The sequence below is a fragment of the Bombus vancouverensis genome, unplaced genomic scaffold, assembly GCF_051014615.1.
Source record: "Bombus vancouverensis nearcticus unplaced genomic scaffold, iyBomVanc1_principal scaffold0036, whole genome shotgun sequence".
Taxonomy (NCBI): Eukaryota; Metazoa; Arthropoda; class Insecta; order Hymenoptera; family Apidae; genus Bombus; species Bombus vancouverensis.
In genome coordinates this window covers 627,505-699,290 of record NW_027468927.1, presented here as the reverse complement: position 1 = coordinate 699,290, position 71,786 = coordinate 627,505, and the positions used below count along the sequence as shown (strand labels likewise).

At 38.7% G+C, this 71,786-nt stretch overlaps 4 protein-coding genes and 1 non-coding gene across 8 annotated transcripts; 3 read left to right on the top strand and 2 right to left on the bottom strand.

Annotated features, from left to right (window-relative positions):
* Positions 1 to 11,844: 11,844 nt before the first annotated feature.
* On the top strand, positions 11,845 to 34,278 carry LOC143304466 (uncharacterized). 3 transcript variants are annotated; one of them, XR_013061129.1, is made up of 6 exons: positions 11,845 to 13,061; positions 20,355 to 20,493; positions 20,867 to 20,912; positions 20,988 to 21,076; positions 21,182 to 21,403; positions 21,504 to 34,278. XR_013061129.1 is itself a non-coding variant. In XM_076626957.1 (6 exons), the coding sequence occupies exons 1-5, from the start codon at positions 13,026 to 13,028 to the stop codon at positions 21,352 to 21,354; spliced, it is 351 nt and encodes a 116-aa protein (XP_076483072.1). In that variant the 5' UTR covers positions 11,845 to 13,025; the 3' UTR covers positions 21,355 to 21,403; positions 21,504 to 34,278. The 3 variants fall into 3 exon arrangements, 1 of the variants encoding a protein (XP_076483072.1); XM_076626957.1 differs by having other exon boundaries at positions 21,314 to 21,403; XR_013061130.1 differs by lacking the exons at positions 11,845 to 13,061; positions 21,504 to 34,278 and adding an exon at positions 19,831 to 20,173 and having other exon boundaries at positions 20,355 to 21,076; positions 21,314 to 21,351.
* Positions 15,438 to 20,503, bottom strand: LOC143304457 (uncharacterized). Of its 2 annotated transcripts, none has more exons than XM_076626937.1 (2): positions 20,385 to 20,503; positions 15,438 to 18,892 (listed from the first exon to the last, which is right to left on the bottom strand). In XM_076626937.1, the coding sequence occupies exons 1-2, from the start codon at positions 20,405 to 20,407 to the stop codon at positions 16,969 to 16,971; spliced, it is 1,947 nt and encodes a 648-aa protein (XP_076483052.1). In that variant the 5' UTR covers positions 20,408 to 20,503; the 3' UTR covers positions 15,438 to 16,968. The 2 variants fall into 2 exon arrangements, with proteins under 2 accessions (XP_076483052.1, XP_076483051.1); XM_076626936.1 differs by lacking the exon at positions 20,385 to 20,503 and adding an exon at positions 19,392 to 19,508.
* Positions 34,279 to 37,530: 3,252 nt separating the features above from the next.
* LOC143304476 (5S ribosomal RNA) lies at positions 37,531 to 37,649 on the bottom strand. The gene has a single exon (XR_013061138.1). It is a non-coding gene; the product is annotated as a 5S ribosomal RNA (ribosomal RNA).
* A 3,710-nt stretch (positions 37,650 to 41,359) lies between these two features.
* On the top strand, positions 41,360 to 44,180 carry LOC143304455 (uncharacterized). The gene is made up of 2 exons (XM_076626934.1): positions 41,360 to 43,254; positions 43,348 to 44,180. Exons 1-2 carry the CDS (start codon positions 41,361 to 41,363, stop codon positions 44,178 to 44,180), a joined length of 2,727 nt encoding a protein of 908 aa, XP_076483049.1. The 5' UTR covers position 41,360.
* Positions 44,181 to 68,207: 24,027 nt separating this feature from the next.
* LOC143304459 (uncharacterized) lies at positions 68,208 to 70,840 on the top strand. Its single transcript, XM_076626938.1, has 2 exons — positions 68,208 to 68,324; positions 68,814 to 70,840. Exons 1-2 carry the CDS (start codon positions 68,239 to 68,241, stop codon positions 70,735 to 70,737), a joined length of 2,010 nt encoding a protein of 669 aa, XP_076483053.1. The 5' UTR covers positions 68,208 to 68,238; the 3' UTR covers positions 70,738 to 70,840.
* Positions 70,841 to 71,786: the final 946 nt, after the last annotated feature.

Below are 71,786 nucleotides of genomic sequence, written 5' to 3'. Positions count from 1 at the left end.
TACCGGACTAGAGATTTAGGGCTACATTATAAAAGAAATGAAAAATGCGAAACGATAGATTGTTATGTGGACGCTGATTGGGCAGGAGATCATATAGATAGGAAATCGACTTCTGGGTATGTAATTAGATTGTATGGAAATGTAATTGGATGGAAGTCTAAAAAACAAAGGTGTGTGACAAAAGCCTCGACGTATGCAGAGTATGTAGCTCTATCGGAAGCGGTGAGCGAAGTAATGACTATCAGAGAACTAATGAAAATCTTCGATGTAAATGTAGACGATAACCCTGTAAAAATCTATGAGGATAACTCTGGAGTAATGAGTATAGCAAAATACGGAACTTTTACAAAAAATTCTAAACACATCGAAGTTCATTACCACTACGTTCACGGGTACATAAAGGAAAATAAGATAAACATAATAAAAGTAAGTACAGAAGAAAACACTGCGGATATTTTTACGAAGGCACTGTGTAGAGAGAAATTTGAAAGGTTTAGGTCATGGATGAATGTAAAATAAGAGAAATGTAAAGAAAGCGATAAATGTCAAATATTTTGTTAATTCGACAAGTATGTAAATAAAATTAAGTGTACAGTATAAATGTAAGGAGGCGTGTTAGGGAAGTGATACATTTACACTGTACATGAGAGTGTGTGTGTAAGGGTAGAGGGCGTCAAGGACTCAGTGGAGACAAAAGACTGTTGCCAGATGTTAGAAGAATCCAGGCTAGTCGGTTGGCAACCAGCGTGCGTGCAAGACGTTCTTAGAGAGGAATATAGGTGTATAACTGTTGTATGGGAAATATAGTCAATAATTTGTATTCCCAAATCCTCGAATTTCCTTAACAGAGAGATAACAAAATCCAATTAAACTCAAACAACTGTTTGCACATTGCCTTCATTTTTAAGAAGAAATAATCTTCTAAGGTTAAATTGTTAAATCAGAAAATCCAACAAACGACTTCGGTTAAATATCTTGTACTGCATTTGAATCATAAGTTGGGCTGGAAAACATTAAACACCTAATGGTAATTACAATACTGCCCGAGTAGCCGAGCTAACTGGACGTGCAAAATAGTGCTTCAGAAAAGTGCGGCAAGTGGGGAAGAGAAAGTTAAGAACGGCTACGCCTATAGCCAAATGGTGGAAACCCGTGTCTTCTATTAAGAAGACTAGCAAACCTACCATGAAAAAAATTACACCAATAAAAATTATAAACAAAGAAAATCAGTACTACATATACAAAACAACAGACACATCAAAAACAAGTCAACAAACAAATCAAGGACATGACTGCTCAGCCACAATTGAAGTTGACATGGAAACCAACAAAGAAACAACTCAACAGGACGAAAGATGGAAGGTGGCCAGCTATAACAAAAAAAGAAAAATAACAGGTAATCTAGATACGGAAAAGCAGCGATGGCTGCAAGAATTACCACTAAGAAACTCCTTCAGTTCACTTACGGAAGAAATAGACGACGACCCAGCAACCAAAAACACAACTAAATCAACGAACACTACAAAACCACCACCAATATTTGTCGAGGCCCAGATAATAGACACGCTTATTAATACCAGATCACCAATTTGGATTCAGAAACAAACACTCTACGATAGAGCAAATGCACAGACTTACAAATGAAATAATTCTAGCAGTAGAAAACAAACAATACTGCACAACCTTCTTTATGGACATCGAGAAAGCATTTGACAAAATAAACCACGAAAGTCTACTTCAATCAATCAGAAAACAATTCCCGGAGCAGATATACCATTAATTAAATCTTACTTACGCAGCAGAACCTTCCTAGTTAAAATTAAAGACACATACTCTGAAGTTAAAGACATCATGGCAGGGGTTCCGCAAAGAAGCGTCTTAGGACCAATTCTATACACACTATACACGGCCAACATGCCAACAACTACTAATAGCAAAATACTGACATTTACGGACGACACAGCTGTACTAGTCAGGCACATTAACCCTGCAACAGCAGTCACATTACTACAAGAACATATTACAAACATAGAAAAGTGGCTTCAAGTTAAACAAATTAAAGCAAACCCCGATAAATGCAACCACATTACATTCATACTGCGAAAACAGATACCACCAAACATTACACTGAACGGCACGCACATAATACAAACAAGGCAAGTCAAATACCTAGGACTCCACTTAGATACACGATTCACATGGAAACAGCATATTAAATCTATAATAGACAAAATACAATTACCAAGGAGACAAATGTATTGGTTAACAAGTTGAAAATCCAAACTAAGCATAGAAAACAAACTAAAAATATACAAAACGATCATTAAACCAATTTGGACTACCACTTTGGGGAACAGCAGCAATGAGCCATATAAGCAAAATAGAGACAATCCAAGCTAAAATTCTTAGATCAATTGTAAACGCCCCATGGTACGTTAGAAACGAGGACATACGGAAAGACCTTGGAATACCAACGGTCAAGGAAGAAATTAGCAGATTCGCAAGAAGGTACAGAGAAAGAATAGCAACGCACCTGAATCGGCTGGCAGCGGAAACGTTCAACACAACCATAGAAAGAAGACTAAAAAGGAAACACCCAGCAGATCTCACAAAGGATATATCTTAACAAACACGAAGATGGTACCCCGCTGGGGGTAGCCACCCACATGTTATATTAGCACGCCGCTATAATATTTTACCAAATGTCCTACTGGACAAATTGTGAATGTGAAATTTTAAATAACAAAAAAAAAAAGACTTTTCCAGTTCTATGATAATCGTATTTGCACTAGTCGATGTCTTCTCTATTGCATAACGACACGTGTAATCCAAACGAAGATTCGTTTCACGCCCCTAACCCTAATTCCAATGTAAACCCGACATACATATCTTCGCGGGATAATCCGTGGAAATTTCATTTGAGCCCCGAATATTCGAAATATTTCTTACGATGATGTAGAAATTTTAAACACGTAAACATGAAAAAGGTAATGAAGAATAGGGAGGTTAATTAATTAATTAATTAATTAATTATTATTATTAATTAATTTCTCATATTGTAAGAGCTGTGAAACAGCGTAATAACTCTGTCAGAGGTTTGTTTCCTAAAAGGCTGATGATCGTGACAACGACACGCGACGTAAATAAATTCGCTAGTTCGCATATTTTCGAGTTTTATTGCGTGCAATTAACTCGGCCTCTCGAAAAGTGGGCACGTGAGTTAATTAATCCCTTAACCTACAACGGGATCGGGACAAACGTAAATATTGCGGGCATAGCCCGTAGTATATAATCGGACCAAACGTAAATGTTACAAGCATAGCCCGTAATACGATGATCGAGCCAAATATAATATATAATAGCATGTCTACGTTTTCGGCCCAAAATTCTCGAACGTAAATCATAGGTTAAGAGGTTAAGGGAATCGCGCGAGAGAAGAAGAAGGCGGTGTCGTTAATTAAAAGGATCGCAGATACGTTTTAGTCTTATTACGAATCTGACTGCCTGCCTTAACGGTCAGCAGGAACAATGCAGGAGTAACAAAAGCATGGTCAGCGTTTTCCTCATAAATCGCCTTTTCTAACTCGCTCATACGGAAACGAGAGAATCAGGGATTATTTATTAGGGGTTACTGCAATTATCGTAATGCTTTGTTTCTTTAAATCAATTTCTTCACAAAAAATTTCTTCACAAAAAATTTCTTCACAATTAACTCACTTGGACTTACAAGTAATGTGTGCGTTTCAGAGCCCGACCTTTTGATCGACCGCGCCATACCTCGAGTAAAAATTCATACTGGCTTCGCATCTAGGTGTTCGTTTTCATTCTCGTCTACCCTCTAGCGCCCCCCGCCCGGAGAACGACGCGCATACATGGGCGCTACACGACTTGAAAAAACCCTGCTCTCACCTTGTGGCTCATTGGACAAGTTGAACCTACCCTTTCGGGCGGCAGCTCGCTTAGCCGACGCCACACGATGCATGCATCGCGTCGCGTCGTTACCAGCGGCGGCCACGAGGAGGCGGAGCTGCCAGCATATAGCTCGGTCCCAGCTGGTTGGCTTTCCAGCCGATTATCTCTGCACCGTCTCGACACCTATTTTATGGTCATCGCCTGCACCGACAGTTCCAGGTTTCCTCTTCGGCTCACACGTTTTGTATTTTGCACAATTTATCTTTGACGTTGTATAAATGCGTTAAACAATAATTTCAACTTGTCGTAATTGGTAATTTAATAAATTCGACGAAACGAACGCGGCTCGTTAGTTCCTCGAGCATCGATTGTTTCTTAATATCCACTCAAGGAGAATAGAATTCGAAGATCACAAGGGAACATAACAAGTTCATTTTGTCGCATTTTGGACGTTACTTGACGCGTAAGTTGGAATGTCCCGTGTCGTACGTTTGGTTAGGTGAAGATCAAATTACGTTCTTCTCGTGGTCTTCAAATTCTGCCATTCTGAAATGTGATCTTTGCGCGCTTGGAAATTGGCGTTTAAATAAGTAACTAAGCCGTGTTTCCCTTATCGACATCGATATACTATATCGATCATGTTACGGTTACATGCTGTGGTTCGCCTATACGTTATTTCCAGTCGTCTCGATGTTTCTCGCGTGAAGCGCTTCGTTGAACAAGCTCAAAGTTCGGCTGGCGTTTTGCGGGCCCTGCACAACGCCTCGTAACTCAGCCCGCCTGTATTTTACATTTATTATCAGACTGCAGCTGTTACGTAACGAACGGGTCCGCGAGTTCGAGCTCGCGCTCGTGACGTACGTGCTACGAAATATTGTACGTATAAGCGATACCGATGCACCGCTTGATCCTGTTCTCTATTTTTACGGACTGTTCGTGCTGCTTGTGGTCGTGCTACTTTATAGCCCAGTTCGAACTCTAACTATGAGCTTCGGGTCGAGATGAGAATCTCGTTGTAACCTACAGGTTCGAAAAAGACTGATAGGCTTTGATCTACGTGGTGGTTGGGAATTTTCATTTGTTTCGAGTTCGCTTAGCTGATAAATAGTGAAAGTGCATTTCTTCAAAAATAAAGAAGAAAGCGAAGTAGATGGAAACGTGGGTCAAATTTGAAATCACTTCTCGGTTATGTGGAGGTTGATTAAACGTGTTGGTGTATATAGTGATGAGACAAGTTAATATTTGGTGTAGTCAAATGTATTTAAAACTATCGGTAGTACTCTTTTAACGATCTCCTTCTAACGAGTTTAAATTCGACTTCGGTTGACGGTTGCGCATAGCGGCGATATTGTTTTGTCCGGAGTTTGTTTATTATCAAGTTTCGTACATCGAGACGGTATCAATGCCCCGAGGCAAATCAACAACATGAGTTACTCTCGATTCGCATCGTCCTATGACTCATGTGCCGCTACAATATGCAATGGATAAAGTGATAAATAGCTTGCGGATGTTTACGCGTCTCTGAAAATGTTAAAAGATGTAAGATGTTTAACGCGAAGTATTCGTGATAATATTCGCTGTAATTTGAAATATCTGCGTGCAGTCTCGTAGATTTTGAATAAAGATTTATCTTTTATCGAAAAATACATACATGTTTTGGCCTATATATAGCTTTGTACTCTTGTAAACTAAAAAAGAGGTTGAAAAAAAGTGATGTTGACTCTTGGAGTAAAAAATTCATTTAGAAATGCACCAAGAGAAGGAAGATAAATTATTGATGAAACACAGGTTAGTCATTTCCGATCCAAAAGAAAAATGCAACTAAAATAATATGTAGACAGCAATTAAGGCAACATACAGATACGCAAAATGAAAAATAAATGTAGAAAGATACTGTAGTATCGTAGAAATTAAAGATATAAATTTTTCCCCGATTACTTACAATTTATTAATATTGAATTGAATATACAGGCGTTAATTGGACAGAAAACGATGTTTGTTTAACTGAAATTAAATGCGATACTCGTATCTATCTCAAACAACTTTACAGTTATTTGGTAACTCTCGTCACAACGAATCTAACACACTCTCTCTTTCTCTCTCTCACTAGCAACTCTAACAACTCTACAACACTGACAATTCGATCAATTCTCTCAACTCTACTCCTCGATGTCTCGATCAACTCTGACTCTCGCAACACACTCACTTTTCGACTCGCATACTCTGACCTCTCGGTCTAGCCCCTTGAAACACGAAACCGTCCTTCTGATCTAACGTTGTCTATTGTTTTTCTCATGCCTATGTAAGAACTAGGTGACTTTAGTCACATAGGTGCTCTTAAATGTAAACGAACCATCAATCAATTTTTAAATCAAAGAGATTTAAAAATTATAAAGTTTCCCTGTGTTATGTCTAAAATGGAAATAATAAAGTCATTGAAATGATCCATCATTTCAAATTCATATCGCTTTTCTTTACTTCAGAACTGCTATAAACATTTTAAATATCATTTATGTCTGGATTTCCTTGCGAAGTTCTCGAAGAATTCGTCAAATAATGTCATCAACAATATAAATAATCGTAAAACATCTATATTTGTGTTTAAAAAATATGCAAATAAAGAGAAATAGAATAACCGAGACCGGAGAAAAAGAATCAACTTTTTTAGCAATGGCAAGGCACATCCCGTATCTGATACAAGCGGAAGAGAAATCAATTTCTATCATGTCGCACGGTGAACAAGAACGCAAATACGGAATCCTTTGTACTACTCCAAACTCTGTTGAGTCACAGTAATAATAATAATCGGGTGTTGACTTCTGCTCGTTTTTACTTGAAGCCTGCTCGTTACCTCTGACATTTGGAGGATCGTTTTCTGCCGAAACCCGTTCCATCTGACGTTAAAATCAATAAAAGTAATATTACGATAGAGACTTTTATCTCCATTGTCGTCGACTTCCGTCAAGTCTTCGTTTTCTGCTCGATGGATATAATACGGATTCCCAAAAACTTTCTTCATATGAAATTTTATTAATATACATTTATCAAAGATTACACATTTTAAAATGTCATGGTAAGGTATACTTCGATATTACTTTTACTCTCGATAGACGTCGCCGTCGTTGCTGTTGCCACACACGAGACACAACAAATCACGAAATTGACATATTACCGGTAATCTCCTCGCGTCGCAGTTCGAACATTTCACAAATAAGTTGAAGAATTGAACTTTAGATATAGTGGTAAAATTTATTATATATTTTTTTTAATAACGTTTATTTAAACCAAGATACATTTTAATACATTTGGGTATTCACAATAAACCATGAATTTTGATAAGATGTGTTAGACAGAAGTACCGATACGCGACGATACGACATAGCCATACTATGTTATGTGTCGCCGTTTTACATTTTTTGTGTTTTAATCTATTCGTTGGATTTAAGCCGTTGGGGAGTGGAGCTTTTATGTGATTTTATTTTTGGTTGTTTTTTTCTGTCCTGAAAACTTGGTCGCAAAACAGCACGCTTCGGTAGTCTACTTTTTGGGTGCTGTGTAACTTTGGGGAGGGGCGGGATGAGAAGAGGGAGAGGGAGGGGGAGGGGGATGTTAAATAGGTTTATTTACAAAATTTACAATATTTACAATGTTTGCACCTGTGTTATACGGGGGCAGAATTGAGTTCTGATATGGTATGAGTGCCCCTTTGTTTGCTTTTTCTCCTAGTTGGAATTTTTTGCAGTATTCTCTTTCAATTGGGCCGATTTCACTTGACATGGGTCTAAACAGTATGGTTTCGCATTTGCTTGTATTGATTTTTAGTTTCCATGCGTGGTAGTAAGAGATTTAGTAAGTCACTGTTGTAAATACTGAAAAGTAACGGGGAATTTACTGTACCTTGTTGTAGACCGTTTTTTATGGAGAATTCTTTGCTTGATGTGTGTGAACCTTCGGTCATTACGAATGTTCTGCTTGTAATCATGTTCCAGACTATTTTAATTAGGTATTTAGGAAAGTTTTTCTTGATCAATTTGTATATGAGACCTGGGATCCAGACTGTGTCGAAAGCTTCTTCGAGGTCTATTAAGCAGGCGGCTACTCGTTGCTTTGCGTTTAGAGCCCAGCAGATGTCCGACGTAAGTTTGTTTATTGCGTGAATTGTGGAGTGTTTGTGCCGGAAGCCAAATTGATTTTCTGGGATTATGTCATTTTTTGTGCAGAAGGAGGTTAGGGTGTTGTTTATGATTATTTTAAATACTTTGCTTATGTTGGGGAGGAGACTTATGGGTCGTAGGTTTGCGGGCGATGAGCCATCTTTATCTTTTTTTGTAATAGCTATCAATTTGGCTTTTTTCCATTTTCTGGGGAAATATGTGTTGTTTAGTGCATTGTTGAAGAATACTGTGTAGTACCATCTTATTTTGTTCGGCAGGCGCTTGAGTAAAATGTTTGGGATGCCGTCGAAGCCGGAGGATTTTTTGTTGTTTAGTTTGGAGAAGATTGTGTTTAATTGAATGTAATTTGTGAAGTAGTTTATTTCTGGATCTGGTTGTTTGGGGTTGTCTGCGGTGTTTTCGTTTGAGAATGTGCGGACTGTTTTGTTTAGCGTTTTGACTTGTTCCATTTCATTTTTGAGTTTGTTTGTTTCGGCGATGATAATTCTGTTTAGTTGTTCTCGGCCCATAGGTTCGTTTTGTGTGTATATTTTGGAAAAGTGGGTGCCGATAATGTCTAGCTTTTCTGTTGTTTTAGTTATGATGGAGTTACCCTCGGTGTCTTTGATGGCGTTGTGTATCGCTATACCTGCTTCTTGGATGAGGGAGGCTTTTTCTGGGGGCAATTTGAGAGGTGGGATGGGGTTTTGTCCTTTTGGTCTGAAGATTTGATTTATTTGTGGGAACATTTTTTTTAGATGTTTATGGTGATTTAATTTAATTTGATTTGATTTAATTTGAATTTAATAGGAAGGGAAAATTTAAATGATATGATTGTATTTAAGATATTGATTTAAGATTTCCGGTTAAGTTCTATTTCTAAAGTTTAAAAAATTCTTTTTTATCGAAACATTCGATTTACACGGTAGTTGCTGCCACCAGAAATAGTCTAAGGACTATTTCGATTAGAGAAATTTCTTTAGATGGTTTATTAATGAATTAATTGCTCCCAGCTTCGTGACATCGTCACTTCCAGTGCCTGACCGCACTAAACTCCGTCCCATAGCCGCACCTGGGCTCATATAATTCTACGATCCTCTGGGATCGGGGTACTCACATCGCCATGGTCACTGTTCTCGTCATCACAACAGACATCCAACTCCGCAGGAATGCAACTATCCGGCATTTTCCTTAACCTGTCATGACTGTACTTGTATGACCTTTTCCCATCCAGTGTTTTCAAGGTATATCGGTCTCCTTCCAGGACCTCCGATATCACAAACGGGCCCCTGAATTTTGGATCCAATTTTGTCTGGTTCCTTTCTTCATTTTGGCGTAGTACCAAATCACCGGGATTAAACCTAACTACTTTAGCTTTGGTTTTATCGAATCTCTCTTTGTCATACCTAGCACTAATTTCCATCTCTTTTATTGCCTGTTGTCTTACACTGGAGATATCTATTTCTTTTTCCTCGATGTTATCAGGTAGTAATAAGTCATACGGTCTTGCTGCTCTACCAATCAATAACTCTAAAGGACTCGATTTGGTTACGCGGTTGATGGTGCAATTCAAAGCCAATTGCATCTCCCCGATCGCGTCTTGCCATGAGCGCCCGGTCGTTTCCACCGTTGTGAACATATTTTTTAACGTGCTCATAACACGTTCTACTTGCCCATTGGCCCTACTTGCACCGGTCGCGATCAAATGAACTTTGATTTGTTTGCTTGCACAGAATTCTTGAAATTCCCGGCCCGTGAAACATCTACCCTGATCTGCTATTATCCGACAGGGACTACCGAACAAAAACACGGCGGACTTAAGTGCCTTGATAACGCTAAGCGAATCCAATTTGCGTGTGTGATGTAAGTGCACGAATTTCGTAAAGGCATCGATCAAGACGACGACATACTCTTTCGAGTCATTCTTGCCACTCAGCTTGCCCGTTATGTCCATGTGCACCGTATGCCACGGTATGCCGGTCTTAGGTATAGGATGCAGTTCAGCCTGTATTTTACCTGAACTAGCCTTCGAAACTCTACAAGCATGGCAGTTCTCGACAAATTTGCGAACATACTTCGCCATTCCCTCGAACCAATAATACTCATAGAGCTTCTCGAGCGTTTTATCCCATCCTAAGTGCATAATTGACTGATGCACATGGTTGATGACGGACCATCTAAAACCTCTCGGAACAATGGGTAAGCAAAGGGTTCTGCCCTTTCGTTGTATTTTACGGTAAAGTGTACCGGATCGCAGTTCGTAGGTATTCGCGATATCTTCCGCGAGCTCTTCGTTCTGTAATTTATTAACGATTTCGGAGATTTGCGGATCGCGACGTTGTTCCGCTAATAGCCAATCTTCGGAGATCTCGGCCAGATTAATCTCTTTCTCTGCGACCTTGTCTATCATACGGTGATTCAAGTCTACGGAGTTTCGCGAAAAGAAATCCACGTGGGCCATTCGTTTACCCTCTCGATACATGATGTCAAAATCTAATGTTTGCAAATAAGCCCACCACCTATAAACCCGGTCGTTTAAGTTTACTTTGTTGCTGGAGGCTTTCAAAGAATTACAGTCGGTAACTACTAAGAATTTCCGTCCATGTAAGTAGTGTCGGAAATGCTTGACGGCGCTTACTACTGCTAGTGTCTCCAGTTCGTACGAATGATACCTAGATTCCGCGGGACTGGTCCTTTTACTATAATATTCGATGACTCTGTTTTCCTTTTCGACTCTATGCATTAAAATAGCTCCATACCCCTCCGAACTAGCGTCGGTATGTAGCTCTATGGGATGATTGGGATCAAATATCATTAACACCGGCGCGTCGGTCAGAACGGAAATTATCTGTTGTCTTATCTTTTCGTGCCTGTCCGTCCAAGTTATGTGCTTGTTACTAGAAGTGAGTGCGTACAAGGGTTTCATCACTTGCGAAAATTTAGGAATAAATTTTCGGAAGTAAGAGGCCAAACCTATAAACTGCCTAAGCTGTGTGACGGTCGACGGTGCAGGTAAAGAATTCAAAGCTTGTATTTTTCCCGGGTTTGGACGAACTTCTCCGTTACGAATTACATATCCCAAATAAAGTACCGACGTCTTCAGAAAAGAACATTTAGCGAAATTGAAAGAAAATCCGGCGTTTACGAGAGTGTTTAGTACAGTGTGCAACCTTTCTAGAGCTTGATCTATTGAGTCGGCGATTATTAGAACGTCGTCCAAATAAACAACGACATACGAATAAGCGAGGTCGCCTAAGGCCTTGAAAATGGCTCTCTGGAAAACGGCTGGTGCATTTTTCAACCCAAACGGCATCGTCACGTATTCGTATTGACCGTCGGGGGTAACGAACGCAGTATATTCCGTCGAGTTAGGGTGAATGGGAATCTGGTGAAATCCGCTAGCCATGTCCAGGCTAATGAAGTATCTCGCACTCTGCAATCTCGCGATTTGGTCAGCAATAAGGGGTAAGGGATACCGATCCGCGACCGTATTTTTATTCAGCGCTCGAAAGTCTACACACAATCTGTCTGAGCCGTCCTTCTTCTTCACGAGTATCATAGGGCTCGCGAACGGCGAATTACTAGGTTTTACAATTTGTGCTTTAATTAATTCGTCTATTCTCTCGCGTACTATTCTTCGCTCTTCCTCGCTAAGCCTGTAAGGGCTTCTCTGCACGGTGACGTTGGGATCAATTAGCCGTATTTCCAACTGGCCCGTACTGACGCGAGTACGGGGGAAACCCGTAATGAATGATTCTTTAAATTTTTCGAGAACAGAGATTAATCGATCTTTATAGTTACCGATCGCATCAGTGTCAACCTCGTTAATGTTGACCGCATCTTCCGCGACTTTACCACAAGCGTTAACGACCTTTGTTTTACAAATAACGAGGCTATTTTGCGTGATATTTACGTCGAATCCCTGGCTCAAAATCTCGCGACCAATCATGACGTCGTATTTTAGGTAATCGTCAGCAAGGACATGAAAAACTATCTCCAATGTAAGACCGTTAATACAAACAGTGGACAAAATCTGAAGTGTACTCTTAATACAAGTATTCCCGATCCCCCGCATCACTACCACATCGGTTATTCTTTTACCCGAAAATTTCGAGGCTAGGGACTCTTTGATTAACGAACACTCGGCCCCAGAATCAAAGTAAAATGGATACGACTCACCCAGATGGCTTAATCTACCAGCCGGAGCTTCCACTACACAGGAGTCGATCCGGCGTTCGTCAATGGAATCGTAGTTTCTTTTCCGCGATGATGGGCAATTAGGCGCGATATGTCCCTCCTCGTGGCATTTGAAGCAGGTCACCTTCGACGATGCGGCTGGTCGTTTTTCCTTCGGGTTTCGTATATCCTGCTCCTTCCCCGTTTGTGTTTGCAGGCGACACTCCGTTCTCCTATGTCCGTGAGCACCACAGCGGTAGCACTTAATCCGAGGAACTGATAGCCTGCTTCGTTTAGCTTCAGGTTCCGTTAGTGAATTTCTTGGCGAAAATGTCGGCTGATCGTTGTAAGGGAGAATCCTCATTTCATCATGAAATTCATCCTCAGTCCTGATATTATTCGCGAGCGTTAGTCGCCGAAAGCGTCGATCTTGTGAACTCAGTATATAAAGGGCGAGGGCATTGATCACTTCGGGCATCGTTAGATCTTGCAACTTCATCTGCAGCATGGAGCGGAGGCGACTACCGTACGCTCCCGGGCATTCAGTCTCCGACGGTCGTTCTCTGGATATCCTTATTAACGCCGAAGCGGCTGTCTCTCTGCCACCAAAACGCGAAAGAAATTGTTCCTTAAACGTTGGCCAGGTAAGCTTTCCACCGCGCACCATTTGTGAAAGCCAATGCGCAGCAGAACCCCTTAGGGCGCGATTTAGAGCGGAAAGTAACGCACTATCTTGCATCGGGTGGTCTTTCAAAATCAGATCAGCATGAGAGCACCACGCGGATGGATCGGCGCCCGCGCCTTCGGGGTCAAAACGTGGTAACGTTGCATCCTTAGATTCCGTACTCGGTCTTTGCTCCCCCGGTTTGTGCGCTAGCGTCTGAATTAACTCGCGCATAAGGACCATTTGCTCTTGTAGCACTTTAAACGGTTCTAATCCCACTTCTGATGTCGGATCACGATTCGAATTTTGGGCGCGCGACGACTCTTCATGTGGACTAGCCATCGTTTCACAAAGCCGAGATTTTATTTACACGTATATACAGGTCTATCACTAAGCTTAACAAATAATAGGTACAACTAGTAATAAGTCTAACAAACACTAAGCCTAATGAATAATACGATCTACGAATAATTAAATTAAATAATACTATTAGCAATGTTTGAGTTCAAACGAATCCACGGTCACCGGGATAACTCCTTACTAAGCGAAACTAACTTAGACGCAAATGCGATCGTCGAAAATGCTCGATGTATCACTCCCCAAGGCAATCGCAAGAATGCCAGCCTCGTGGAGATTTTTCTCCCTGTACGATTGCATTTTGTTTTCTATACCCGTTTGGAAGCATGGAGAAGGTTCCAAACGCCGTTGCTAGGCAGTTTCTGCCTGGAGTTTTGATTACTAATACAATGTATGTCCCATTGCCGAGGCAACATCACACGTGGCTAGGCCCGCTCTCGAGGCCGCATGCCGCCACAACCACATTTCTCGGAAAACACATACAACCACTCCAGACCTCCGTTAGATAAAACATCCATCCCGTGACCGTGGCTACGTTCAGCGACCGATTGTCACCTCGAACCCAATCTCGCTTATTACAAATCTTAAGCAATTACAACTATAATAAAATCTTGGCTAAGGTACTAGAGGATGTTCCCAAAATTTCCAAGGAAAGGCTTCGGCTTTCCTTTCATCTCCGACATATATATATATATTTTTTATACATTTGTAGTTGCGCACAAAATTTATTAAAGAAAAGTGTTAACAATGTGTTTTCATGATTTGTTTCTCGCGCCTGACTTCCATTAATCCCTAATATTCCTGTCGCCATGACGCGTATAAATCCAACATGGCTGCTCATAAATGTCATCAGTAAAGTTTTAGTGGCGGGTCTTTAGTTTTGTTTGATATCGAAGTAAATTTTCGTCTGTCGCTCGTTTTTCCTTATTCTACCGCAATCAGAACATTTATTTATTAACATTATTTTAAAGTGACAGTAGTATATCTCGTGTGAATATACGTATATATATATGTTTATGTTGTGTGTTACTTCAGTATAGCTAATGTTTTGTAATTCTTTGATCGCGTTATTTATTGTTTCGAGTAGTTTATTTTATAGAGCATTCGATAATATAAACATATGCACTCACACGTACATATATATATATATGTATATACGTATTTATATGCCTATTTCTCTTGCCCGTATAGTGATCATACGAAATGAAATGTTAATTATTTGTTTTATATTAATTTCTTTTAATAAGATAGAACACGCACACGCACACGTATATATGTATATATTTCTGGCAAAGTGATTTTCATTCAGATTCTTTAGTGATATAGTGTTGTGTATTTGAGGTTATGTGTCAATCATTTGATTTCATATATACATATATATCTTGTATTGTGACAACATAGTATTGAAGGTTTTGTTTCTAGATTATTGTGCGTTTAATGTGTATTTACATAATTGTGTTTGATGATAGAATTTCTGTATGCAATTCCTCGAATCGTTGCGGTGTTAATTATTTTGAGCGTTTGAGCTATCGACAGGTTGTCGCTTAGTCCCAAGTGTTGCGTTGTGTGTTCTATTTCTTTTGTAGATTATTAATAGTAGTTTTAGTTTAGAAAAATAGATTATTTATATGTTTATATAGAGACATGCATGTTTCATAATCAAATTCTTATTTTATAATGTTTTACCGGTATGTAGGCTAGTTTTAAGTATGTATCTTAGATTGTAGAATGCACATAGATTAGTAGTAGTTTAGAAAAATAGATTATTTATATGTTTATATAGAGACATGCATGTTTCATAATCAAATTCTTATTTTATAATGTTTTACCGGCATGTAGGCTAGTTTTAAATATGTATCTTAGATTGTAGAATGCACATAGATTAGTAGTAGTTTAGAATATAGATTTTTATATGTTTGTATAGAGACATGCATGTTTCGTAGCGTAGTTCTTATTTTATAACTCTTTACCGGAACATAGGCTAGTTTTAAGTATGTATCTTAGATTGTTGATTTGAATCAATAATGTAGAAAGAGCATACATTAATATAATTTATATATGTATATATACAGACATGCATGTTTCGTAATGTAGTTCTTATTTTATAATTCTTTACCGGAATGTAGGCTAGTTTCAAGTATGTATCTGTTTAATAGAATGCGCACACATATATATATGTTTCTGACAATGTAACTTTTATTTCTTTAATAATACAATATTGTATGTTTTATGTATTCGTTTGATTATTAAGTCTTAACTTCGTATATACTTATATTTCATAAATTGTGTTACGTCGCGTAACACTCTACCTAGCCGAGGCCACACACCGCGGGCAATGTGGCAACCAGATGTCTTCGGATACTCGCAGCGTATCCTCCATAGTTTCAAGGACCTTCCATAAATCTCATAGATTTCCTAGGAAAGGTCCTTCAAACAAAACAAACATCTGGTTCGGAAGAATTTCCAAAGACTATTGTCTACCACGGCTTAACTAAGGAAAGTTGGTTTTTCGCACGTACGCTGCAACTGTCCTCCCACTAACCACTTTCTCTCGAGGGCGGTTAAGATCCTTCGTTTAACCAATTAGAAACGAAGCCTATTCCCTCACTCTCCTAAATAACATCGGCACCAACAAATCCGATGGTCCCGTGCGCTAGACACACCCATCCTTAGCTTTCCTCCGACACATCATCGTCTCCCAGTACAGTACTGATTTTACATCCTTCGAACGGTCAACATCCTTCCACCGGGTATACACACCCGCAGATCAGTCACTCGCTCATCTCGTACATACGCATCAGCGTAACTGTCTTCGTTATAAGTTGTTGGAATAAACGGTGAAATATAACTTACTACTGTGTCATATTCATTTAACCACCTCTGTTATCTTAATCGAAACAGGGAAACGACTACTTCGCGGCGTCGATTCACCGAATCGTAGCGAGAATTTACGCCTCTCGCTGACGCGTTTTCCTCGCGACCGCGTCTCTCCGCGAACGGTCGTAACAAATTGATAATATTGTATTTGTTGCATAGTATTATAAGCATTAACTCTAGTATTTACTAGTTCATTACATGTCTAGCATATATGTTTATATTTATATGTAACTCTCCAAGTTGATTGATTAAAATATATTTATATATACATGTATATCTGGTGTTTCAATTATTTCCCCTTTTGTAGTTATTCTTATTTCCCGGTTTATTTGTTTGGTTCGTAACTCGTTCAATCCGTTGGCTGGTTTCATTTATTATTTCTTTTTATACTGATTGGATTTATTAGTTGCCCTCGCCTTGTTAATCCTTCCTTTAGTTTCGTAGCGCCGTGTGTTCGTTTGTGCATTCAAATCTTTATTCGCGCGTTTTGCATGGGATAGTTTTCTTGTTCTCGTTACGGCGCGTGCGGAGCGCGGGACGTGACAATATGTACGCGTATATACAAGACTATCACAAAGCTTAACAAATAATTAAGTCTAATGAATAATAAATTTGATGAACAATGAAGTTAATAAATAATAAATTATACGAATAATTAAGTTTAACGGATAATAAGTCTAATGAATAATAAGCTTAACGAATAGTAAGATTAATGAATAATATGATTTACGAATAATGAATTTAATGTACACTATTAACAATGTGTTTGTTGGGTTCAAACGAATCCACGGCCAACGAGATAACTCTTTACTAAGCGTAAAAATAATCTTAGGCGCAAAATACGATTGACGAAAATGCTCGAGGTGTCACTCTCCAAGGCAATCGCACGAATGCCGGCCTCCCTTGAGGTTGTGCTGTTTGATCATCGATATTTCGTTTTCTTTTGAGGTATAGTAGCAGGTGGGTAACTGAGCCGCATATTGCTCCTAATAGGGCGATTCCACATCCGTAAGTTTCACGTAACTGGTATCCATGTATGGCTATATCTATTATCGTCTTGATTAGTTTAAATATTACAAGTATTCCAAATATTGCTGCACTGACGGTTCCAAATTCCATAAAACCAATCCATAAGCTTGGTATGGTATTTTTTGCTATTGTCGTTAATGTGTTTTCGACCATCATTCCCAGAATGTTTACTGTTCCAGGGACGATTGTTTTTCCTGTTGCTCCTCTGGCCAATGTGTTCAAAACTGCAGATTTTTCTGCCGGGAACATGACGTGGTCCCGAAGTGCATCAAGGTCCTTTTGGGTGTATATTCCGCTCGTGGCCAACGACGATGGTGCTGAATATTGCCACGTTTGACGTACATCCGGGCGGAGTTCCTGTGGTGCAATTGTTTCCATGGGTTTTGGTACGAATTTGTGCCAGAGTCCGTCGATATTGTATAGTGTAGGTAATACCGCGCTACATTCTCTGTGGTTTCCGTGTTGCGTTAGAATGTGTGTTTTTGGCGTTAAAAATGCGGTGCGATTCCCTTGCCAAACGGGTAGCTCCGAGTAACATTCTGTTGTATGTCGTACCTTTACTTGTACCGGAATGCATTTGACTATGTGGACTGCTTCTCCTGCGATCAGGGCCATGTGTCCTGGGGTTTTGGTTATGGTATATGCAAATTCATCGGGCAGTAAGATTGCTAAGCTTAAAGCATTCTCTATTAGTTTCTTCTGCGTGGTACATCTTTGTGTCAATATATCATGGTACAATGTTGTCATTTGTCGTTTAATATGTTTCTCTACGTAAATGAATTTTGAGTTGACGTATGCGAATATGTCCAAGTTTTCGACTGCTGTTTTTCTTTTGGAGATGAACGTATTTCCTCTTGTTGTTTCTAACAGGAACAATTTGGGATGTTCGGTGGATAGTAGGGTATATCCACACAGTGACTGTTCTCCGGTTTTAGTCAGTGCAAATGTTACTTCCTGCGTTGTTAGTGCGTAAACTGGTTGTGCTGATTCTCTGTTGGTTTTTATTTCTTGGATCTTTGTAGCAATTCCTTCATATAGCACATCGTACTGATCAAATTTGCATGGTGAGGGTGGTTGTGGTTGCCAATAAGTGTATCCGTCTTCAGCGTCTAGACAGTTTCCTTCGCTAAAGGTACATACCGTTCCTGATTTCAGTAGAATTTTGTTCGCCTCGATCCGTACTGGCACGACTGCTGATTTTAAACTTATCCTCATTGTTGCTTGTACGACGACCTTTTCCCAGCTCCCGTATGGGTCTACATACTGTGTTCCCTGGCAGCTGCTGTCGTCTGTTAGCTTGCCGGCTAGGACAAGCGACCTTGTTTCTGTTGCATTATCCTTTAGGCCAACTATAAGGTTTTGTGGTCCGAGTGAAAACGTGCCGTCTTGGTGCATCCTTGCGCATTGTTGGGCGGTTGTTTCATGGAGGTATTCGGCGAATCCGTTATGCACTGCCGACGTGTGAGAGTGCATGCCACAGTAATATACAATTCGAGTTATTTGCACCTTGCATTGCCTTACGTTGGTAAATTCAAATTCTGAGAGTTGAAGTAATTGTATATAAATATCTTGGGTTTCAGTCAATGTAGGCTGTATGCTGCAGTCCCCGATGGAGTTTAGAGAGATAGTGGTAACATTGAGGTGGTTGCCATTGCAGTCATATCCTACCAGGCCGTGTGTTATTTTGATGAGGGTGAGTACGATGACTAGGCAGTTCATCTTCCTATCAACAATTTATTAAATCGTTTCTTACTCTCGGGTTTATTAGAAATAAGAATAACTTTTTATTATTATTATTAATATATAAAAAAAAAGTTTATATGTTTTTTTTGTGTTGTTTTTTTTTTTTATTATTATTATTATTTTTTTTTATTACAATTATAGCTTGTCTTTGAATATATATATATATATATATATATATATATATATATATATATATATATATGTGCGTGCAATGGTAAATATGACGACTTATTTTACGAGTCACTTAGATTATCAATAGATATCGCCTACTTTACAACATGCGTGTATGTATATATTGTTAAACATTAGGTGAAAGTTATATGCATAGTTATAAATGTCATTTGTTTACAGGTGGATAGCAAAAGTATTTGGTTTCGTGAGTGGCGTACAGGTGCTTTACAGTTCTACGGTACGGATTGCTATTCCTTGGACTAAAAAAAAAAATTCTTTCGATGTCTGTCAGATTTTTGTAAACGAACATGCATGGAAGGATTTTCTGCAGAGATTCAAAATGCTCTCTGGATTCCTCGTGAAACGTCTGGACAACATCTACATGTTCTTCCATCCGTCGTTCAGAGAATGGTTGATGAATTCGCCATCAGTTCTATACACACATACAAAAATAGTTAATATATATATTATATATTTTTTTTTCTTTTTTTTTTTATATATATATATGTTTCATTCGGACCTGTTCCTTGTATGAATACTGTATCTCTGTATATAATATAATATATATAATATGTTATGATTATGTTAGTTGTTATTTATTATATGTATTTTCCTTAACTCTCTCCCCTTTTTTTTTGTTGTTGTTTTTTTTTTTTATTAGTACCGAACATTACTATTATGATGCTGTATTACATTCTATTGGCTATTATTTGGATGTGAGCGCGACGAATTTTTCAACATGGCCGCTCGCGTGTATCTTTGGTATGGCGTTGGTTTAATGTCAACAGTAGCGTGTCGTTGAAATAGTTAATTAATTGTTAATCACTATAATTTTACTTAGTAATGTTTTTGTAATATTGTTTTGTGTTTCATGATATTGTGTGTGTCAATACCGTGTGCTACCTTAATGTGATAGCATGGATTGTATTGTTATCGAATTTCGATAGTCATTGTTTTGATTATACGTGACTTGCATTTATATAAGTCTTGTTTAATTTAGTTAATGTTTTTTGTGTATTGTGTTACCAGATATTTTGTGTAGCGTAACTTTATTCTTTTGCACCGAGTTCAGTCATGTTGTTAATATTTAGTTAGTCTATCTTGATTAATTTCTAACCTATTCCTGTGTTTATTAACCTTTCTTATTTTCCCTATTAATTTATTATTGCATGTACTTGCTATTTGCTATTATTTTGTGTATGATATGAATTGGTTTCTTTATTAGTGATTAAAATCTACTTGTTAGATTAACACTGTCTGTAATTCTTCAGATTCTACTCTTTCGTTGCTGCATCACTTACCTGGATCGTTCCCGCAACATCATCCGATTCTTTGATATGCCTTGGATACTTACTACGGCTGCCTTCTACTACGGCTGCCTTCAATCGTCTTATATCTGTGGTCATAAAGGTGGTGTTTAATTTATTTAATTTAATATATACATATAATGCATTGTATGTGCGACCACTATTGTGCATTACAAATTAACATCACAATACTACGTAGATTAATACATAACCAAATATCCCTTTACTCCGGTTACATTTATTACTAACTCTCAATTAATCTATCTTGATTATTTTCTAACCGCTTTCTATACTTTATCAACTATTTTATTTCTTCTTGTTAGTCTGCGAAATTCATGCATGTACGCTTCCTTGTATGGTGATTAATTGTTCATGAGGTAAGTTGCACTTTCACCGTTTTAGTTATTCGTTGAACTAGCTCGTTTCACATTCAAACAGTAATTGGAGCACTTGTAATAAACTTCTTTTCTTTTCAGATTTCCGCCATCTGTGTTGTTCGATGAACAGTGCAATGCTTCCACAGTATTGTTATAACATTTAGTACTGTTGTATTTTGCATTAAGGCAATTGAAGTTAATTGGTTCATTTATTTTTCAGCTGGCTGTTGTACATGGTGTTTCGCAAACAGAGATCCATAACCTATTTTGCACGTGAACCTTCTCGTATGATGATTACTTGTTCACAAGGTAACTTTCACTTTCACTCTTTTAATTTTATTGAATCAACACGTTGTATATTCAAACAATAATTGGAGTACACATGATAATTTTCCTTTTTTTTTTCTTTTTTAGGTTTTCGCTATCTGTATTATTCGACGAACAGTGTCACACTTCCTTTTGATTTATCCACAATATAGTTATAACACTTAGTAACCTCGTATTTTGCACTGAGACAATTGAGACTAATTTATTCATTTATTTTAGGTAGCTGTCATACATTATGTTCCACGAACAACGATCCATAACCTATACTTGCACGTACACTTTCTTGTATGTTGATCACTTGTTCACAAGGTAACTTTCACTTTCACTAGTTAATTGTTCATTGAGTTAACACGTTTTATATTTAAGCAATAATTGAAACACATATAATAATTTCCCTTTTTCCTTTTAGGTGTTCGATATCTGTATTATTCGACAAACAGCACTACAACATACACTACTGCACTACGTTGCCCACTGAAATCACTTTATTCATTGTTTATTTCGATTATGCGCTAGTTTTAGCTTGTTTAAGTGCACTGTTCGCGGAATCCCTTTTACTTCAATCTTGACGTTTTGGTTCTGCAGGATTTCTAGCACTTTATATGGTCCAGTATATTGATCGGAGAATTTTCCTTTACTGGGTTCTTTTAGTAAATATATCGAATCTCCTACTTTAAAATCCTGCGGGTTGATTCGTCGGTCGTAATATTCTTTTGATCTTAGTTTGGATTTTATTAAATTTTCTCTTGCCATTCGTTGTACGGTGTTAATTTTATCGAACAGGTCTTCGAGATATTCTGCGTATGTTGGTTCCATGTTCTCTTCGATTATTACTTCACCAGTAGGTTCTCTGGCTAAATGTCCAAAAACTAATTCGTGCGGGGAGAATTTCGTTCCTTCGTGTACAGAGGTATTATAAGAAAACATAGCTAATTCTACCCATTCGTCCCAATTTCTGGAATTTTCAATGTATAATTTGAGATATTCAATCAGTACGTGGTGAGATCTTTCGATTGAACCGTTACTTTGTGGATGATATGCCGTCGTGGTGTATTGTTTGATGCGGAATCTCTTTGCTACTTTCTTCATTTGTGAGGATGTAAAGTTCGTTCCTTGATCAGTGAGAATAGCTCTCGGTGATCCGAAACGACAAATAAATCGCTTTACAAAAGCGTCCGCTATCTCGGCTGAAGAGATTCCTCCTAGTGGAATCCCAATTGAGTATTTTGTTAATAAATCTTGGATGGTTAATATATATTCATTTCCCTTTTTTTGGTAATGGTCCTACAATATTCATACTAATTTTATCGAATGCTTTACCTGGTGTGTCTGTAAGTACCATTGGTTGTTTTGCTTTTATTCTTGTGAGTTTCTTTAATTGACATTCCTTACATGTTCTTACGTAATCTTGAATTTCCTTTTTCATATTTTCCCAATAGTAGTGTTGTCGTATTCTTTGATAAGTTTTGGTAATTCCTTTGTGTCCTGCTACGCTTGATTCATGTTTTTCTCGTATTATGTTGTTCCGCGCTTCCACAGGTGGAGTAATTACTTCTCCACTGCAAATGGTGATGGATAAGGTTTTTTCCATAAATATTTCCTTTAATTTTCTGATTGTATATCGCCAGGGTATTTCCTCCAAGTTTCCTTTGCTAATGCTAAACGAAGTTAACTGTTTTTCATTTACTACGTCTAATAGAGATCTTAGCGAGTTTAATAAATTGTCTGGTGTTATTGGAATATTTCTATTTTCCTTTATCGGTAGGGATACAATGTATTTTCCGGAATCGTAATTCAATCTTGCTTTTTCTAACATTAAATCTTCATAACGAGGCAATTTTCCCGTTTCCTTCATTTCTAAGGCTCCTTTATCTATCGGTTTGCCGTGTATATCTATAAATACTACTTTATGGTCACTTACTCTTGCAATTGAGTCTCGGGTTTCCGAAATTTTTAGTTCCGCAATTATCGTAGGTCTCGTGTCCTTTTCTTGTTGTTGAATTAGTTCTGGAACTACAGTGGAGGTTTCTTTTTCGCTTGTCGTGTCCGTGTCTTCCTTTCTCGATTGGTTATTTCTCTGTCTGTACTTACATTGATTTCTGTTAGTGCTTGGTCTAAATATTTTATGGAGGTTTCTTCTATTGTAAAATGTTTTCGGGTAAAACCCTTTCCTTGGTTTTTGGAATCACTGGGTTGAGGCAAGACGCGTGGTTTGGCTTCGAATACGGGAGAGTCTTCCGTTGACGTGTCTATTTCGAATCTTTTTGGGACAGGATAGCGAATCGGTGAGACTTCCTCTCTCTTTCTGATTGGTAAACAAACTTCTGGAGGGTTCCTAGATAATGCGTCTGCGTTTGCGTTCGCTCTGCCTTCTTTGTATACAATATCAAATTCAAAGTCCGATAATTTTAATTTCCATTTCCAAATTCTAGAAGTAGGATCTTTGATAGAATGCATCCACACTAAAGGTTTATGATCGGTTACGATAGTAAACTTTCTTCCGTAAAGATACGGTCGGAAGTGCATTGCGCTGGAAACAATTGCCAGACACTCCTTTTCTATGGTAGTGTCACGTCGATTCGGGGTAATTTCACGTTCCGCACGCAAGGTGAGAAATTCGTACTTAAATTTTGATTGTTATTAGAAAATTTATTGAACACTGACAGAGTAACAATACAGAATGGTCAAACAGCACAGAAAAGAATGTTCTTACAACGACTCGAGAGGTACTTTTATATATCAAGGACCCGGCTCCTGTGGAGGGGCTATCGCTGGATGCCGGTCACATAGGGTTTCTATTACTGCTTAGCCATCATTTTGCTGACCAAGGTATGTGAGGCATAACCATCCTTTCGTTGCGTTCTCACGACCACCGTGACATTCCCCCCTCCTTAGCTTCGCTTTGCTCCGCTAAAGGCTCTGGTGGGGCTTCCAAGTTGAATGATCCCCTCATCTTCGTCTTCGGTGATATTTTGGAAGGTGACCGTCCTTGGTACTGTTGATGTTTGATCGATCCTGCTTACGCGAGCGGTAGGGCAGAGTATTTTTATACGTACATTTTTAGGAAATGATCGGCGTAGACATTCGAAAAGTTTACATTTGTACATTACATATATTGTTCCTAGTCCTAGGGCTATGATTCCTAATATTTGTAGTGTGAATATGCCATATTCCTTCAATGAATTTATGCGTCGCTCAAATTGCAGGCTACTGATTTGTGTTTGTAATGTGTCGAGGTTGGCTTTATATTGGTTAAAATTGTGAGTTACTTTTGGAGCTGTTTCTAATATTTTCTCTAATATTGGAACATCTGTTTCTTCGAAGCTGTATATGCTATTCTTAAATTTGGTTTCGTAAGAGATATTTTTATGTGATCCTCTTATTTTCATAATATTATGATAGTATGTGATTATGCACCCGGTTTTACTGCTAATTAAGCTTGGTTGTCTAATTTCTAGGATTTTATGTGTCTTACATAACACGTCGATTTGTACATTTTTCGCAGGAATAATAATATAATGGTTTTCCGTCTGCAAAGGTACGAACGTCAATTCTTCCAGCTTGAAGACAGCAGTCGGGCAAGTTTTGACCGTCTGTCGATTAGTAATTAATTCTGATCTGCATTCAGGTGAATTGATTCTATTGTGACTCGGTTGAGTTCTTTTACAAATGTGGATGATTGCCGTTCGTTTACAATATTTGTTTAAGTAGTGACTATCGACAAAGGTGTATTGTTCTGAGTCGGTTAGTATCAAATCAGTTTCTATTACAGGCGCAATGAATACAGAGTTTTGTTTGGAAGGTATCGGGTAAATTTTAGTTATTTTCCATTCATTGTTTTCCAAAAGCGGCACAGTTATTGTATATATAAGTTTGTTATCTCTTATCCATACCTTTAGTTTGCTTAGATCTAGAATTAGTTGAAAGTTTTGAACTGAAGGTTCGATATGGTTAGTCATAAAGTTTTGTCTCGTTATTTGGTCAAGTGTTTTTAAGAATTGTTCAGGTTCTATAACTTGTGGGTTTATGATTCCTTGTTTCCCTAACATAACAGTGTTAAAAATTTCGTCGATGTTTATATGGAGTTCTGATATGGTAGATTCGGTTTGAATTAATAGGGAGACTAATATTTCGTTTTTTTCATTGTGGTTTTCAATCTTGTGTATATCGTTGGCTAAGTTTTCAAGTTGATTTGTTTTGGTATTGTCTAGCACGCGTTTGATGAGTGCGGTTTGGTTACTAAGAATTGTTTTTATTTTATTGTTGGAATCAAATAATGTATCGATGTTCTTGTTAATGAGTTCTAAATCGTTTTCGTCGAGAGTTCCGAATAAAGTTTTGGATACTGAGCCTATGACATTGAGCAATCCGCGTTTGCTTTTATAACGCAATAATAATTTGAGTTGCCGAGTCAGGTTTTGAAGATTTCTGTACTTAAATTTTAGGCTGCTTATTTCTGGTATGTAAGCGCAAGGTGGTTTACATTGACGGTCTATTAAATCTATTACGCGTTGTAATCTATTAACTTGGTCAATTGGATCGTTAAGGCCTACTATAAGGGTGATATCTATTTGTTCGTTGTACAGATAGCAATTGTCAATGTGTTCCAGGAATATGTTGGCGTAATTCAATGGTTTTACTTCTAGATCGCTTCTAATGTACTCGAGTGTTATGATGATCCATATTATGGTCTTCTTCCTGAAAGGTAGGGTTTTAGCCTGTTACCGTGGATTCTTTGCGTGTGACCGTTGGAATATTCGATAAGATAGGTGGGTGGATTGGATGAGAGGATTTCTGCAGGTCCTAGCCATTCGTGGTCTAGCTTGTTAGTTTTGTGATCGTTATGTACCCATACTTTATCTTTTACTCGGAATATCGTCTGTGTTTTAATAATTTTTCGCATTTGATCCCTCTGGTATCGCTTTTTGTTAGATTCGGTAACTCGTCTTGCTTTAGCTATATAGGCGTTGTGTCGATTTTTCCAGAGGTTAAACAATTGTTCTCTGGTTAGGCTAGGAGTGGTTGATATTGAGGATGGCATGTTAGCTTGTCGTCCAAATGTTAGTTCGAATGGGGTATGTCCGGTCGTCTCGTGTACTGAAGTATTATATCCCATGCATATTAATTTTAAGTTTTCATCCCAGTCGTTCTGTCGGTCGGTCGTACAAGTTCGAATAAGGTCCTTTACTACGGCATGCGTTCGTTCAAGGGATCCGTTAGATTGTGGATGGAAAGAAGTGGTTTTTATGTGTCGGATTTTGAAAGCCCTTTCAAATGTGTCCATCAATTTACATACGAAATTTCGTCCCATGTCCGTCAGAATACTTTTTGGTGCGGAAAATATGTACACATAGTGATCCAAAAGTTCGTTAATGATTGAGTTGGCTGTTTGGTCTTTTAAGGGTATGAGGATGAGATATTTGGTTAATTGATCTTGGATAGACAGGATAAACTGATTGCCCCGTTTGGTTTTGGTGAGAGGTCCGAATATGTCCATTGCGATTTTGTCATTAGGATTAAGGGGTGTGTCAGTTATCATAGGTTGTTCCTTGGCCCTGATACGATTTAGCTTTTCTCGTTGGCAGGTTTCGCAGTTTTGTATGAATTCTGTAACGTCTTGTTCTAGGTTTGTCCAGTGATGGTGCTCTTGTATTCGTTTCACGGTGCGGTGTATACCTAAGTGTCCTACTAATTCGTTATGATTTTCGCGTAGTATCGTTTGTTTTTGTTCGTTATCGTAGTCTACTGGCGGATCTTGTCCAAATATTAATTTAATTTGAGGGAATCTAGTTGTTAGAAACGTTAGCATGAGTTGAATATTTACCTTTTCTAACGTGCTGAAGCTATTGTCGTTTATTCCTATTTGTAAGCGTCCGGTTCGGTGTTTAATAAAGTGTTTGGTTAATTGACGCAACCAATGCTGTTCGTTAAAGTCTCCCAGTTCGGTCTTTGTAATTTGTTTAAAATGTGGTCTGTTAGGTTTTTGGGTTATCGGAGCTGGGGTGATATTGATTTTCCAGTCTATATACTCGTCATAATAGTCCGGGTTTTCTACATTGGGTTGGATTTCTTCATTAGTGATAGGATACAATCGGGATAGAGCATCTGCAGCTGTATTTTCTTTTCCATTTTTGTATTCGATTTCATAATCGTACTCCTCGAGTCTCAAACGCCATCGCATGAGTCTCGATGAGGGGTCTTTAACATTCTTTAACCATTTCAAGGCTTGATGATCGCTTTGAATTTTAAATTTTCTACCAAGTAGGTATTGTCTTAGTCTTTTGATTGACCATACTATTGCTAATAACTCTTTCTCGGTTGTGGAATAATTCTTTTCAGGAGGGTTCAAAGTTCGGGATATATAACAGCATGGATGTCCGTCTTGGGAGAGTATTGCTCCTAACCCTTCGTTACTTGCGTCTGTTGTTAATGTGAATGTTTTGTCAAAGTCTGGATATTGTAGTACAGGGGCTTTGCAGAGTTTTTGTTTTAGTGTGTCAAATGCAAGTTGTTGTCTATCGGTCCAGTAGAATGGAGTGTCCTTTTTTGTGAGATCTGTCAATGGTTTTGCGATTTTAGAAAAATTACGTATAAATTTTCTATAGTATCCAACGAGTCCTAAGAATGACTTTATGTGGGTCGCGGTCTTTGGTGTTTTAAAGTCTTTCACGGCTTGAATCTTTTTGGGATTAGGTTTTACTCCTTCCTTTGTTACTACGTGTCCTAAGTATTCTAATTCCGGTTTCAAAAATTCGCATTTGTCCGGTTGTATTTTTAATCCTAAATTTTGTAGTCTGTCTAGTATAATGGCTAGATTTCGGTTATGTTCTTGGGTGGTGCTCCCGAATATTATAATGTCATCCAGGTATACGAAACAGTTATTTCCTATTAACCCCCGTAGCGCGGTATCCATCATACGTTGAAACGTCGCCGGTGCGTTTTTAAGGCCGAAGGGCATGCGATTATAGTGGAAGTGACCTTGTGGGGTTGAGAATGCAGTATATTTTTTGGAATTTTGCTCCATAGGTATCTGGTGAAATCCTGACGAGAGGTCTAGGGCCGAGAAAAATTTAGCTTTGCCTAAGTGCTCGAGTATTTCGTCCGAATTTGGTAAAGGATACGCGTCTTGGTCTGTTTGCTCGTTTAATTTTCTAAAATCTATAACGATTCTCCATTTTTGTTTGCCTGATGCATCTAATTTTTTTGGAACTACCCAAATTGGTGCGTTATATGGACTGTCCGATGGTTCTATGATTTGTTTGTCTAACATGTCGTTGATTTGAGTCTCGATTTCCTTTTTATGACATTCGGGCGGTCTATAAGATTTGATGTTTATAGGTTTGTCTGTCTTGAGTGTGATTGTATGTTCTGTCAAGTTGGTACATGGTAATGAGTCTGTTTCCATATTAAAAACGTCTAAGTAATTGATGAGGATTTTCTCAAGGGGTTCTCGAAGTTCTGGATCAATATGTTTGGTACGTATTATTTGTGCGAATTTATTAATTTGGCTTAGTTTATCGGGTTTCTCTATTTCGTTTGTAATGTGACAGATTTGCTTACCAGTGTCGATGAAACATACTGTTGTGGGCTTTCCTTCGATGTATTGGGCTGAGATTAGAGTTTCGCCTGGTCTTATCTTGCTATCGGTTTCCTGGAATGGTAATATAATTTCGTCTAAGGTTAGTTTATTGTTAGTGACGCTGTATTGATACTTTGTAAGGAATGGGAGTCCGATTATTCCATCTTCGATTAGGGGAAAGTTGTTAGGGACTACGTAGAATTGATGATTTTTCTTGAGCATGGTTAAATGCAAATTTTGTTAGTGGTATGTTTGTCACTTCCCATTAGGAAGGTTTTTGGGTTAGAAGTTTGGACGTTTAGTGAGGCTTTTTCTTTTATAAGGTTGATTCCTGCTCCGGTATCGATGAGGAATCTGGCTCTTCCTCCGTCTCTTCGTTGCAGTACGATTGATAGTAATCTTCCGGTGGTGGTGCAGTTAACTCGAGGTAAGCTTCCTCTGGGTTCTCCGTTGTTTGGTTTACTCGAGGTGGAATCTTTCCTTGGCTGGCGAATGGAAAATTTCGAGAGTAGCATTTTTCGGCTGTGTGTCCAATTCGTAAACACTTTGGACACTTCGGTTTCATGCGGTTGTCTAATGGTCGGCTAGGTAGCTGAGCAAAAGTTTGTGGCTGTGAATCGGTAGTAGTTCGCTTGGATACTAATGTAATGTTGTGAGATTGATTCTTTGGGCGGTTGGCAACACGATTTGCATCTCGTAACCATTGTTCTCTATCAGCTGCTAGTTGTTGGGCAAGGTTCAGGTTCTTTGGATCGCTAGATACCACCATCTGTCCTATCTCGTATCGTAAGTTGAGCAAATATGTTTTAAGTGCTTCGCGTTCTTCAATATCTATAGCTACGCGTCGTTCTGTTGGTGTGCGGTTTTCGTTTTGGACTGCATAATTTAATTCGTTTAGCTGTTGTCGGAATCTGGAGTTAAAAGATTGTACACTTTCTGTTGCCCCTTGTTTTAAATTGTTTAATTTGTCCCTACAGTTGCTAATAGTTGTTGGTGTTAATACGTGTTGTCTTAAGCATGAATATAAGTCTTCGAACGAGTTGATTTTTAGATATCGTATGTTTCGTTTCGCGTTGTCGGTAATCTTTTCGATCAGTATGAGATCTAATAATAGCTCTCTGTCACTTGCCTTGCACCTAGCTCTTGCTTTGCGGACCGATAAGATGAAATCTTCAACGCCTACGTCATCTTGACCACGTAGTGTCTCGACAGTTCGTATGGCCTTATCTGCCTCGAGCCCTCGATCTTCGTTGTAGTTGTTTATTGGTTTAATCGCGGCGCGGCTAGATGCGGCTCGTGGTCTTTGTGACGTGTTCGGTCCGTCAGTTTCGTCATCCGTTACGTTATCAGCAGCGGTTTCTAAATGGGCGTTTATTTGCGACTGGTCAGTCTCGGTGTCGTATTTTATTTCCATGGTTTTTGCAAGATCGCGTATTTCTTTAGAGCGATTTCTATCGCTAGTTTCCGCAAATTCTTTTATGTTTTTAATGTTTTGATCGGTGCTGTTTCTAAAGCTTCTAAACTCGTGAGTTAGGCTTTCAAATTGTTCAATCAGGGTAGCGATTAGTTCGTTTTGTTTAGCGGTACTCTTGTCAGTTTCTATTACTGCTTAGCCATCATTTTGCTGACCAAGGTATGTGAGGCATAACCATCCTTTCGTTGCGTTCTCACGACCACCGTGACAGTAGAGTAGTTTTGTTCGGCGGAATTTAATAGTCTTGAGGCATACGCAATCGGCAAATCCTTTCCGATTGGCCCTTGACTCAGTACACCGCTTATTGCATATCCTGATGCGTCTGTGGTAAGGTTAAAAGGTTTAGAAAAGTCTGGATATTGTAGAATGGGTTTCGTCATTAACGCTGTTTTTAAATTATTGAATGCATCTTCTTGATTTTCCGTCCATTTGAAGGGAGTATCTTTCTTTAATAGTTGTGTCAATGGTTTCGCGACCTTGGAGAAATCGGGTATAAATCTTCTGTAATATCCTGCTAGTCCCAGAAATTGTTTGATATTTTTCGCCTTCTTTGGTCGTGGAAATTTTGATACGGCTTCGACCTTTTTTGGATCGGGTTTCACGCCATCCTCACTAATTATATGTCCCAAATAATTCACCTCATGCCGTAAAAATTCACACTTATCGGGTTGTAATCGTAATTTGGCTGTCCTCGGTCTTTCCATTAATTTATTAAATTTAATTTCGTGTTCCTGGAGAGATCTGGAATAAATCACTATGTCATCCAGATAGACGAATAGTTCTATTCCTTGCAGACCCGATAATACCGAGTTCATTAAACGTTGAAATGTTGCTGGGGCATTTTTTAATCCAAAGGGCATTCTTTTGAATTGAAAATGTCCGTATGGTGTCGAAAATGCCGTTTTGTGGGCGTCCTCTTGCGACATACGGATCTGGTGAAAGCCTGATGCTAAGTCAAACGTGGAAAAATATTTTGCACTTCCTAATTGATCCAATATTTCTGTGATGTTGGGTAATGGGAAGGCATCGCCAATCGTTTTATCGTTCAATTTTCTATAATCGATAACTAATCTCCAGCGTTTATTTCCTTGCGAATCGGGTTTTTTTGGGCACAATCCATAACGGGGAGTTATATGGAGATATTGATGGTTCCACTACGTCCGTATCTAGCAATTCTTGAATCTGTCGATTTATCTCTTCTCGATGTATTGGCGGATATCGATACTGTTTGGTATTAATTGGTATATTATCTGTGGTAATTATTCTATGTTGCAGAACTTCAGTTGCCTCCAATGTATCTCTTGGAATATGAAATCTATCTTGATTGTTACGAATCAATTTTTTTTACATTTTCCTTTTCTTCTTCGTTCAAGTGTTCGAGTCGTAGTAACTCATTTATTTTTTCGTATCTACTTTCCTTCGATTTTAAAACTGTATTACACGCTGTCCTAGGAAGCGGGGAGGGATTTTCAAATTCCTTAATTACCATCGTCGGTGTTGTAAATTCGTAATCTCTTGAAGTAGTATTTATTACTCTTATATAGCCTTTTCCTTTATGATTCCTCACAACTGCATTTCCGAAATAGATTCCCTTGCTCGGCTCGATTCTTGGAATAAATCCCTCTTTTATCTCTGGATTAGCGATATTAATTGAACACGTTATTGAACTTCGCTTCGGTATAATTATTTTCTCCTTAGTGTCGAAGGGAATATAAATATTTCCCCATTTGATATGTTTTTCTTCATAATCTAAACGAGCTTTACAACCTGCAAAAAATTCGGATCCTAAGATTCCGTCTTGATCGATTAGTAATGAATCATCGACTACGTGAAAAATAACCGGATGGCCCGCGACCTGTATTACCGTCTGCCCTAGGGAGACCAGGCTCGTTGCCGTAATTCCTCGCACTTCAATTGATTCTTTCTCGTCGATGATGGCTGAATCGGGTAAAGCAGGTTTCTTGATAATATTGATTTCCGATCCAGAGTCTAACAATAAACTCGTCTTGGTTTTTAGATTTGGGGAAACTATTCGTGCAGTTGGGGTCGTTGGAGAATCGTTAAATTTTACTGAAATAATTCGGAGAGGTCGCCTTCCGAATCTGAATTCAACTCTTGATGATTTTCCTTCGCCGGTTGCTTGTGCTTCGCTCTTTCCCTTTTGTCTTGAGATTCTGGATTCTCTGTCTGTGGCCTTGTTTGGTTGTGGGATGACTCCCCCACAGTATTTAGTGGCTGTTCGTTCGATCTTATAGTCGGCATTGCGTTCGCTCCGTCTCTCGTTATGGGTGGTGGAGTTGATCTCGCGTGGGTGGCTGCCCTCGTCCTGTTTGTTGCCGTCGGCGCCGGTCGCCTGATTGCCGCTTGTACTCTCGGGCGATTCGGCGTATCGTTCCCTCGTGGCTCGCCCCATTCTCCCGAAGGACGTGTTTGGTTTCCCGACGGTCTCGAAGCGTAGGGTACGATTAATCCGGCGTCTACTCGGGCTTTAAATTTGTAACAGTCCTTCACTAAATGTCCGGGTTTTTTTACAATAGTTACACATGATATTTTGTCTATTAGTATTCGGAAAATTCTGCGATGGAGGTACTGATCTTCGATCTTGGCGGTTGTTTCTGATATTGTTATTAGTGTTCGAGGGACATGCGTTATCGCGTCTGTAATAGTTCGAGGGTGTCGGTCGATGGGGTCGCGTTCTGTCGGTTATTTGTCTCAATTCGTGTGTTGCTTTAACGGCTTGACGATACGCATCTTCTAAAGTATGGTACCCTGCTATTTTTACTCGAAAAGTGTTAACAATGTGTTTTCATGATTTGTTTCTCGTGCCTGACTTCCATTAATCCCTAATATTCCTGTCGCCATGACGCGTATAAATCCAACATGGCTGCTCATAAATGTCATCAGTAAAGTTTTAGTGGCGGGTCTTTAGTTTTGTTTGATATCGAAGTAAATTTTCGTCTGTCGCTCGTTTTTCCTTATTCTACCGCAATCAGAACATTTATTTATTAACATTATTTTAAAGTGACAGTAGTATATCTCGTGTGAATATACGTATATATATATGTTTATGTTGTGTGTTACTTCAGTATAGCTAATGTTTTGTAATTCTTTGATCGCGTTATTTATTGTTTCGAGTAGTTTATTTTATAGAGCATTCGATAATATAAAACATATGCACTCACACGTACATATATATATATGTATATACGTATTTATATGCCTATTTCTCTTGCCCGTATAGTGTTCATACGAAATGAAATGTTAATTATTTGTTTTATATTAATTTCTTTTAATAAGATAGAACACGCACACGTATATATGTATATATTTCTGGCAAAGTGATTTTCATTCAGATTCTTTAGTGATATAGTGTTGTGTATTTGAGGTTATGTGTCAATCATTTGATTTCATATATACATATATATCTTGTATTGTGACAACATAGTATTGAAGGTTTTGTTTCTAGATTATTGTGCGTTTAATGTGTGTTTACATAATTGTGTTTGATGATAGAATTTCTGTATGCAATTCCTCGAATCGTTGCGGTGTTAATTATTTTGAGCGTTTGAGCTATCGACAGGTTGTCGCTTAGTCCCAAGTGTTGCGTTGTGTGTTCTATTTCTTTTGTAGATTATTAATAGTAGTTTTAGTTTAGAAAAATAGATTATTTATATGTTTATATAGAGACATGCATGTTTCATAATCAAATTCTTATTTTATAATGTTTTACCGGCATGTAGGCTAGTTTTAAATATGTATCTTAGATTGTAGAATGCACATAGATTAGTAGTAGTTTAGAATATAGATTTTTATATGTTTGTATAGAGACATGCATGTTTCGTAGCGTAGTTCTTATTTTATAACTCTTTACCGGAACGTAGGCTAGTTTTAAGTATGTATCTTAGATTGTTGATTTGAATCAATAATGTAGAAAGAGCATACATTAATATAATTTATATATGTATATATACAGACATGCATGTTTCGTAACGTAGTTCTTATTTTATAATTCTTTACCGGAACGTAGGCTAGTTTCAAGTATGTATCTGTTTAATAGAATGCGCACACATATATATATGTTTCTGACAATGTAACTTTTATTTCTTTAATAATACAATATTGTATGTTTTATGTATTCGTTTGATTATTAAGTCTTAACTTCGTATATACTTATATTTCATAAATTGATAATATTGTATTTGTTGCATAGTATTATAAGCATTAACTCTAGTATTTACTAGTTCATTACATGTCTAGCATATATGTTTATATTTATATGTAACTCTCCAAGTTGATTGATTAAAATATATTTATATATACATGCATATCTGGTGTTTCAATTATTTCCCCTTTTGTAGTTATTCTTATTTCCCGGTTTATTTGTTTGGTTCGTAACTCGTTCAATCCGTTAGCTGGTTTCATTTATTATTTTTTTTTATACTGATTGGATTTATTAGTTGCCCTCGCCTTGTTAATCCTTCCTTTAGTTTCGTAGCGCCCGCTCTCGAGGCCGCATGCCGCCACAATCTCACTTCTCGGAAAACCCATACAACTACTCCAGACCTCCGTTAGGCAAAACGCTTATCTCGTGAGCGTGGCTACGTTCGGCGACCAATTGTCACCTCGAACCCAATCTCGCTATCACAAATTTTAAACAATTACAGCTATAATAAAATCTAGACTAAAGTACTAGAGGATATTCCCAAAATTTCCAAGGAAAGGCTTCGGCTTTCCTTTCATCTCCGACATATATATTATTTCTGGCATATATATTTCGGGTTCACATTATGATTAGGGTTAGGTGCGTGTAACGAATCTTCATTTGTATTAGCCATTGTTGTTATGTAACAGAGAAGATATTTACTAGTACAAATATGATTATTACAGAATTTGACAAGTAGCCGTAGTAATTAGATACTCGAGATGCTAATGACAATAATCCTACGTTCAATAACGAATCCGCGGTCAGCGGAATAACAAAATGCGCTTCCTTCCAAAGTCCAAGTTGTACTCAACTTGCTTGTCTACGGTACAAGTATTACTAAACTAACTTTTTGTTAAAACGTAGAATATTCACCAAGCGTAAAGACACTATGTAACTCGCTACTGAGACATCACGAGAGAGAATGACTTTCCGTCAGGGTGATGCTGCAGAGGAAAACTGTGATGGGGTGTGTCTAAGGACACGAGGTCATCGGATTCGTCGAGAAAAGCCCTTGTTCGGAAAGTGAGGGAAATTGACGTTGCTGTCAATTGGTCAATTTCCATGTTGGTATCGAGAAAAGGATGCTAGCCGCCCTTGAGGGAAGGTTGCTAGTGGGAAGCGTCGTTCGTGAAAAAAATACATTTCCCCTATCTTCACGTAGTTGGGACAAAAACTGTTTGTCTGTTTGAAGGACTTTAGTAAACTGAATCTTAAAATTTATAACGGGTTCTCAAGCTTGCTGAACATGTACTGTGGAGATGCATCGACATCTGGTAATCATCTTAGCCGGAGAATAGGGTCTGCGTGTGGCGAGCCACGGGACAGAAACCGTTGGAATGTTTACTGTCGAGTGCCGCTACAATTATTTCTTTTAAGGAGAGCTATAGAATTTCTCTATACCTCTGTTAGAGAAAGCGTTCATCCCTTGACCGCGGCTACATTCGGCGACTGATTGTCGCCTCGAGCCCAAATTCATTATCACAAATCTCGAACAAATACAATCGGATTGAATAACGACAATTGCTTAATTGCGGCTATAGTAGAATCTAGATTAATGTGTTAAGGGGTTTTCCCAAATTCCAAAGGGAAGGCTTCGGTGTCCTTTTATCTCCGACATATACATATAAATGTGATATAAATTATATCGTGTTTGGCCTCATTTTAATCAGAAAAATCTCACAAAAAAGTCAGTAAAAATTTAATTAAAAAAAATTAAACATAAGGTTTAACCATTGACTGATGGATAATTAGTATTCTTTCATGGACGATTGAATTCGGATCATTTTACACTACTCAACCGTCGAACTTAGTGGCGTGTTAAAGGGAACGCTAGGGCCCTGTAGGTTGATTTCCCCCCAGTAACGGGAATGACGACCGATTAATTGCGATCAATCATACAAAAAATATAACGAATTGATTATAAAAATAGTATGCTAATAAATAATTGATATTGTTTTACGAAAAGAATAACTGTTAGCATTTTATGCAAGCGTTGGATGAAAAAGGCCGACATTGTTTGACCGATATGTATCTTATTAAGCCGACTCTCACACCTTTTCCTGTTTCGCTTGCGCTGTCTTCTCTAAGTAATTCACTACTGTACAAAACTCTACTGTAATTCATCGCAAAGGAGACACGATTTTCGAACAACTATGAAGACAATACGTGTATGTGACTTTACGTATAAATGTTCGTGAAGATGAACGATGTGCATACGTCCACCTAAATGTATGAAATTTTACTCAGGTGGCTACACCTTTTAGGCCAAACGGTGTTCCATTGAATTCATAGTGAAAACGGGTTGTAGAAAAAACAGCTGGACGTCTCTGTTTCGAAGAAAAGTTGTGCCATTGTAGATTTTGGACTCGTGCTTGAAAGATTATCTCATCAGGTTATTTATATCACATAACTTGTGCTGTTTGGTTGGTTGGTTGGTTGGTTGGTTGGTTGGTAGACAAGTAATATGAACTTTATGCGCATAATTAATTTATGGTGTTACTGGTTTATTTAATCAACTATGTTATATCCGTTGTTTTCTATGATATCCGTTGCGTTATCATAGAAAGAGACTGGATTTGATTAGGAAAAGAAAACCAAGCTGTTTATGTTTCTTCCATCCAAAATCTTTTACAACGACCAGAACGTACAGCAATTAGTATGGTTTCACCTTCTTTGTCTTTTTAACGTGAAAGTAAATATTCACTTAAACCACGAATGACATAATGGATTAGACGTATGTAATGAATATTCGGTATCGAGTTTGCTATATGTTAACAAATTTATTACATCGTCATCCGTGGAATAAAAATTGGAATAAATATAAATAGCCGTTTTGTGCAAACGGCGGCCATAGAGTGTGGAAAGTAAAAACTACTGCAGGAATCAGTGTAATAGATGCATAGATAATTGGTGCGTTAAATCTATTGTGCAGTTCATGAATTATAGCGCACAGTACTAGTGTATAATGTACATGAAATTACACTTACGTGCTAGACAACAATTTATAAGTAGTACGTGATTCAGCAATAGTCTATTGACTTTCAAACAAGCGTACTTGAATGTATAACGAATAACCACGACATTGACATACGCTGTAATACTAAAAGTATATTTTTAACACGATGTACATGACCATAAATTATTAAGAAAAGTAGGAAGAATTGGAAAAAATTAAAAAAAGCCAACACCACACGGAGTTCCCAAGCGGTCACCCATCTAAGTACTATCCGTGCCCTACGTTGCTTAACTTTCGTGATCGGACGAGAACGAGTGCACTCAACGTGGTATGAGAGTTGGCTGAAGTGAGTAATTTTGTTACTTGCTCTTAATATTCAGGAAAAAAGAAGTGGTCAGTTGACTGTAGACTTCCGAGCAGGACGGACCTCTCAGTACGCGCGTCAAAGTAGACAAACATTCGTTAAAGTAGAAGGAATAAGTGACAAAAAGTGAAAAATATTGCATTGACATCATCTCTATAAATACAAATAAGAATAAAAATAAAATAAAATAAAATAAGACAAAATAAAATTGTATAAAAAGATAGAAGTTACCGATAATGAAGCCAAAAGCAACGAAACGGAACCCACCGTGGACCCGATAAAAAAAGCCATCAAGAGAAAAATAATCACACAAAAAACAGCCAAAAAAATCAAGAATAGTTTAAGACTTTCCGCTCAAAAGACGCGGAAACTCAACCCACAACCAAACCTGGTTGCCAGGACGAAAAGACTAGTAAACATCCTAGGAAACACAGTTATAGATTATCACTCCAGCCAAGAAGAAAAGGCTAAAGAAATGAAAAACATGAAGCCCGTAAGAGCTACCTCGCCTCCAGCAATCATAACAAAAAACAGATTCAGTATACTACAATCTGAACCAGAGCCTCATCCACAACCGGGACCATCAAACTACTCTACTTCGAGCTCAACGCTAGAACAAATAAAAAAGAAAAACGAAACATTACGAGGCAAAATAGGAAAACACAGTCCCACCATACCACCAAAACAATCAACACTGCAGGGGCGACAGACCCCATCGTACAACCCAGGAGGCCCAGCGCCACCAGCATCGCCAAGGGGGGACCGAGCACCGGACGGACGCCCCACCAGATACACCGCAGAGGGGCGTACGAACGCCCCATCCACTACAAGGGATAACAAACCGCCGCCTATCAACATAACGCTACAAGACCCAAAGGACACGGTAACGCTCATAGAGAAAGTAGCGGGCATCAATCAGTTCCAGGCTGAGATTAGAGTTTCGCCTGGTCTTATCTTGCTATCGGTTTCCTGGAATGGTAATATAATTTCGTCTAAGGTTAGTTTATTGTTAGTGACGCTGTATTGATACTTTGTAAGGAATGGGAGTCCGATTATTCCATCTTCGATTAGGGGAAAGTTGTTAGGGACTACGTAGAATTGATGATTTTTCTTGAGCATGGTTAAATTGCAAATTTTGTTAGTGGTATGTTTGTCACTTCCCATTAGGAAGGTTTTTGGGTTAGAAGTTTGGACGTTTAGTGAGGCTTTTTCTTTTATAAGGTTGATTCCTGCTCCGGTATCGATGAGGAATCTGGCTCTTCCTCCGTCTCTTCGTTGCAGTACGATTGATAGTAATCTTCCGGTGGTGGTGCAGTTAACTCGAGGTAAGCTTCCTCTGGGTTCTCCGTTGTTTGGTTTACTCGAGGTGGAATCTTTCCTTGGCTGGCGAATGGAAAATTTCGAGAGTAGCATTTTTCGGCTGTGTGTCCAATTCGTAAACACTTTGGACACTTCGGTTTCATGCGGTTGTCTAATGGTCGGCTAGGTAGCTGAGCAAAAGTTTGTGGCTGTGAATCGGTAGTAGTTCGCTTGGATACTAATGTAATGTTGTGAGATTGATTCTTTGGGCGGTTGGCAACACGATTTGCATCTCGTAACCATTGTTCTCTATCAGCTGCTAGTTGTTGGGCAAGGTTCAGGTTCTTTGGATCGCTAGATACCACCATCTGTCCTATCTCGTATCGTCCAGCAATCATAACAAAAAACAGATTTAGTATACTACAATCTGAACCAGAGTGTTACGCCGGGCGACCCTCTGCCTGGCCCAGGTCACTCACCGCGGGCCAGACGGACACCAGATGTCCGCTCTTCCGTACGGCGTACCCTCGATAGCCTTAAGTATCTTCCATAAATCTCAGGAATTTCCTAGTAGAGGTCCTTCAAACCAAACAAACGTCTGTTTCCGAAGAATTTCTAAAGACTCTTGTCTACCACGGCTTGACAAGGGAAAGTTAGTTTTTCTCACCTATTGTTACGACCGTTCGCGGAGAGACGCGGTCGCGAGGAAAACGCGTCAGCGAGAGGCGTAAATTCTCGCTACGATTCGGTGAATCGACGCCGCGAAGTAGTCGTTCCCCTGTTTCGGTTAAGATAACAGAGGTGGTTGATTGAATATGACACAGTAGTAAGTTATATTTCACCGTTTATTCCACAACTTATAACGAGGATAGTTACACTGGTGCGTGTGTACGAGATGATTGAGTGACTGATCTGCGGGTGTGTCTACCCGCTCGAAGGATGTTGACCGTTCGAAGGATGTGAAATCAGTACCGTCTTGGGAGACGATGATGTGTCGGAGGAAAGCTAAGGATGGGTGTGTCTAGCGCACGGGACCATCGGATTTGTTGGTGCCGATGTTGTTTAGGAGAGTGAGGGAATAGGCTTCGTTTTTAATTGGTTAAACGAAGGGTCTTAACCGCCCTCGAGAGAAATTGGTTAGTGGGAGGAAAGTTGCAGCGTGCGTGAGAATACCACGGCTTAACTAAGGAAAGTTGGTTTTTCTACCAGAGACAGAGAAACACCATACATACTTGTTAAAAGGTTTAGACAATAGTTACACCGAAACAGAAATACTCACAGACCTACAAGCCTTGCAAATAGACGACGTAAAATTCACAAAAGTCACACGATTCACGACAAAAAGATCAAGGGAGAACAATATATTGCTCCCAATTTACATAATACAAGTATCCCCCGACAGTAATATAAGTAACTTGTTAAAAGTTAACCATTTTAACTACTTCAGAATAAAATGGGAAAAAATAATTTTAAAAAATGATGATATAACTCAATGCCACAAATGCCAGCGATTAGGTCACACAGCACAAAACTGTAACCTAAACTACCGCTGTGTTAGATGCACTGAGCCCCATGGTCCAGGCGACTGCAAAATAAAAAGAGAAAACACAGTAACCAAAGACAAAATATTCTGCGTTAACTGCAAAAACTACGGACACCCCGCGTCATACAAATGTTGCCCCAAACTCGTAGAGCTTCGTAAAAAGCTAGCCGATAAAATCAAGAAAGACAAAGAAACAAAGATAAAACGAATTGCCCAAATACGCCGTAAATACGTCCCAGAACTAAAGCTCTCTGACGTAGTGAAACAACAAACAAAATTAAATCAAACAATCGAAAACACATAACAATTAACAAACTTAGATCCGCGCTCAAGCCAAAGCTCAATTACAATCGATAACTCCCCCCATCTAAACATTATAAACGTTATCGAAGACTTTAAAAAAGCTATTCTCCAAGCGTTAAAAGAACAACAAATGCAATTAAATGAAATAAAAAATACACTATCAACGCACGAAGAAAGGTTCGACGCCATCTTCAGCACTTTCAATAGTACAGATGACGAATAACCAAAATCCACTAAACCAACAATTACAGCAAAAAACACGTAAATTTAACCTAAAGCATCTGAAAATAAATACAATAAATGCTAACTCTTTAATTTCAAACCAAAAAAGATACAGTATGCTAACCCTAATAAATAAAGAAGCCCCCGATATGGTACTCATCTCAGAAACAAAACTAAACAAAAGACACAATGTACACTTCAAAAACTACTCCATGATAAGACACGACAGACCGAACGCCAGTCAAGGAGGAGGAACAGCGATCCTCATAAAAAACCCTATAAAATACAAAACAATTCTTATTGATAACAATATTGAGAAACAATGATCATAAAAATAAAAATAAGCAATAAGGAAAATTTATTCATCACTGCAGCCTACGCAACCTACGAAAACCAGAAAGACTTTAACTACGAATTCAATAATCTTTTCGAACTCTTACAGCTCAACAAACCGGAAAACTACTATATAATAGCAGGAGACCTTAAGGCAAAGCATACAAGCTGGAAAAACGAAATAAACAACACGAGAGGCAACTTCATTAGAAACTGGCTAGACAATAAAAGCATCCACTACAAAACAAACTTATACAGCTCCGAGCTACCCTCTTACCCAAAAGGAGGCTCATACCTGGACATATGCCTAGCAGATGCGCGACTAAAATTCCAAAACCTACGTCCAAATAACACTCTCAATACCTTAGCCTATGACAGTGACCATAACGCCCTAGTATTTCACATAAACAAAAATACATCTGACTTCCTAACACTCGAAACTCAGACCGAGACACCCAGGTACAATTACAAAAAGACAGACTGGAAAAAGTTCCAAAACATACTTGAACAAAACTGCGACCTAAAGATCTACAACAACGTCAACCTAACAAATAGACAAATCGACTCATTCATAGACGAAATAGAAAAACATACACAAATCGCTCTCCAAAAATCCGTGCCAATCATAAAACAAAAAAATTCATGCGAGCCCTATATCAACAATAAAATAAAAGATCTACACCGAGATAAAAGCTACATACTCTCTAAAATAAACAATATAAAATTTAACTATTCTTACGACAAAAGAGAAGAATTAGAATTCCTAAAGTACCTACTACACAGAATAAAAGCGCAATTGAAACAAGAATTCGCAAATTCTATAAACCATTACTGGACAAACAAAATAAAAAACATCTCCAAAAACGACTCAGCAAACATGTTCCCACAAATAAATCAAATCTTTAGAGCAAAAGAACAAAACCCCATCCCACCTCTCAAATTGCCCCCAGAAAATGCCTCCCTCATCCAAGAAGCAGGTATAACGATATACAACACCATCAAAGACACCGAGGGTAACTTCATAATATCTAAAACAATAGAAAAACTAGACATTATCGGCACCCACTTTTCCAAAATACACACGCAAAACGAACACATGGGCCGAGAACAACTAAACAGAATTATCATCGTCGAAACAAACAAACTCAAAAATGAATTGGAACAAGACAACACGCTAAACAAAACAGTCTGCACATTCCCAAACGAAAACACCGCAGACAACCCCAAACAACCAGATCCAGAAATAAACTACTTCACAAATTACAATCAACTAAACACAATCCTCTCCAAACTAAACAACAAAAAATCCTCCGGCTTCGACGGCATCCCAAACATCTTACTCAAGCGCCTACCGAACAAAATAAAATGGTACTACACAGTACTCTTCAACAATGCTCTAAACAACACATACTTCCCCAGAAAATGGAAAAAAGCCAAACTGATAGCTATAACAAAAAAGGATAAAGACGGCTCATCGCCCGCAAACCTACGACCCATAAGTCTCCTCCCCAACATAAGCAAAGTATTTGAAATAATCATAAACAACCCCCTAACCTCCTTCTGCACAAAAAATAACATAATCCCAGAGAATCAATTCGGCTTCCGACACAAACACTCCACAATCCACGCAATAAACAAACTCACGTTGGACATCTGCTGGGCTCTAAACGCAAAAGAACGAGTAGCCGCCTGCTTAATAGACCTCGAAAAAGCCTTCGACACAGTCTGGATCCCAGGTCTCATATACAAATTGATCAAAAAAAAGTTCCCTAAACACCTGATTAAAATAGTCTGGGACATGATCACAAACAGAACATTCGCAATGACAGAAGGTTCACACTCATCAAGCAAAGAATTCTCCATAAAAAACGGTCTACAACAAGGTACAGTAAATTCCCCGTTACTTTTCAGTATTTACAACAGCGACTTACTAAACCTCTTTGAGCTCAATACATCCATCCATAAACGCTCCATAGCCTTCGCAGACGACCTAATCATCTACGTAACAGGCCGCAAAACCAAAACTATAAAAACGGAACTCCAAGAACTCTTTGAGAAAATAAACGACTATTACCACGCATGGAAACTAAAAATCAACATAAGTAAATGCGAAACCATACTGTTTAGGCCCAAGTCAAGTGAAATCGGCCCAATAGAAAGAGAACACTGCAAAAAATTTCAGATAAGAGAAAAAACAGACAAAGGGGCCCTCATACCACACAAAAATTGCGTAAAATACTTAGGGGTAAACATAGATTACAAATTAAACTACAAGCAGCACACCGAAATTCAACTTACCAAGGCCAATAAAGCATTTTGGAAAATGAAAAAACTATTCCACTCCAAACATCTCGACAGCAAAGTAAAAATTCTATGCTATCAAGCACTAATCAGACCGATCATAACCTACGGCTGCCCAATCTGGTACAACATATCAGCCTCCCAAATGGAAAAAATTCGCATATTCGAAAGAAAATGCATCAGAGCTTGTCTGAGCACTTACAGATCCGAACACAGCGGATTCAAAAAATACGTAAAAAACAAAATAATATACGACCTAGCCAACGTTCACCGCATAGACTGTCACATCCTAAAGCTAATACGAAACCACTTCGCGCAAGCGGCAAAGATAAAAGAAAATAGTTTAATCTTCAGCTGCTTATTTCCAAATGACACATATTACAAAAACACTCTGACAACAGGCTACATCCCGCCAGAAGCTTTCCCATACCTTTTTATTTATTTGTTGAAATTACAATCAATTCTCGCGTTGAGAATTTTCAGTAATTTTTCTGGCGTGGCGCAGTGACATGGCTGATTATTTACAATAAGTTAATACTTATTATAGATAGGTATAATTTATAAGTATTATAAGTAAGTGCAAATGCTTAATTTGGATAATTAAGAGAATCTAACGTTTAGGTCTAGCGGGTAGTGCCTCTTCAGCCTGCGAATCTGGTCCGTCGTATCGAGTAGTCCAGTGATTAGGGGGTTTCGGTGTTTGTTGATTCTTTTGTTATATCTGTCGCTATATTTTGCTATTTCCTCTTTGACGGTGGGTATCTTGAGGTCGCGGTGTATTGTTTCATTGATTACATACCAAGGTGCGTCAATTAGGGATCTTAGCGTTTTCGATTGAAAGCGTTGGAGTATTTCAATGTTGGAGTTACTTGTTGTTCCCCATAGTTGGATTCCGTAGGTCCAGACAGGTTTTATTACGGTCTTGTAGAGGGTAATTTTATTCTCTATGTTTAGTTTGGAGCGTCGGCCCGTGAGCCAATAGAGTTTTTTTAGTTTGTCCTTTAGTTGCTTCGTTTTATCTGAGATGTGTGTCTTCCACGTTAGTCTCCTGTCCAGGGTCATGCCCAGGTATCGGACTGTGTCCCTGCTAGGGATTGTTGCATCGTTGATGGTGACCTGGGGGCAGGTTTGTTTTCGGAGCGTGAAGGTTACATGTGAGGATTTCTTTTCGTTGACTTTGAAACCCCATTTGTGAAACCACTTTTCCATGGAGTCGAGACTTCGCTGGAGAGTGGATGAGGCTATTACCGGGTCTGCGTGGGTAGCTAATAGCGCTGTGTCGTCTGCAAATGTCGCTATTGTTATATCGTTTGATATAGGTAGGTCGGCAGTGTAGATGGAGTACAGTAGGGGTCCGAGGACACTACCTTGGGGTATGCCGGCTTCTATTGGGAATGTTGCGGAAGTGGCGTCTAGGCATTTAACCATGAATTGTCTATTGGTTAGGTAAGATTTTAGGATGGAGTAGTAGGGGTGAGGTAGGATCTTTTTAATCTTGTATAGTAGCCCTTCATGCCATACTTTGTCGAATGCCTGTTGGATGTCTAGGAAAACCGCTGAGCAATATTTTTTCTTTTCGAGTGTTTGGCTGATCGTATGAGTTAAGCGGTGGATTTGCTCTACTGTAGAATGATGTTTTCGGAAGCCGAATTGGTGATCTGGGAGTGTTTTCAAGTTCTCTAGGATTGGAAGGAGTCGGTTCGTGAGCATCTTCTCGAATAGTTTGGACAGGGTAGGTAAAAGACTGATTGGGCGATAGGAGCAGGTTTCGTGTATCGGTTTACCGGGTTTAGGGATGAGGGTAATCAATGAGATTTTCCAGGCCTTAGGATAGTGTTCCAGGCGAAGGATAGCATTAAAAATCGATGTGATGAGTGCTATCCCTTTTGTGGGAAGTTCCTTGATTGCTTTATTGCTTATTAGGTCGTGTCCTGCTGCTTTCTTGGGGTTTAGGCGACTGATTGTTTCTATAGTCTCTGCAGAGGAGAAGGGTTCGATAGGAGGGGACATTTGGAAGGGGGTGTGCAGGTATTCGGTAACGTCCGCGGCGGCTTTGGGGGAATGGGGTTTGAATACTTTTGACAAGTGTTTAGCGAACAGGTCGGCTTTTTCTGTAGGGCTTCGCGCCCATCCACCTTGCGGGCGGCGGATCGGTGGGATTATTTGTGGGGGGCGTGTGAGTTTCCTGGAGGCCTTCCGTAGTGAGTAGTTGGCGTCGGCTGTGGGGGATAAGCTGGCGAGGTATTTATGGAAGCAGTCGTTTTTATAGATTTTTAAGGTTCTGGATAGCTTCCTAGTTGCGTTGTTAAGTTTGCGTTTGTCCTCCGGTGTTCTATGGGTCTGCCATACTCTTCTTAGTCTACGTTTTTCTGCTATTTTTTTTAGTATGTATTGGGGATATTCTTGTTTGCTGTTAGATGGCTTTGTCGGTGTGGAGAGGCGGATTGCGTTTATTATGCTCGTGTTTAAGTATTCCGTGGCTGCTTCGATATCTTCCTTTGTTTTTAGTGGGGTGAAGGCTGAGGTTGAGTGTGTAAAGACTTCTCTGAAGAGCTGCCAGTTGGTGTGTTGGTTGTGAATGGAGCCATTAGGTGTATTCTCGATGATTGTTGAGCTGACTGTTGCTATCACGGGAGAATGATCAGAGGAGAGATCAGCCGAGGAGTTGATCTGGACGTGTCTTGATGGGATATTTTTAGTTATGAAGAAGTCGAGAAGGTCGGGTATTTTGTTGGTGTCAGTGGGCCAGTATGTGGGTTCGTATGTGGTGAGGTAGTTGAGGTTGTTGTTTATTATGCTGTTTAAGAGGTTTTTGCCTCTTGCTGTAACCAGTCTGCTGCCCCATTGAATGTGCTTGGCGTTATAGTCTCCTCCAACTATGAATCTATTGCCCAGGGTGTCCAGGAAGTTATCAAAGTCTTCTTTGGCGATGGAGTGTCTGGGAGGGCAGTATACTGCTGAGGTGGTGATTGAGCCATGACAGTCTTCTATTGCTACGTTTGTTGCTTGTAGGTAGTCTTTCTGGAATGATGGAAGTTCGTAGTGCTTAATACTTGCTTTGATTATTATTCCGGTGCCACCGTGGGCCTTTCCGCTGGGGTGTTGGGTATGGTAGAATTCGTAACCATTTATTTTCAGGTAGCTCTTGTCGGTGAAGTGGGTTTCCGATACGAGCATTACGTCGATTTGCTGGTGTTTTAAGAAGAGTTCTAGTTCAAGTTTGTGTTGCGCTAGACCGTTGGCGTTCCAGAGTGCTATGCGCCTTGGTTTTATTTTGAGTCGGGGCGTGCTAATTTTTCCACGATGAGTGTTAGTAGCGATAGCAAGTGATTTATTTGCTCTGATTGTTTCTCTATTAGCTTTTCAAGCCTTGAGGAGTTGTCTGTGTTAGGTGGGTTGGGGTCACTGTTTTGGGGAAGGTTCCTTTGGCTGTTCGGGTTATTTTGGATGCCTTGTACTGCTTGGGCATAGGAGGTTGAGGTGGAGATGAATTTGGTAGGACTGGGTGCTTGGTTGGTTGAGGGGGTTGGGGTAGTCGTGAATTTCGGCGGGCTGGGTGTTTGGTTGGATACCTCTTTTGCTCTGAGCTTAGGGTACCTGTTCGTGTATAGTGTTTTATATGCTGGGCAGCCTTTGTAGTTGGCGGGGTGGTCCCCTTGGCAGTGGATGCATTTCGCTGGAGTTTCCGGTGATTTGGCGCACTGGTCAGTGGAGTGAGTGCCTGCGCATTTAACGCAGCGGAAAGTATGGTTGCAGTATTTCTGCGTATGACCGTACCTTTGGCACCTTTTGCATTGCACTATTTCTTTTTTCACAAGCGGTGGTTCGAATTTTACTATTGCGTTCATTAGGCGACTGATATTGTAGATTTCCTTATTGTTTGGCTTTTGTTTTATATCTATGAAAAATAAGGATAACGGGTCTTTCGAGACTCTATGCCTTATATTACTTACGTTGATGACTTCGTGGCCGAGTTTTGAGAGTTCGTATTTGAGTTCGTCTATGTCTGCTGAGTGGTGTATGTTTCGTAGGACCACCCGGAAAGGCCTTTCCTGTTTGAGTTGGTAGGTGTGGAAGTTGGCATTCATTGGCCCTACTCGCACCAGTTGCTATTAAGTGAAGTCTAATATGTCTATTCTGGCAGAAATTTTGGAAATCTTTACCCGTAAAACACCTTCCTTGGTCTGCTATTACCCGGCAGGGATTGCCGAATAAAAATATAGCGGACTTAAGTGCTATAATGGTATTAAAGGAATCTAATTTACGAGTATGATACAGGTATACAAATTTCGTGAAAGCATCAACTAAAACAATGATATACTCTTTCGAGTCACTCTTACCACTTAATTTACCCGTTATATCCATGTGTACCGTATGCCAGGGTATGCTGGTCTTAGGTATGGGATGTAGTTCAGCTTGTACTTTACCCGAACTAGCCTTCGAAACTCGACAAGCATGACAGTTCTCAACGAATTTGCGAACATATTTCGCCATTCCTTCAAACCAGTAATACTCGTATAGTTTCTCAAGCGTTTTATCCCAACCTAAGTGCATAATGGACTGATGCACATGATTAATGACGGACCACCTGAAACCCCTTGGGACAATGGGCAAGCAAAGAGTTCTACCTTTTCTCTGTATTTTCCGATGGAGTGTACCAGACCGTAATTCATACGTATTCGCAATATCTTCCGCGAGCTCTTCATTTTGCAACTTACGGACGATCTCAGAGATTTGTGGGTCGCGACGTTGTTCTGCTAACAACCAATCATCGGAGATTTCAGATAGATTGATTTCTTTCTCAGGTTTGCAGGTAAGCCCACCATCTGTAAACCCTGTCATTTAAATGTACCTTGTCACTGGATGCCTTCAGAGAATTACAATCAGTGACAACAAGAAATTCCCGACCGTGCAGATAGTGACGAAAATGCTTGATGGCGTTTACCACTGCCAGCGTTTCTAACTCATAAGAATGATATCTAGATTCCGCAGGGCTAGTCCGCTTGCTATAATACTCAACTACTCTATTTTTACCTTCGACCCTATGCATTAGGATAGCCCCAAATCCTTCGGAACTAGCATCCGTATGTAGTTCTATTGGATATTTGGGGTCAAAAATCATTAGCACCGGCTCATTGGTCAGAATAGAAATTACTTTTTGCCTAATTTTTTCATGTTTATCCGTCCAATTTATGTTCTTGCTACCGGAAGTGAGAGCATACAAAGATTTCATTACCTGTGAGAATTTAGGAACAAATTTTCGAAAGTAAGAAGCTAAACCAATAAATTGCCGGAGCTGTGTAACAGTCGTTGGTGCGGGCAAAGAGCTCAAGGCTTGTACTTTACCTGGGTTTGGTCGGACTTCTCCGTTATGAATCACATAACCCAGATAAAGTACTGACGTCTTCAAGAAAGAACATTTAGAAAAGTTGAAAGAGAATCCGGCGTTTACGAGGGTATCTAGGACGGTGTTTAATCTTTCTAACGCCTGATCTATCGTATCGGCAATAATTAAAACATCATCCAAATAAACGACAACATATGAATAAGCAAGATCACCTAAGGCATTGAAAATGGCCCTCTGAAAAACAGACGGTGCATTCTTCAATCCAAACGGCATCGTCATGTATTCATATTGACCATCAGGAGTAACGAACGCGGTATATTCAGTCGAATTCGGGTGAATAGGAATTTGATGAAACCCGCTGGCCATATCCAGGCTTATAAAGTATTTCGCCCCTCTCAGTCTCGCGATCTGATCAGCTATGAGAGGAAGAGGGTACCGATCCGCGACGGTGTTTTTATTTAATGCTCGGTAATCTACACATAATCTATCTGAACCGTTCTTTTTTTTAACAAGTAATAAAGGGCTTGCGAATGGTGAATTACTCGGTCTTATGATTTTTGCTCGGATCAGTTCACCTATCCTCTCTCGAACTATTCCCCGCTCCTCCTCACTGAGTCTATAAGGACTTCGTTGCACGGTAACGTTGGGATCAATTAAACGAATTTCTAATTGACCCGTATTTACACGATTCCGCGGAAAACCCGTAATAAATGACTCTTTGTATTTCTCGAGAACAGAAATCAATCGATCTTTATCGTTACCAACTACATCAGTGTCGACCTCATTAATGTTGATCACATCTTCCGCGACTTTGCTACAAGCGTTAACTATTTTTGTCTTACAAATATCGACACTGTTTCGTGTAACATTCACGTCAAAACCTTGGCTCAAAATTTCACGACCAATCATGATATCGTATTTTAAGTAATTATCAGAAAGGGCATGAAAAGTTATCTCCAATGTAAAACCGTTAATACATACAGTGGATAAAATCTGAGATGTACTGTTAACACAAGTATTCCCTATGCCTCGCATTATTACTACATCAGTCGTTCGTTTGCCAGAAAATTTCGAAGCTACGGATTCTTTGATTAATGAGCATTCGGCTCCGGAATCGAAATAAAATGGGTACGACTCACCCAGATGACTTAATTTACCAGCTGGAGGCTCTACCACACAGGAGTCGACTCGACGTTCATTCTTGAAGCCGGATTTTCTGTTCTGCAGTTGTGGACAATCAGGTGCGATATGACCCTCCGCACGACACTTGAAGCAAACCACCTTGGACGATGAAGCTGGACGGTTTCTTTCCTGGTGTTGTGTATCCTTTGTATCCTTTGTATCCTTTGTATCCTTCCGCTGTTCACTACGCATCCTCTTGCGACACTCCGTTATTTTGTGTCCAAGAGTACCACAATAATGACACTTCACCCGGTAATGCGATAACTTGCGTCGTTTAACTTCAGGTTCCTCCGATGTATTTCCTAACAAAGTTGCCGGCAGATCGTTGTAAGGATAAGCTCTCATTTCTTCATAAAATTGTTCCTCCGTCTTGATATTATTTGCGAGCGTTAATCGATGAAAGCGTTGATCTTGTGAGTTTAGCATATAAAGAGTTAAGGCATTGAGTACTTCGGGCATCGTTAGATCTTGCATCTTTATCTGCAACATGGAACGGAGGCGACTACCGTAAGCTCCTAGAGTTTCGATCTCCGTCGGTCGTTCTCTGGACATCCTTATTAATGCCGTGGCGGCTGTCTCTCTGCCACCAAAACGCGAAAGGAATTGTTCCTTAAACGTTGGCCAGGAAAGTTTTCCACCGCGCACTATTTGTGAAAGCCAATGTGCAGCAGATCCCTTTAGGGCACGATTTAAAGCAGAAAGTAACACACTATCTTGCATCGGATAGTCTTTCAAAATCACATCTGTGTATGAGCACCACGCGAATGGATCAGCGCCCGTGCCTTCAGGATCAAAACGTGACAACGTTACATCCTTAGGTTCCATACTCGACTTTTGCTCCCTAGGCTGAGTCATCTGGTTCATGATTCTCATGAGTTGTTCCAAAGTGACACTTGGGCTTGATCCCACTTCTGATGTCGGGTTAACATTAGGATTTAAGGCGCGTAACGATTCTTCGTTTGAATTAGCCATTGTTTTACAAAACAGAGAGTATATTTACACGAATAAACAAGGTTTTACAAATATTATGAATAATGAATTTTTATAAATGATATGATTGATTAACAAATGATAAATTAAATTATTAATTAGATTAAAGAATAATAAGTTTTATCGAACAATAAAAGAAACGAATAATATATCTTACGATTTACTAATTTAACGAATAATGAAAATTAACGATTGATAAATTTACAAATATTGAATTTAATTTTACGCTATAAACAATGATCCGGGGTTCAAACGAATCCACGGTCAACGGGAAAACTTTAAACAATTTTATAACACAAAAAAAAATACGTTTGCTGAGTCACTCGGAAAAAATTACTCGATGTATCACTTTCCAAGGCGATCACACGAAGGCCTCTCTGCATAAAATCTTTTTCGTAATCCGACTGCATTTTGTTTGTTATATTCTCGCTGGAAACATCGAGAAGGTTCCAATCGTTGTTGCTAGGCAATATCTGTCAGAAGTTTGTTATATACTCCTTGGAAACATCGAGAAAGATCCAAACGCCGTTGCTAGGCAGTTTCTGTCTGGAGATTGATTCCTCATACAACGTGTGTCCCATTATATCGACATCTCTAAAGTACAATTCTATGTGATTTCTAGGGAGAACAATACAACCGATCCACACCTTCGTCAGGCAAAACGTTTATCCCGTGACCGTGGCTACGTTCAGCGACCAGTTGTCACCTCGAACCCACTTTCGCTTTTCACAAATGTCAAACAATTACAGATGACAATTACTTAATTACAGTTATGATAAGATCTGGGCTAAAGCATTTAAAGGCCTCCTCAAAATTGCATAGGGAAGGCTCCGGTTTTCATTTCATCTCCGACATATATATAAAAGGGGGGCAATATAAAAATAAAAAAATAATATATATAATAAATAATAACAAACGTAAATAACCTAACACTATCAGATTTAAAATATATTTTAATATATATATATATATATATATATATATTTTAATATATATATATATATTTTAATATATATATATATATATATATATATATATATATATATATATATATTGAACACAAAACAAAATATATCAAAAATTAATAACAATAAGGAACATCAAACAGCGAACCAACGAAATTGAAGCAGCTACACTAAATCAAAATCGAAACAAGGAGCTCCGGGATAAAGTTCGCTGAACTCACGCATACACCAATAGCGCACAACAGGGGAAATTCCCTTTCTCCCAGAAGCATGGTGACGAAGATGCGCCTCCAAAACCTCTTCGGGAATTTCATTCGCAAAACGAACTTTCACGCAACGATCAGTATCAACGATTTCAACCAGAGGGGGTTCCCCTCACAGGACTGATAGAAAACTAAGTTGAAATATGGAACTTACATTTTGTCACGTACGATTCCGAGAAGCCCAAAACTGCAACATCCCGATTCCCACGGAAGCGTACCCCCAGCGGACCACCACCCCGTGGGGGATGACATTATAAATAAGCATAGCAACATAGCGCAGCGTTCATTAGTTTGTTCATAAATCTTGCGATCGTTTGTTATTACGGCTCATCATTCTTTGCGCCCATTACTGCGTTTAGAATTTGTATAAGTATTTTTGCGTTTCGGGGTCTTTAGTTTTTCGGTAAAGAAAAAGGAGTCGCGATTAAATAAAAGAAAATTTTAAGTCCTCATTACGGTATTAATTCAGTTAGCGAGTTACTCAATTTGTATCGAAATAGCTTAATAAAGTAAAGGCTGGTAAAAACCCTATATTCGAGATTAAATAATAAACCCAACAAACCTCGTCGATCACCGAAACACCTGGAGTAATGGCACCCGATAGCACCTTTTCCTCAAGGTAAGAGAATTAATTTTAAAAACTTTCTTCTTCTCTGGTAATCTCGTTGTCCTCGAGAATTGAATTAAAAACCTCCTATCATCGATTTCATTCATTTTCGCGAACGGTTTTAAAGATAGAAACATTGCTTAAATTTTAAACAAAGGTGTTGTCCGTTGTGTCGGCTTTTTTCAGCTTTTTTTTTTGAACGGTGTTTTCAGCTACTGAAACATCCTCTGATCTTCGCATTCCTCCTCCCATTGTTGGTAAAATATTACCCGTCTTTGGGCAAGGCTTGCGAAATCACACGAGTTCCACGCAGAGAGGATCGTTAGAATCATCCTCGTTAATTAAACTCAAAAGGCAAGAAGATCGTGGCGACAGACTTCATCGTGGTAAATGAATTGAGTTTCGGTCCTAACGACAAACTACTACGGCGGAATTAAAAGAGAAGAAGAAGTCGAACGTAAAAATAAATTTATATAAAACAACGAACAATCTCATATTCCTATCTAATCCAGCAACGCTAAAATATAAATATCCAGCTAATAAAATATATATATATAATAACCTAAGCAATTCTACGTCAAAATAAAAATCCGTTCAACGAGGAAAAATATTCATTGTACCCAGCTTTAATCCTCTCCCGCGCTAGTATCCCTGCGCATAGCAAGTTAGCCGAAAAGTGAAATTCGTTTACCAGTTGCATTAAGCGTCAGTTAACGCTATCCTTTAAACGCAAAAGAAAATAATAAAAATAAAATATTTTGAAATAGTCTTTAGACTATTTCTGGTGGCAGCAACTACCGTATTAATTAATTACCTAAATCGGAATTAAATACACAATAATATCATTTCAACTTATTTCCCTTCAGATTACATACAAACTCAAACTATATAAAAAAAAAAATTTTTCAGTAAAATTTAAACTTAAGATTTGATCGATTTAAACAAACAAATTAATACGTAACATTTGGAGTAGTAAATTTTTGGTGGCAGCGGTGGGATCCGCTTCACGGAGGATTAAAGTTGGTTTAAACGATTTGACACGCTCCATAGTAGATTAAAGTTGTCACACTTGTTAATAAAATATATATTTAAAAAACAATGGCGACTGTAGTGGAATCGTTTGACGAAGAAATGGTTTTGACATTGTCGGAAAAGCTTAAAGCATGGGATGCGAACTTTCGCGATATGAGTGCAAAACTCGCCGAATTACAAAGCGGATTATTCGAACTTAAAACGAAACAGGAACCTCAAACACCCAAATCGCCGCCGACAGCACAACAGGAAACGGTCCAGACAGGTGGACATACCCAGCCAATTAAGCTAAAAGACGCGATCGAATCGGTGCCAGTGTTTGACGGATATCGACCATCGGTATTCCATTTTTTAAGAGCTTGTGAGCGCGCGCGAAATATGATTCCCAGATATCAAGAACCTCAATTGGTAAAATTGTTAGTAAATAAGCTTCGTGGACACGCGTTCCTCGCCATCGAAGACACGGAATTAATGAGTTTAAATGATTTCGGAAACAAATTAAAGGATCTATTCGGCCCAAAGAAATCTCTTAATGAATATAAGGGAGAATTAGGAACGATATTTCAACGACCCGGGGAAGATATATTAGATTATATGGATCGCGTTAGAAATCTTAGATTAGCAATAATGGACGGAGAAAGAGGCGACTACGGCATCATATCCCCCGACGTACAAGATACTATAGATTGGGAAACGAGAGAAGCTTTCGTTAAAGGACTTCCGAACGAGGTATATGTACAAGTAAAAATAGCAGGGTACCATACTTTAGAAGATGCGTATCGTCAAGCCGTTAAAGCAACACACGAATTGAGACAAATAACCGACAGAACGCGACCCCATCGACCGACACCCTCGAACTATTACAGACGCGATAACGCACGTCCCTCGAACACTAATAACAATATCAGAAACAACCGCCAAGATCGAAGATCAGTACCTCCATCGCAGAATTTTCCGAATACTAATAGACAAAATATCATGTGTAACTATTGTAAAAAAACCCGGACATTTAGTGAAGGACTGTTACAAATTTAAAGCCCGAGTAGACGCCGGATTAATCGTACCCTACGCTTCGAGACCGTCGGGAAACCAAACACGTCCTTCGGGAGAATGGGGCGAGCCACGAGGGAACGATACGCCGAATCGCCCGAGAGTACAAGCGGCAATCAGGCGACCGGCGCCGACGGCAACAAACAGGACGAGGGCAGCCACCCACGCGAGATCAACTCCACCACCCATAACGAGAGACGGAGCGAACGCAATGCCGACTATAAGATCGAACGAACAGCCACTAAATACTGTGGGGGAGTCATCCCACAACCAAACAAGGCCACAGACAGAGAATCCAGAATCTCAAGACAAAAGGGAAAGAGCGAAGCACAAGCAACCGGCGAAGGAAAATCATCAAGAGTTGAATTCAGATTCGGAAGGCGACCTCTCCGAATTATTTCAGTAAAATTTAACGATTCTCCAACGACCCCAACTGCACGAATAGTTTCCCCAAATCTAAAAACCAAGACGAGTTTATTGTTAGACTCTGGATCGGAAATCAATATTATCAAGAAACCTGCTTTACCCGATTCAGCCATCATCGACGAGAAAGAATCAATTGAAGTGCAAGGAATTACGGCAACGAGCCTGGTCTCCCTAGGGCAGACGGTAATACAGGTCGCGGGCCATCCGGTTATTTTTCACGTAGTCGATGATTCATTACTAATCGATCAAGACGGAATCTTAGGATCCGAATTTTTTGCAGGTTGTAAAGCTCGTTTAGATTATGAAGAAAAACATATCAAATGGGGAAATATTTATATTCCCTTCGACACTAAGGAGAAAATAATTATACCGAAGCGAAGTTCAATAACGTGTTCAATTAATATCGCTAATCCAGAGATAAAAGAGGGATTTATTCCAAGAATCGAGCCGAGCAAGGGAATCTATTTCGGAAATGCAGTTGTGAGGAATCATAAAGGAAAAGGCTATATAAGAGTAATAAATACTACTTCAAGAGATTACGAATTTACAACACCGACGATGGTAATTAAGGAATTTGAAAATCCCTCCCCGCTTCCTAGGACAGCGTGTAATACAGTTTTAAAATCGAAGGAAAGTAGATACGAAAAAATAAATGAGTTACTACGACTCGAACACTTGAATGAAGAAGAAAAGGAAAATGTAAAAAAATTGATTCGTAACAATCAAGATAGATTTCATATTCCAGGAGATACATTGGAGGCAACTGAAGTTCTGGAACATAGAATAATTACCACAGATAATATACCAATTAATACCAAACAGTATCGATATCCGCCAATACATCGAGAAGAGATAAATCGACAGATTCAAGAATTGCTAGATACGGACGTAGTGGAACCATCAATATCTCCATATAACTCCCCGTTATGGATTGTGCCCAAAAAACCCGATTCGCAAGGAAATAAACGCTGGAGATTAGTTATCGATTATAGAAAATTGAACGATAAAACGATTGGCGATGCCTTCCCATTACCCAACATCACAGAAATATTGGATCAATTAGGAAGTGCAAAATATTTTTCCACGTTTGACTTAGCATCAGGCTTTCACCAGATCCGTATGTCGCAAGAGGACGCCCACAAAACGGCATTTTCGACACCATACGGACATTTTCAATTCAAAAGAATGCCCTTTGGATTAAAAAATGCCCCAGCAACATTTCAACGTTTAATGAACTCGGTATTATCGGGTCTGCAAGGAATAGAACTATTCGTCTATCTGGATGACATAGTGATTTATTCCAGATCTCTCCAGGAACACGAAATTAAATTTAATAAATTAATGGAAAGACCGAGGACAGCCAAATTACGATTACAACCCGATAAGTGTGAATTTTTACGGCATGAGGTGAATTATTTGGGACATATAATTAGTGAGGATGGCGTGAAACCCGATCCAAAAAAGGTCGAAGCCGTATCAAAATTTCCACGACCAAAGAAGGCGAAAAATATCAAACAATTTCTGGGACTAGCAGGATATTACAGAAGATTTATACCCGATTTCTCCAAGGTCGCGAAACCATTGACACAACTATTAAAGAAAGATACTCCCTTCAAATGGACGGAAAATCAAGAAGATGCATTCAATAATTTAAAAACAGCGTTAATGACGAAACCCATTCTACAATATCCAGACTTTTCTAAACCTTTTAACCTTACCACAGACGCATCAGGATATGCAATAAGCGGTGTACTGAGTCAAGGGCCAATCGGAAAGGATTTGCCGATTGCGTATGCCTCAAGACTATTAAATTCCGCCGAACAAAACTACTCTACTGTCACGGTGGTCGTGAGAACGCAACGAAAGGATGGTTATGCCTCACATACCTTGGTCAGCAAAATGATGGCTAAGCAGTAATAGAAACTGACAAGAGTACCGCTAAACAAAACGAACTAATCGCTACCCTGATTGAACAATTTGAAAGCCTAACTCACGAGTTTAGAAGCTTTAGAAACAGCACCGATCAAAACATTAAAAACATAAAAGAATTTGCGGAAACTAGCGATAGAAATCGCTCTAAAGAAATACGCGATCTTGCAAAAACCATGGAAATAAAATACGACACCGAGACTGACCAGTCGCAAATAAACGCCCATTTAGAAACCGCTGCTGATAACGTAACGGATGACGAAACTGACGGACCGAACACGTCACAAAGACCACGAGCCGCATCTAGCCGCGCCGCGATTAAACCAATAAACAACTACAACGAAGATCGAGGGCTCGAGGCAGATAAGGCCATACGAACTGTCGAGACACTACGTGGTCAAGATGACGTAGGCGTTGAAGATTTCATCTTATCGGTCCGCAAAGCAAGAGCTAGGTGCAAGGCAAGTGACAGAGAGCTATTATTAGATCTCATACTGATCGAAAAGATTACCGACAACGCGAAACGAAACATACGATATCTAAAAATCAACTCGTTCGAAGACTTATATTCATGCTTAAGACAACACGTATTAACACCAACAACTATTAGCAACTGTAGGGACAAATTAAACAATTTAAAACAAGGGGCAACAGAAAGTGTACAATCTTTTAACTCCAGATTCCGACAACAGCTAAACGAATTAAATTATGCAGTCCAAAACGAAAACCGCACACCAACAGAACGACGCGTAGCTATAGATATTGAAGAACGCGAAGCACTTAAAACATATTTGCTCAACTTACGATACGAGATAGGACAGATGGTGGTATCTAGCGATCCAAAGAACCTGAACCTTGCCCAACAACTAGCAGCTGATAGAGAACAATGGTTACGAGATGCAAATCGTGTTGCCAACCGCCCAAAGAATCAATCTCACAACATTACATTAGTATCCAAGCGAACTACTACCGATTCACAGCCACAAACTTTTGCTCAGCTACCTAGCCGACCATTAGACAACCGCATGAAACCGAAGTGTCCAAAGTGTTTACGAATTGGACACACAGCCGAAAAATGCTACTCTCGAAATTTTCCATTCGCCAGCCAAGGAAAGATTCCACCTCGAGTAAACCAAACAACGGAGAACCCAGAGGAAGCTTACCTCGAGTTAACTGCACCACCACCGGAAGATTACTATCAATCGTACTGCAACGAAGAGACGGAGGAAGAGCCAGATTCCTCATCGATACCGGAGCAGGAATCAACCTTATAAAAGAAAAAGCCTCACTAAACGTCCAAACTTCTAACCCAAAAACCTTCCTAATGGGAAGTGACAAACATACCACTAACAAAATTTGCATTTAACCATGCTCAAGAAAAATCATCAATTCTACGTAGTCCCTAACTACTTTCCCCTAATCGAAGATGGAATAATCGGACTCCCATTCCTTACAAAGTATCAATACAGCGTCACTAACAATAAACTAACCTTAGACGAAATTATATTACCATTCCAGGAAACCGATAGCAAGATAAGACCAGGCGAAACTCTAATCTCAGCCCAATACATCGAAGGAAAGCCCACAACAGTATGTTTCATCGACACTGGTAAGCAAATCTGTCACATTACAAACGAAATAGAGAAACCCGATAAACTAAGCCAAATTAATAAATTCGCACAAATAATACGTACCAAACATATTGATCCAGAACTTCGAGAACCCCTTGAGAAAATCCTCATCAATTACTTAGACGTTTTTAATATGGAAACAGACTCATTACCATGTACCAACTTGACAGAACATACAATCACACTCAAGACAGACAAACCTATAAACATCAAATCTTATAGACCGCCCGAATGTCATAAAAAGGAAATCGAGACTCAAATCAACGACATGTTAGACAAACAAATCATAGAACCATCGGACAGTCCATATAACGCACCAATTTGGGTAGTTCCAAAAAAATTAGATGCATCAGGCAAACAAAAATGGAGAATCGTTATAGATTTTAGAAAATTAAACGAGTAAACAGACCAAGACGCGTATCCTTTACCAAATTCGGACGAAATACTCGAGCACTTAGGCAAAGCTAAATTTTTCTCGGCCCTAGACCTCTCGTCAGGATTTCACCAGATACCTATGGAGCAAAATTCCAAAAAATATACTGCATTCTCAACCCCACAAGGTCACTTCCACTATAATCGCATGCCCTTCGGCCTTAAAAACGCACCGGCGACGTTTCAACGTATGATGGATACCGCGCTACGGGGGTTAATAGGAAATAACTGTTTCGTATACCTGGATGACATTATAATATTCGGGAGCACCACCCAAGAACATAACCGAAATCTAGCCATTATACTAGACAGACTACAAAATTTAGGATTAAAAATACAACCGGACAAATGCGAATTTTTGAAACCGGAATTAGAATACTTAGGACACGTAGTAACAAAGGAAGGAGTAAAACCTAATCCCAAAAAGATTCAAGCCGTGAAAGACTTTAAAACACCAAAGACCGCGACCCACATAAAGTCATTCTTAGGACTCGTTGGATACTATAGAAAATTTATACGTAATTTTTCTAAAATCGCAAAACCATTGACAGATCTCACAAAAAAGGACACTCCATTCTACTGGACCGATAGACAACAACTTGCATTTGACACACTAAAACAAAAACTCTGCAAAGCCCCTGTACTACAATATCCAGACTTTGACAAAACATTCACATTAACAACAGACGCAAGTAACGAAGGGTTAGGAGCAATACTCTCCCAAGACGGACATCCATGCTGTTATATATCCCGAACTTTGAACCCTCCTGAAAAGAATTATTCCACAACCGAGAAAGAGTTATTAGCAATAGTATGGTCAATCAAAAGACTAAGACAATACCTACTTGGTAGAAAATTTAAAATTCAAAGCGATCATCAAGCCTTGAAATGGTTAAAGAATGTTAAAGACCCCTCATCGAGACTCATGCGATGGCGTTTGAGACTCGAGGAGTACGATTATGAAATCGAATACAAAAATGGAAAAGAAAATACAGCTGCAGATGCTCTATCCCGATTGTATCCTATCACTAATGAAGAAATCCAACCCAATGTAGAAAACCCGGACTATTATGACGAGTATATAGACTGGAAAATCAATATCACCCCAGCTCCGATAACCCAAAAACCTAACAGACCACACTTTAAACAAATTACAAAGACCGAACTGGGAGACTTTAACGAACAGCATTGGTTGCGTCAATTAACCAAACACTTTATTAAACACCGAACCGGACGCTTACAAATAGGAATAAACGACAATAGCTTCAGCACGTTAGAAAAGGTAAATATTCAACTCATGCTAACGTTTCTAACAACTAGATTCCCTCAAATTAAATTAATATTTGGACAAGATCCGCCAGTAGACTACGATAACGAACAAAAACAAACGATACTACGCGAAAATCATAACGAATTAGTAGGACACTTAGGTATACACCGCACCGTGAAACGAATACAAGAGCACCATCACTGGACAAACCTAGAACAAGACGTTACAGAATTCATACAAAACTGCGAAACCTGCCAACGAGAAAAGCTAAATCGTATCAGGGCCAAGGAACAACCTATGATAACTGACACACCCCTTAATCCTAATGACAAAATCGCAATGGACATATTCGGACCTCTCACCAAAACCAAACGGGGCAATCAGTTTATCCTGTCTATCCAAGATCAATTAACCAAATATCTCATCCTCATACCCTTAAAAGACCAAACAGCCAACTCAATCATTAACGAACTTTTGGATCACTATGTGTACATATTTTCCGCACCAAAAAGTATTCTGACGGACATGGGACGAAATTTCGTATGTAAATTGATGGACACATTTGAAAGGGCTTTCAAAATCCGACACATAAAAACCACTTCTTTCCATCCACAATCTAACGGATCCCTTGAACGAACGCATGCCGTAGTAAAGGACCTTATTCGAACTTGTACGACCGACCGACAGAACGACTGGGATGAAAACTTAAAATTAATATGCATGGGATATAATACTTCAGTACATGAGACAACCGGACATACCCCATTCGAACTAACATTTGGACGACAAGCTAACATGCCATCCTCAATATCAACCACTCCTAGCCTAACCAGAGAACAATTGTTTAACCTCTGGAAAAATCGACACAACGCCTATATAGCTAAAGCAAGACGAGTTACCGAATCTAACAAAAAGCGATACCAGAGGGATCAAATGCGAAAAATTATTAAAACACAGACGATATTCCGAGTAAAAGATAAAGTATGGGTACATAACGATCACAAAACTAACAAGCTAGACCACGAATGGCTAGGACCTGCAGAAATCCTCTCATCCAATCCACCCACCTATCTTATCGAATATTCCAACGGTCACACGCAAAGAATCCACGGTAACAGGCTAAAACCCTACCTTTCAGGAAGAAGACCATAATATGGATCATCATAACACTCGAGTACATTAGAAGCGATCTAGAAGTAAAACCATTGAATTACGCCAACATATTCCTGGAACACATTGACAATTGCTATCTGTACAACGAACAAATAGATATCACCCTTATAGTAGGCCTTAACGATCCAATTGACCAAGTTAATAGATTACAACGCGTAATAGATTTAATAGACCGTCAATGTAAACCACCTTGCGCTTACATACCAGAAATAAGCAGCCTAAAATTTAAGTACAGAAATCTTCAAAACCTGACTCGGCAACTCAAATTATTATTGCGTTATAAAAGCAAACGTGGATTGCTCAATGTCATAGGCTCAGTATCCAAAACTTTATTCGGAACTCTCGACGAAAACGATTTAGAACTCATTAACAAGAACATCGATACATTATTTGATTCCAACAATAAAATAAAAACAATTCTTAGTAACCAAACCGCACTCATCAAACGCGTGCTAGACAATACCAAAACAAATCAACTTGAAAACTTAGCCAACGATATACACAAGATTGAAAACCACAATGAAAAAAACGAAATATTAGTCTCCCTATTAATTCAAACCGAATCTACCATATCAGAACTCCATATAAACATCGACGAAATTTTTAACACTGTTATGTTAGGGAAACAAGGAATCATAAACCCACAAGTTATAGAACCCGAACAATTCTTAAAAACACTTGACCAAATAACGAGACAAAACTTTATGACTAACCATATCGAACCTTCAGTTCAAAACTTTCAACTAATTCTAGATCTAAACAAACTAAAGGTATGGATAAGAGATAACAAACTTATATATACAATAACTGTGCCGCTTTTGGAAAACAATGAATGGAAAATAACTAAAATTTACCCGATACCTTCCAAACAAAACTCTGTATTCATTGCGCCTGTAATAGAAACTGATTTGATACTAACCGACTCAGAACAATACACCTTTGTCGATAGTCACTACTTAAACAAATATTGTAAACGAACGGCAATCATCCACATTTGTAAAAGAACTCAACCGAGTCACAACAGAATCAATTCACCTGAATGCAGATCAGAATTAATTACTAATCGACAGACGGTCAAAACTTGCCCGACTGCTGTCTTCAAGCTGGAAGAATTGACGTTCGTACCTTTACAGACGGAAAACCATTATATTATTATTCCTGCGAAAAATGTACAAATCGACGTGTTATGTAAGACACATAAAATCCTAGAAATTAGACAACCAAGCTTAATTAGCAGTAAAACCGGGTGCATAATCACATACGATCATAATATTATGAAAATAGGAGGATCACATAAAAATATCTCTTACGAAACCAAATTTAAGAATAGCATATACAGCTTCGAAGAAACAGATGTTCCAATATTAGAGAAAATATTAGAAACAGCTCCAAAAGTAACTCACAATTTTAACCAATATAAAGCCAACCTCGACACATTACAAACACAAATCAGTACCCTGCAATTTGAGCGACGCATAAATTCATTGAAGAAATATGGCATATCCACACTACAAATATTAGGAATCATAGCCCTAGGACTAGGAACAATATATGTAATGTACAAATGTAAACTTTTCGAATGTCTACGCCGATCATTTCCTAAAAATGTACGTATCAAAATACTCTGCCCTACCGCTCGCGTAAACAGGATCGATCAAACATCAACAGTACCAAGGACGGTCACCTTCCAAAATATCACCGAAGACGAAGATGAGGGGATCATTCAACTTAGAAGCCCCACCAGAGCCTTACGCTTTAGCGGAGCAAAGCGAAGCTAAGGAGGGGGGAATGTCACGGTGGTCGTGAGAACGCAACGAAAGGATGGTTATGCCTCACATACCTTGGTCAGCAAAATGATGGCTAAGCAGTAATAGAAACCCTATGTGACCGGCATCCAGCGATAGCCCCTCCACAGGAGCCGGGTCCTTGATATAAAAAAGTACCTCTCGAGTCGTTGTAAGAACATTCTTTTCTGTGCTGTTTGACCATTCTGTATTGTTACTGTGTCAGTGTTCAATAAATTTTCTAATAACAATCAAAATTTAAGTACGAATTTCTCACCTTGCGTGCGGAACGTGAAATTACCCCGAATCGACGTGACACTACCATAGAAAAGGAGTGGCTGGCAATTGTTTACAGCGCAATGCACTTCCGACCGTATCTTTACGGAAGAAAGTTTACTATCGTAACCGATCATAAACCTTTAGTGTGGATGCATTCTATCAAAGATCCTACTTCCAGAATTTGGAAATGGAAATTAAAATTATCGGACTTTGAATTTGATATTGTATACAAAGAAGGCAGAGCGAACGTAAACGCAGACGCAGGAACCTTCCAGAAGTATGTTTACCAATCAGAAAGAGAGAGGAAGTCTCACCGATTCGCTATCCTGTCCCAAAAAGATTCGAAATAGACACGTCAACGGAAGACTCTCCCGTATTCGAAGCCAAACCACGCGTCTTGCCTCAACCCAGTGATTCCAAAAACCAAGGAAAGGGTTTTACCCGAAAACATTTTACAATAGAAGAAACCCCCATAAAATATTTAGACCAAGCACTAACAGAAATCAATGTAAGTACAGACAGAGAAATAACCAATCGAGAAAAGGAAGACACGGACACGACAAGCGAAAAAGAAACCTCCACTGTAGTTCCAGAACTAATTCAACAACAAGAAAAGGACACGAGACCTACGATAATTGCGGAACTAAAAATTTCGGAAACCCGAGACTCAATTGCAAGAGTAAGTGACCATAAAGTAGTATTTATAGATATACACGGCAAACCGATAGATAAAGGAGCCTTAGAAATGAAGGAAACGGGAAAATTGCCTCGTTATGAAGATTTAATGTTAGAAAAAGCAAGATTGAATTACGATTCCGGAAAATACATTGTATCCCTACCGATAAAGGAAAATAGAAATATTCCAATAACACCAGACAATTTATTAAACTCGCTAAGATCTCTATTAGACGTAGTAAATGAAAAACAGTTAACTTCGTTTAGCATTAGCAAAGGAAACTTGGAGGAAATACCCTGGCGATATACAATCAGAAAATTAAAGGGAATATTTATGGAAAAAACCTTATCCATCACCATTTGCACTGGAGAAGTAATTACTCCACCTGTGGAAGCGCGGAACAACATAATACGAGAAAAACATGAATCAAGCGTAGCAGGACACAAAGGAATTACCAAAACTTATCAAAGAATACGACAACACTACTATTGGGAAAATATGAAAAAGGAAATTCAAGATTACGTAAGAACATGTAAGGAATGTCAATTAAAGAAACTCACAAGAATAAAAGCAAAACAACCAATGGTACTTACAGACACACCGGGTAAAGCATTCGATAAAATTAGTATGGATATTGTAGGACCATTCACAAAAACTCAAAAGGGAAATGAATATATATTAACCATCCAAGATTTATTAACAAAATACTCAATTGGGATTCCACTAGGAGGAATCTGTTCAGCCGAGATAGCGGACGCTTTTGTAAAGCGATTTATTTGTCGTTTCGGATCACCGAGAGCTATTCTCACTGATCAAGGAACGAACTTTACATCCTCACTAATGAAGAAAGTAGCAAAGAGATTCCGCATCAAACAATACACCACGACGGCATATCATCCACAAAGTAACGGTTCAATCGAAAGATCTCACCACGTACTGATTGAATATCTCAAATTATACATTGAAAATTCCAGAAATTGGGACGAATGGGTAGAATTAGCTATGTTTTCTTATAATACCTCTGTACACGAAGGAACGAAATTCTCCCCGCACGAATTAGTTTTTGGACATTTAGCCAGAGAACCTACTGGTGAAGTAATAATCGAAGAGAACATGGAACCAACATACGCAGAATATCTCGAAGACCTGTTCGATAAAATTAACACCGTACAACGAATGGCAAGAGAAAATTTAATAAAATCCAAACTAAGATCAAAAGAATATTACGACCGACGAATCAACCCGCAGGATTTTAAAGTAGGAGATTCGATATATTTACTAAAAGAACCCAGTAAAGGAAAATTCTCCGATCAATATACTGGACCATATAAAGTGCTAGAAATCCTGCAGAACCAAAACGTCAAGATTGAAGTAAAAGGGATTCCGCGAACAGTGCACTTAAACAAGCTAAAACTAGCGCATAATCGAAATAAACAATGAATAAAGTGATTTCAGTGGGCAACGTAGTGCAGTAGTGTATGTTGTAGTGCTGTTTGTCGAATAATACAGATATCGAACACCTAAAAGGAAAAAGGGAAAATTATTATATGTGTTTCAATTATTGCTTAAATATAAAACGTGTTAACTCAATGAACAATTAACTAGTGAAAGTGAAAGTTACCTTGTGAACAAGTGATCAACATACAAGAAAGTGTACGTGCAAGTATAGGTTATGGATCGTTGTTCGTGGAACATAATGTACGACAGCTACCTAAAATAAATGAATAAATTAGTCTCAATTGTCTCAGTGCAAAATACGAGGTTACTAAGTGTTATAACTATATTGTGGATAAATCAAAAGGAAGTGTGACACTGTTCGTGGAATAATACAGATAGGGAAAACCTAAAAAAGAAAAAAAAAGGAAAATTATCATGTGTACTCCAATTATTGTTTGAATATACAACGTGTTGATTCAATAAAATTAAAAGAGTGAAAGTGAAAGTTACCTTGTGAACAAGTAATCATCATACGAGAAGGTTTACGTGCAAAATAGGTTATGGATCTCTGTTTGCGAAACACCATGTACAACAGCCAGCTGAAAAATAAATGAACTAATTAACTTCAATTGCCTTAATGCAAAATACAACAGTACTAAATGTTATAACAATACTGTGGAAGCATTGCACTGTTCATCGAACAACACAGATGGCGGAAACCTCAAAAGAAAAGAAGCTTATTACAAGTGCTCCAATTACTGTTTGAATGGGAAACAAGCTAGTTCAACGAATAACGAAAACAGTGAAAGTGCAACTTACCTCGTGAACAATCAATCACCATACAAGGAAGTGTACATGCATGGATTTCGCAGATTAACAAGAAGAAATAAAATAGCTGATAAATATAGAAAGTGGTTAGAAAATAATTAAGATAGATTAATTGAAAGTAAAAGGATATTTTATTATGTATTAATCTACGTAGCATTGTTATATTATTATATCTAACATGTAGAAGTGGATTTTGTAATGCACAATAGCGGTCGCACACACAATGCATTATACACATATTAAATTAAATGAATTAAACAGTACCTTTAGAGCCACAGATATAAGACGATTGAAGACAACCGTAGTAAGTATCCAAGGCTTATCGAAGAATCGGATGATGTTGTGGGAATGATCTAGGTAAGTGATGCAGCATCGAAAGAGTAGAATCTGAAGAATTACAGACAATGTTAATCTAACAAATAGATTTTAATCACTAATAAAGAAACTAATTCATATCATACACAAAATAATAGCAAATAGCAAGTACAAGCAATAATAAATTAATAGAAAAGAATGAGAAAGGTCAATAAACACAGAAGTAGGTTAGAAATTAATCAAGATAGACTAACTAAATATTAACAACATGACTGAACTCGGTGCAAAAGAATAAAGTTACGCTACACAAAATATCTGGTAACACAATACACAAAAAACATTAACTAAATTAAACAAGACTTATATAAATGCAAGTCACGTATAATCAAAACAATGACTATCGAAATTCGATAACAATACAATCCATGCTATCACATTAAGGTAGCACACGGTATTGACACACACAATATCATGAAACACAAAACAATATTACAAAAACATTACTAAGTAAAATTATAGTGATTAACAATTAATTAACTATTTCAACGACACGCTACTGTTGACATTAAACCAACGCCATACCAAAGATACACGCGAGCGGCCATGTTGAAAAATTCGTCGCGCTCACATCCAAATAATAGCCAATAGAATGTAATACAGCATCATAATAGTAATGTTAGGTACTAATAAAAAAAAAAAACAACAACAAAAAAAAAGGGGAGAGAGTTAAGGAAAATACATATAATAAATAACAACTAACATAATCATAACATATTATATATATTATATTATATACAGAGATACAGTATTCATACAAGGAACAGGTCCGAATGAAACATATATATATATAAAAAAAAAAAGAAAAAAAAATATATAATATATATATTAACTATTTTTGTATGTGTGTATAGAACTGATGGCGAATTCATCAACCATTCTCTGAACGACGGATGGAAGAACATGTAGATGTTGTCCAGACGTTTCACGAGGAATCCAGAGAGCATTTTGAATCTCTGCAGAAAATCCTTCCATGCATGTTCGTTTACAAAAATCTGACAGACATCGAAAGAATTTTTTTTTTTAGTCCAAGGAATAGCAATCCGTACCGTAGAACTGTAAAGCACCTGTACGCCACTCACGAAACCAAATACTTTTGCTATCCACCTGTAAACAAATGACATTTATAACTATGCATATAACTTTCACCTAATGTTTAACAATATATACATACACGCATGTTGTAAAGTAGGCGATATCTATTGATAATCTAAGTGACTCGTAAAATAAGTCGTCATATTTACCATTGCACGCACATATATATATATATATATATATATATATATATATATATATATTCAAAGACAAGCTATAATTGTAATAAAAAAAAATAATAATAATAATAAAAAAAAAACAACACAAAAAAAACATATAAACTTTTTTTTTATATATTAATAATAATAATAAAAAGTTATTCTTATTTCTAATAAACCCGAGAGTAAGAAACGATTTAATAAATTGTTGATAGGAAGATGAACTGCCTAGTCATCGTACTCACCCTCATCAAAATAACACACGGCCTGGTAGGATATGACTGCAATGGCAACCACCTCAATGTTACCACTATCTCTCTAAACTCCATCGGGGACTGCAGCATACAGCCTACATTGACTGAAACCCAAGATATTTATATACAATTACTTCAACTCTCAGAATTTGAATTTACCAACGTAAGGCAATGCAAGGTGCAAATAACTCGAATTGTATATTACTGTGGCATGCACTCTCACACGTCGGCAGTGCATAACGGATTCGCCGAATACCTCCATGAAACAACCGCCCAACAATGCGCAAGGATGCACCAAGACGGCACGTTTTCACTCGGACCACAAAACCTTATAGTTGGCCTAAAGGATAATGCAACAGAAACAAGGTCGCTTGTCCTAGCCGGCAAGCTAACAGACGACAGCAGCTGCCAGGGAACACAGTATGTAGACCCATACGGGAGCTGGGAAAAGGTCGTCGTACAAGCAACAATGAGGATAAGTTTAAAATCAGCAGTCGTGCCAGTACGGATCGAGGCGAACAAAATTCTACTGAAATCAGGAACGGTATGTACCTTTAGCGAAGGAAACTGTCTAGACGCTGAAGACGGATACACTTATTGGCAACCACAACCACCCTCACCATGCAAATTTGATCAGTACGATGTGCTATATGAAGGAATTGCTACAAAGATCCAAGAAATAAAAACCAACAGAGAATCAGCACAACCAGTTTACGCACTAACAACGCAGGAAGTAACATTTGCACTGACTAAAACCGGAGAACAGCCACTGTGTGGATATACCCTACTATCCACCGAACATCCCAAATTGTTCCTGTTAGAAACAACAAGAGGAAATACGTTCATCTCCAAAAGAAAAACAGCAGTCGAAAACTTGGACATATTCGCATACGTCAACTCAAAATTCATTTACGTAGAGAAACATATTAAACGACAAATGACAACATTGTACCATGATATATTGACACAAAGATGTACCACGCAGAAGAAACTAATAGAGAATGCTTTAAGCTTAGCAATCTTACTGCCCGATGAATTTGCATATACCATAACCAAAACCCCAGGACACATGGCCCTGATCGCAGGAGAAGCAGTCCACATAGTCAAATGCATTCCGGTACAAGTAAAGGTACGACATACAACAGAATGTTACTCGGAGCTACCCGTTTGGCAAGGGAATCGCACCGCATTTTTAACGCCAAAAACACACATTCTAACGCAACACGGAAACCACAGAGAATGTAGCGCGGTATTACCTACACTATACAATATCGACGGACTCTGGCACAAATTCGTACCAAAACCCATGGAAACAATTGCACCACAGGAACTCCGCCCGGATGTACGTCAAACGTGGCAATATTCAGCACCATCGTCGTTGGCCACGAGCGGAATATACACCCAAAAGGACCTTGATGCACTTCGGGACCACGTCATGTTCCCGGCAGAAAAATCTGCAGTTTTGAACACATTGGCCAGAGGAGCAACAGGAAAAACAATCGTCCCTGGAACAGTAAACATTCTGGGAATGATGGTCGAAAACACATTAACGACAATAGCAAAAAATACCATATCAAGCTTATGGATTGGTTTTATGGAATTTGGAACCGTCAGTGCAGCAATATTTGGAATACTTGTAATATTTAAACTAATCAAGACGATAATAGATATAGCCATACATGGATACCAGTTACGTGAAACTTACGGATGTGGAATCGCCCTATTAGGAGCAATATGCGGCTCAGTTACCCACCTGCTACTATACCTCAAAAGAAAACGAAATATCGATGATCAAACAGCACAACCTCAAGGGAGGCCGGCATTCGTGCGATTGCCTTGGAGAGTGACACCTCGAGCATTTTCGTCAATCGTATTTTGCGCCTAAGATTATTTTTACGCTTAGTAAAGAGTTATCTCGTTGGCCGTGGATTCGTTTGAACCCAACAAACACATTGTTAATAGTGTACATTAAATACATTATTCGTAAATCATATTATTCATTAATCTTACTATTCGTTAAGCTTATTATTCATTAGACTTATTATCTGTTAAACTTAATTATTCGTATAATTTATTATTTATTAACTTCATTGTTCATCAAATTTATTATTCATTAGACTTAATTAATTTTTTAATTAAGCTTTGTGATAGTCTTGTATATACGCGTACATATTGTCACGTCCCGCGCTCCGCACGCGCCGTAACGAGAACAAGAAAACTATCCCATGCAAAACGCGCGAATAAAGATTTGAATGCACAAACGAACACACGGCGCTACGAAACTAAAGGAAGGATTAACAAGGCGAGGGCAACTAATAAATCCAATCAGTATAAAAAGAAATAATAAATGAAACCAGCCAACGGATTGAACGAGTTACGAACCAAACAAATAAACCGGGAAATAAGAATAACTACAAAAGGGGAAATAATTGAAACACCAGATATACATGTATATATAAATATATTTTAATCAATCAACTTGGAGAGTTACATATAAATATAAACATATATGCTAGACATGTAATGAACTAGTAAATACTAGAGTTAATGCTTATAATACTATGCAACAAATACAATATTATCGATTTGTTACGACCGTTCGCGGAGAGACGCGGTCGCGAGGAAAACGCGTCAGCGAGAGGCGTAAATTCTCGCTACGATTCGGTGAATCGACGCCGCGAAGTAGTCGTTTCCCTGTTTCGATTAAGATAACAGAGGTGGTTAAATGAATATGACACAGTAGTAAGTTATATTTCACCGTTTATTCCAACAACTTATAACGAAGACAGTTACGCTGATGCGTATGTACGAGATGAGCGAGTGACTGATCTGCGGGTGTGTATACCCGGTGGAAGGATGTTGACCGTTCGAAGGATGTAAAATCAGTACTGTACTGGGAGACGATGATGTGTCGGAGGAAAGTTAAGGATGGGT

Coding starts and splice junctions, on each gene's coding strand:
- LOC143304466 (XM_076626957.1), top strand. CDS start 13,026: ATGGATCGGCGCCCGCGCCTTCGGGGTCAAAACGTG. Junction 20,913..20,987: donor AACAGTGCAATGCTTCCACA/GTATTGTTATAA, acceptor TTTATTTTTCAG/CTGGCTGTTGTACATGGTGT. Junction 21,077..21,313: donor GATGATTACTTGTTCACAAG/GTAACTTTCACT, acceptor CATTTATTTTAG/GTAGCTGTCATACATTATGT.
- LOC143304457 (XM_076626936.1), bottom strand. CDS start 19,477: ATGGAAGAACATGTAGATGTTGTCCAGACGTTTCACGAGGAATCCAGA. Junction 18,893..19,391: donor CAGAAAATCCTTCCATGCAT/GTTCGTTTACAA, acceptor AATTGTTGATAG/GAAGATGAACTGCCTAGTCA.
- LOC143304455 (XM_076626934.1), top strand. CDS start 41,361: ATGATCATAAAAATAAAAATAAGCAATAAGGAAAATTTATTCATCACT. Junction 43,255..43,347: donor AAAAAACGGTCTACAACAAG/GTACAGTAAATT, acceptor AACGCTCCATAG/CCTTCGCAGACGACCTAATC.
- LOC143304459 (XM_076626938.1), top strand. CDS start 68,239: ATGGAAGAACATGTAGATGTTGTCCAGACGTTTCACGAGGAATCCAGA. Junction 68,325..68,813: donor CAGAAAATCCTTCCATGCAT/GTTCGTTTACAA, acceptor AATTGTTGATAG/GAAGATGAACTGCCTAGTCA.